Genomic DNA, 72,089 nt, shown 5'->3' on the forward strand with positions numbered 1-72,089 from the left:
CTTTATCATCCAGGAGCCCCAGGGACATAGTGTATCACAGTGGAGGGTCCTCTGTGACAGGACAGCTGGGCACAGCTCAGGAGGAGAGCTTGGGAAATGTGACCTGGAGCTTGGGGCCTGTTCTCCCCATTCCGGATGCATCTGTGGCACATCGGAGTGTTTCATTAGTGACTGTGGGTTTGAGACAGCTTCTGTTTCAGGGAACGCTGACCTTCACAGCGTGGAGGGCCCATAGCATGTTCATTCTGCAGACAGGGCAACATCCTTAGTCACAGCCAGAAATAGGAGGGGTTCTGTTCTCTCTGTTCTGTTTTCTTTACCTTTCTTTCTTTCTTTCTTTCTTTCTTTCTTTCTTTCTTTCTTTCTTTCTTTCTGTCTTTTTTTTAGGACTGGAGCGATAGCACAGCGGTAGGCTGTTTGCCTTGCATGTAGCCAACATGGCCAACCCGAGTTCGATTCCTCCGCCCCTCTCGGAGAGCCCGGCAAGCTACCAAGAGTATCTCACCCGCACGCCAGAGCCTGGCAAGCTACCCATGATGTATTTGATATGCCAAACACAGTAACAACAAAGTCTCCAATGGAGACGTTACTGGGCCCGCTCTAGCAAATCGATGAACAACGGGAGGACAGTGACAGTTTAGTCACATCCTGTGATTCCCAGAGGTTACTCCCAAGTCAGCACTCAGGGATTACTCCTGGTGTTGCTCAGAGAACCATGTGGGATGTTGGGGATTGAACCTGGGCCGGCCATGTGCACACAGGATGACACCCAGAGAGTCTTGTTCATGGGCTCTTCTCATTTATGGACTCCATGTCAGATCTTGCCTTCTGTGACTCGGTTTCTCTGCTGCTGCTTTTCTTTGCCTCCTCCTGATCTCTGACTATATCTCAGTGAAGAGAAGGGGAAGAACCCAAGAAGTCGGTTAGGACAAGATTGTTTTGTCACAAGGCAAGTTCTCCCCTTGAGGTGCTCTCTCTCTCTCTTTCTTTCTCTCTCTCTCTGTCTCTCTGTCTCTGTCTCTTTCTCTCCTTTAATTACTTAAAAGGAACTGACTTGAGTATGCTCTTTAGGATCCATCACTCAATCTCCTGCCTTTTCAAAGTGGACCAATGTATTTTCCAAAGATAACAACACATGCTCTTTAGTACTCCTTCACGGGAAAGTGCTCCATCCTTCCATGGATATGGGAAATCTTGGGTCAGCCACACAGATTGTATGATGTGACCTCTGAGGCTAGATCATACAACATTGCTGCATGTTTGTTATTGTTTTGGGGCCATATGTGGTTGTACTCAGGGGCTATCTTGGCTCTGTGTTCAAGAGTGACCCCTGTTGGTGCTTGGGGACCATATGTGGTCCCAGGGATTCAAAAAGGAGTTGGTTACATGCAAGAAAAGTGCCTTACCTTCTGTGCTATCTATGTGTCCCTTTTCTGCAACTTTGTCTTCTTCTCTTGGGATGCCCATTTGTAACCTTGTCTCTGTGCTATGAGGAATTGCAAACACACCCCATATCTGAGACCACATGACAGAGGCATATGTAGGAGTTTCTAACTGAAAGTATGATTAACAATCGAATGACAGTACCCGTTGTTAAATGAAGAAGCTTTCAAATGATCACAAACTCCTGAAGTTGTCACCCCCTAGCTGAATCTTCCAAGTTGAGATATCAGAAACATAGAACAGAGATGGTCTTTCTTGAGTTTTGTTTGAAATAATGACCCACAGTATCACTGACTTAAGTGAAATGGTTACTTATTTACCCCAAGTTTTGGGGTCTTTTTAAAAATGTAGCAATAGCACCTACAGCTCTACCTTTGGCAAACTTGTTCTATTTCATGTTTTAGATTCACCCTTCTTCACTGGTTTTGGTGATCCATATTGGCAGGGACAATTGAGCAAGGGCTTTGGGGCCAGACAGATACTTGTTTGGAATTTGGAATTCACCTGGTTCCTGCATTACAGTGGCAATAAATCTACTTATCTATATCTTACTCTGTGCTTGGAACCTATACTTTATTTGTCCTTATCATTTTTCTCTTATATAATTTACTTCTATATTTCCATCTCAGTGTCTGATCTCCCTATCTACCCAGTTAGACAAACTTTGAAATCTTGCTGTCACTTTCTATCATTCTGCTACATTATTTAAAAAAATTTTTTTAAATCCATCTGTGTTTCTCTTTCTTCATTATCATCTCTGATAATGGACAGTCTCTACTTTCGCCTCAATCACTCTTCCTACTTTATTTATTTATGAATTTATTTAGCTTTTTTGGGGGGGGGGTCACACCCAGCGATGCTTGGCTCTGTAATCAGGACTCAATTTGGGAGGTCATCAGGGGACCATGTGAGATGCCAGGGATATAATCTGAGTTGGTTGTGTGCAAGTCAAACACCCTAACAGCTGTACTGTTGCTCTGGTTCCTCTTTCTCTTATTTTATTCTTTTCCTTACCCTATAGACAAAGGGATATTAAAAAAAAGCAATCTGGTTGTGTTTCTCTAAGTGGCTTCTTACCGGTTTTAAGGTTAAATAAGAGATCCTTTTTGTGTGTCCAACTGAGATTACCCAAATGTCATGTGAGTCCAGCTGAGGGTTATCCAAATATTGATAGACTACAACTCTCAACTAGGCAGCTCTATATTTCAGATTTGGTCAACTACACTAGATTCTTGCAATGACTTAGACAGCAGAATTAGCACTAAAGTATTTGAATCAGGTTCCAGAAGAATTATTTTCTGAAACATTGTGATGTCCTGAACCTCTTACCATGAAACAAGCAGGTAGAGATGTCAGAACCAGAGTTTTATCCATAACTGTAGGTCTGGGACTTCTCAATTATTTACTTCCCTCTACCTCCTGCCCTCAATTTTTCCTTCTCTTCATTTCTTCTCTCACATCAGCAATCGTAATTCTATTTTGTGGGTCATTTATTCAACAGATATTGAGCACCTACACACACCAGGCATTGTTCTTGGTGGTTAAGATAGATCAGGGAACAACATTTGCTGCCTTTATAGAATTTACATTCTAGGAAGAGGGAAGAAGAAAGACAGGCAATAGACAATACACAATTAGTCACATGATTACTTGATCACTTGATATCCCATTACTCATCGATTTGCTTGAGCGGGCGCCAGTAACATCTCCATTTGTCCCTGTTGCATGCTAGTGTAGCCCAATGGCATCTGCTCTCTCCAGGAACACAAAGACCCTCCAACTGATCATTCAGGGTCTTGACGAAGAAGTATGACCATCACATAGGTGGACGGCAATGCGATCTTTTGACATCCTGTGGAATCCAGTCAGTAATGGCTCTAGTCCAGCAGTCGTCTCCAAATCACATTACTTGTCCAGCCTATCTGATTTTCGATGCCTTGACAAACAAGACAGTGTCCCTGATTCTTGATCATTGATGGAGGTCGGAACTCTGGATTCTTTCTCTCACTTGAGTGAAGCGTGGTACTCTAAGCATAGCTCTTTTGATTCTTCTTTAGGAGACCTGAATAGTGTTCTCATCTTGTTTTCATAGGGCCCAGGTCTCTGAGGCATATGTTAATGCAGGAAGAACAGTGGAATTGAAGAGATGTGCCTGAACCTGGTGGTTCTTCTTCCTCTTAGCTATTTCTTTGACACTCTTGAAGGCCTTCCAAGCTGCTCTCTTCCTCCTGTGCAACTCAGGGGCCAGGTCGTTTGTCATGTTGACTTCTTGACCTAGGTACACATAACTGTTGCATTCAGAGTTGTTCGTTCCGTTAAGAGTGAATGGAACATCAGGAATGAGACCGTTTCTCATAAACATTGTCTTTGTGAGATTCAGCTGTAATCTGACCTTTCCACACTCACAATCGAAGTCGGCCAGTATTTGTGTCACTTGGCTAATGTTTGGTGTTATTAGAACAATGTCATCAGCGAAGTGGAGGTAGTGTAGTTGCTGACCGTCTATCTTCACTCCCATTCCTTCCCATTCCAGTCGTCGCATGACATTCTCTAGGTTGGCACTGAAGAGTTTTGGTGAAATGGTATCGCCCTGCTGAACCCCTCTCTTGACATGGATGATCACTTGCTTGTAGAATGGTGAGATCCTGGTAGTGAATCCTTAATACAGCTCATAGAGAATATTGATGTATTGAGTTTGAATGCCCTGTTTGGCTAGGGCTTCTATGACTGCTTCAGTCTCAAAAGAATCAAAGGCCTTCTTTAAATCAATGAACGTTAGACAAAGCAGCATCTTGAACTTCCAAGAAACCTCAATGAGCTTAGTTATCGTGTGGATATGGTCGATGGTGCTGAATCCTTTTCGGAACCCGGCTTGTTTGCATGGTTGTCCTTCATCTAGTGTTCTGCCAATCTATTTAGGATGACTTGAGCAAACAGCTTATAGACAACAAACAGGCAGATCGGGCGATAGTTGCCAATGTCGTGGAGGTCCCCCTTCTTGTAAATTAGTACAGTCCTGCTGGTTTTCCATTGAACCTTGCATTCAGATAGGTAGCGTGTGAAGAGCTGAGCCAGTATATTGATGAGTACTGATAGCAGACTCTTCAGGTCTTTGGGTCTGACCTTGTCTGGGCCGGGTGCTGTTGCTGTTCTCTTCCTTACCGACGAAATGGCATGTCGGATTTTGGAAGGGAGAACGTTGGGAATGACATATCCATCCTGTGGAATTTGGTATGTGGGAAGGTAGACGTGGCTATTGAAGACATCCAAGTAGAAGTCATGGACAATCTTCTCCATTGCCCTTCTGGAAGATGTGATAAGGGCAGTCATCTTGGTCTTGTAGTTGGCGAAGGACAGGTGGGCATTGCAAATGCTTTTCCCGGCTTCTGCCACATCTGCCAGCACTGCTGCTCTTCTCTCTTTGAAGTCTTCCTTTATCGCTTCTCTATGCTGCTTTGTGAGCTCTGACATTCACTCGAGGTTGAGGCTTGCACCAAGCCACATTGGCGAATGAGCTAAGAGTTTTCGAAGACAGGCATCTTTTTGTGGCTATCTCTCACTCAGCTTTTCTCGCATAATCATGGAGGTGCTGCACTAGTCGATTGTATCAATCAACGTATCATTCATTGTATCATATCAACCAATATATCAAACATATCAACCAATGTATCAATCAATGTATCATATCAACCAATTAGTCATATCAATGTTGTCAAGGACAGCATCTTCCCATGGTGCTACAATAGTGCCAAAGAGCTCCCAGTTGGTGGTCATTCGGGGAGTTCTCTTCTTAAACTTTGCAACTCTTTCTCCCAACTCTGTGAAGTAGAAGTTCTCACGAAGGAGACGGTCATCTGATCCCATTTGGAATTTTGGGACAACAGTGACATAATTACATAATTAGTAGATCAAATAAATGGTGTGTTATATCGGAAAGTAGTAAGTCCTGTAGAAGAAGCACAGAGAGAGGAAAGGGAGATGAAGTGAGTGTGGATGAGGGATGAGTGTGGATGAGGTGTGATGCAGTGTGGGGTGGGGCAGTACCAGATTTTGGTTTTCATTCTCATGACATGAACAACTGTCACAAAGTGGTTTTTTGCTTTTGGGTTACCCTTCTGGTGCTCAGGGATTATTTCTTGCTCTGCATACAGGGATCACTTCTGGTGGTGCTCAGGGAACCACGTGGGATTGAACCCAGGTCAGCTGTGTTCAAGGCAAGTACCCTAACCACTGTACTATCTTTCTGGCCCTCATCACAAACAAAGTTTTGAGAAGAGGAGAGACAAGTCTATGTTTTTCTTTTTCTTTTCTTTTCTTTTTTTTCTTTTGGTTTGGAGCCTCATCCAGTGGTGCTCAGGGCTCCTGACTCTGCACTCAGGGATCATTCTTGGTGATCTCAGGGTAGGATATGTGGTTACTGGGGATCAGATCCAGGCCAGTCATGTGCAACATAAGCACCCTACCCACTATATTATCTCTCCAGCTTGAGTCTGAGTAGTGTTTCATTTTAATTTTTTTAGTGAAGCAAGGTTATTTTCTTTTTTTTTTGAGACTGAAATTTATTTATTTATTGGAGGGTTACAGTGGGGATGTTGGGCCCCATCCAGCTGTGCTCAGGGATCACTCTTGGTAATGCTCAGGGGACCACATGTGGTGCTAGATATCATATCAGGGCAGGCTGTTTGTAGGGAAAGATCTTTCTCTGCTGTACTATTTCTCCAGCCTTATGAGGAATGGAATTTAATGAGAATACAAAACACCAACCATTGAACTAAGAGCAAAGCAAATGGAAAATATAGCACAGTGGGTAGGGTGTCTTCTTTGCATGCGGCCTACTGGGGTTCGATTCCTCCGTCCCTCCTGGAGAACCTGGAAAGCTACCAAGAGTATCCGTTCCACAGGCAGAGCCTGGCAAGCTCCCTGTGGTGCATTCGATATGCCAAAAACAGTAACAACAAGTCTCACAATGGAGACATTACTGGTGCAGGCTGGAGCAAATCTATGAACAAAGGGAGGACAGTTGTTCCAGTGTTCCTAAAAGCAGTGAGGGAAGAGTCAGTGAAATGCCTTTGGAAACTCTATCTTGGTTGTTGTCAGATTAACCTTACAAAAGCGTTGCTCCAAAACCCTCTGCTGGAGAATAAATCTGTTTTTCAAATGAGTATGAGTTAGAACTGCAAAGACTATTTTAGGTATATGCTAGGAGTGAAAAACGTAAGTAAATATGATGTGGCTCGCACAGCGGGTAGGGCGTCTGCCTTGCATGCAGCCAACATGGCCGACCCGAGTTCGATTCCTCCACCCCTCTCGGAGAGCCCGGCAAGCTACTGAGAGTATTCAATATGCCAGACACAGTAACAACAAAGTCTCCAATGGAGACGTTACTGGGCCTGCTCGAGCAAATCGACGATCAACAGGAGGGCCTTTACTTTACTTTTACTTACATTAGAGCCAAGGTTTCTTAGGTTTCTCAGAAAAAGAGCACAAATAAGTAAAGTGAGAAGGCTAGAATGAGCCTGGATATTGAACTGCAATCTGAAATGTCAGCATGGAAACCAGTGTGATTTTCAGTTCAATACAGATAGAAAAATCCATATACCTCTCATACCTTAAATCCTGAAGCAAGGTTATTTTCATTGAAGGAAACTTTCTTAGAAAGATGTGAGAGGAGAGACAGAGAGAAGCACATGTCCAAGAGAGAACATGGGCCTCTCCAGAGTGGAAAAGCAAGCAAATAAAGATACACAGAGATACACAAGCAACAAGCAAGATACATGTTCAAGGGAGAACATGATCTTGAGAGCAAGCCGTGAGTACTGTTTTAAAAGGACTGAGGCTGGCTATATTGAGACTGGATCGGAGAGGCAAAGGCAAAAAAACAGGGAACCAGTGGGAAACTAATTGTGGGATATGTGGGAAACATAATCTGGGAAGGAGGCTGGGAGCAGAGGAGATAGAGAAGAGTCATCAAATTATGGATATCTTCTAAGGTACAATTATGACTTCCGGATATAAAGAATGTGACACCAAGAGATATTTCGTAGATTTTTGGCTCAAACACATGGAGGAATAGTTTCCCATCTCAACTGGAATGAATAAGTCTATGGAGAGAATCCATTTAAGGAGCCTGAGAGGAAGGGCTATCCTTGAAATGTTAACTTTGAAACATTATTGGGCATTCAAATTGTCTGCTGGATAAGCAGTTAGATGCAGTATTTAAGGGAGAGGTGACATTGGGCTTTCAATGATGCTTGAAGTCATCAGACTGACTGAAACTGGATCATCAAACTTCATCCTACTAGAGGTTAACTTGGAATGAAACCCAGTCAGTTTGGTTATTGAATCTTCTGTTCAGTTACTGAGCCTTTCTGTGCCTCAGTTTCCGTACCTGTTTATTGTATTTAATACAAGTAAAGTAGCTGCAATAGAGTTAGGCACACAGTAATTATCAGTACACTTTAGGTGATAATTTTTTTGCAACAGATATGAATATCTCCATTAGAATGTCACTAATTTTTAGTCACCTTAATTTACAATATTGATAGTGATATTGGGTTTTATGCATAATACATTCCAGCACCACCCTTCTCCAGAATATCAGATATCCTCCACTAGTGTCCAGTGTCCCCCTGCCCTTTAAAAATTTGATTTTTTCCAACATTAAAAAAAATCACAAGTGTAGGACAAAAATATTTTCAGGGTCTGATTGAGTGGTAGAGCACATGCCTTGCATGTGAGGTCTTGTGCTTAATAGGAGAACACTATAAAAATTATTTTCCAGCAGCACATGTGAATACATTTTGGATATGTGCCTTTATCATTCACAGATATTTGTATGAACTTTCTACAAATAAGAACATTTTCCTATAAAGCTCTGACATTCGTCAAATCTGGAAAACAATATTGACACATTCCTTACATCTTCTCTTCAGATGCTTCTACAAGTTTTAATTGCCACTCCCCCAACATGCCCTTTACAGAGAAATGATCATTTCATATATTTTCATATCTGTAACGCAGAATAATTCTTTCTTTTAATTATGAGACTGTTTTGAAAAATAAGTCAATTATTTTGAAAAATATCTCATTTGGGATTTCTCTGGCACTTCCTTATGGCTGGAGTCAAATTTTGCATTTTGGCAGAGATATCCAGAATTGATGCTGTGTTCCTAATTACACTTAATTGGGAAGCATCTGATGATAAATTGTCTTCCTGTTGGTAATGTTCGCTTTGATTATTTGGGTAAGGGTGTGTGTGTTAAGCATTAACAATATAGAGCTATTCTTTTCCCACCCTACTTTGGTAATACATACACATGCCATTTCATATTTTTCTAATAATTAAATTCAGTCACAGCACTGTCCACAGCAAGTTGGAGATATCTAACCATAGCCGTTTTCCAAGTCTCTACCCTATCCTTGAACTGTAGGAGATCTCTGGTTCTTGGAGAGAAACTTCATTGGCATGTGCACTGAACCCTTGCATCCGGGTCCCGACTTCTCCAGTGCAATTTTCCACGGCTCACATTTTTCGACACCTTTCTGTTGAAGTTACCTCTGTTGAGGTTGCCTCTACCTCTCTGGCATCCAAACTCTCCTTTGCCTTGCTAGCAGAAATCACCATTTCTGTTCAACAGTGGGTTTCAGCCAACTGAAGAGTGCGCCTCTGCCCTAGGGATGGATTGCTATTGGTTCTCTCTAGGTATTGTAGCCCGCCCTCTGATGAGTGATGGGTTGGGGTTTTTTGGTTGAAATCCTAATGAATCAGATGCCAAGAAGTCGGCAAGACTCAGGGGACCATGTAGACTGCTGGGGATCAAACCCAACTTGGCTGCATGTGAGGCAAGAGCCCTACAACTGTACAATTGCTCTGGCCCCAATAATTACCTCTCTTTGGGGCTAATATCTAGAATCAAACTCAAGGCTTAAATATGCAATTCATATGCTCTCTTACTGAACATTATTCCCAGGTCCTTCACCCACAATTACCACTTTTAGAACATCATAGACATTGAACATAGGAGATTTGGTACTTTAGTTTCTGAGCACCAGGTAAAGGCGAAAGAAGATTGTTCATACGGAATCTTGCAGAAGCTGAAATGGCAAACAACCAAGAAGCAGTTACCTTTAGTTTATATGAAAATGTCTTTGAGTATTTCCAGATTCTAAATAACCTACCAGGTCATTCCTTAGCGCACAAAACCTCAAATAACCTCAGCATATGTAAAAGCAGGAGTGATGTGAATCACAGTCTGTATAAAGCAGCTCCTCAAGAAGTGTGGCTGTACTTTCTTACTGCTCCAGGAATGTACTGCCTTCAGATGGACTCCCTGCAACCCCAACACTGTCTTCTGTCTTTTTTCAAAAAAAAAAAAGAGAGAAAGAGAAATCCTGTCAGATTTCTTTTTGTCCATGAAAACAGGATTTAATGTACAAGCTTCTGGTAAAGCTGAAGTGTTACCACTTGAACTTTTGAAAATTAACCTCTTGTCTGAACTTGCCCCTTACTAGACTTTTTCCTTCTTTTTCCCCTGCCAACCTATGAACAGTTCCATCCAGAATTTGGAGGAGAAAGTAAAAGAAGTTTCCAACTGGTTTTCATAAAATTCACTATTTTCTATTTTTCCTACCTTTTAATCAGGGAGGCATGATGGGAATTTTGTGGTACTCTGGCAAATAGGGGATTGGTGTTTTTTATGGGTGGCGAAATCAGCTGTTTTCCTTCAGACTCAAATTGGCTGTAAGTTACCCATCATAACATCACCAATTTAGTGGTTTTGAGTATGTTTCACAGAGCTGGACTACACCTTATTTTGCACTTCACAGGCTTCTGACATGCAAGTATAAAATGTGTCTGTTGGTGTTTCTGCAGGCCAGAGTGATAGCACAGCGGGTAGGGCATTTGCCTTGCATGCGGCCAACTGGGGTTGGATTCCTCCACCCCTCTCGGAGAGTCCAGCAAGCTACCGAGAGTATCCCACCCACATGGCAGAGCCTGGCAAGCTCCCTGTGGCGTATTAGATATGCCCAAAACAATAACAACAAGTCTCACAATGGAGACATTACTGGTGCCCGTTCAAGCAAATTGATGACCAATGGGAGGACAGTGCTACAGTGCTACAGGTGTCCCTGCAGATCTGTTTTGCTGCTCTCTAACCCTGATTGTCTGTTTTATGAAGACTGTTGGGGCAATAGAAAAATATCACCATTTCTCTCAACGGAGTTTGCCAGCGCAGAAATAAGACAATGCATTTACCTTTTAGATGACTGAATCTGAGAGCTGGGCCACAGAACTGAGCTTACCAAAGGAAAAAAAATTAAGGTGGAGTTCATGACCAATTCAATCAGCCTAATCAATGGCTGAATAAATAGCAATACTCTTACATTAAAAAAAAAGAACTGAGCTTACTAAAGGGAGCTGAGGGTGAGTGAGAGGACGGGGCGGGGGGAGGATGCCCAGCCAGTGTCCTCAGGACATTGTTCTGAGACGGGAAAACTGACGCCGTGGGTGGAGGGTGTCGTGCTGGAACGTTGTGTGCATGAAACCCTACCATTGACAAGCATGTTTGGAGAGATGCATGCTCTGTACCGGGGACTCCTCTTCTGCCCCTCTTCTTTACACTTCAGCTACCTACTGAGACATGGTTTTCTGAGATCTGGGAAATAGAAGAGGAACTGGAGGAAACCAATCACAAAGCGGGAGAAACTGAGAGGAGACTTGCAACCAGCTCCTTGCACCGCAGGTACAGTTTGGAGGGATGGACTAGGCAGGGAAATTGATATGACTTAGGGAACTCCTGCCTCTAGTCTGGCCTGGAAGCCAAATAGCAGAGATGATATTGAGAAATGAAAACAGATGAGAACATTCGGCAGAGTTTCCTGGGCTCACAGAATAGCCAGATTTTTCAACCACCTTAAGATGGGTGTGGGCAGAGAAGAAATAGAGTGGTCAATATGGCACCGGGGAAATCCTGAGAACGGGAAGAAGTTAATAGGATTTAAGAGGCATGACTTGATAGTTAATAGGATTTAAGAGGCATGACTTGCACAGGGTCGGTCTGAGTTCAAACCCTGGCACCGCATATGGTGCACCCCACTCCCAGTTCTACCAGGAGTGATTCCTGAGCACAGAGCCAGGAGTAGCTCTGAACACAACCAGATGTGCTTCCTATGGCACCTCTTCTTCCCCTCAAAATGTGTTTAAGAAGGCGAGCCAGTGGAGGGAAGGGGAACTTGGTGACATTGATGGAAGGATGCTGACACTGGTGGTGGGATTGGAATTGGAACATTGTATGCTTGAAACTTCAGAGTTAACGACCTTGTAAATCATAGTTCCTAAAAAAAAAAGATCATTATGATGTCTGTGTAGCATATGGATTGAAGCTCCAGAAAGAGATTTGCGAGGAGGCTGTTGGAATACAGAAGTACAGAAGTGCTGGGAGTCTGCACATCATGAAGATGAATAATAAATAGGGAATAGAACTGGAGGTGTAGGTCATCGAGACACAGTATTTAAACTGGCAAGTCTGTACAAGTGCAGATGCTCTACTGTCTTGTTGCCCAAAGGGTTTTTCTTTACATATTTATCCCTACACATATTGCTTCCTTCATTCTAGCTTTTTTGGGGGAGTGGTGGGGTGGAGCAGGGTGGTGCTCAGGGAGCACTCCTGGCTCTGACTCAGCGATCATTCCTGGTGGATCTTTGGGGACATTAAGGGATGCCAGGGATCAAACCCATATCAGCTGTGTGCAAGGCAAGTACCTACTGTACTATTTCTACAGCTCCTTATTCAAGTTTTGTACTGGCTTCCAGGAGGAGGTGATGGGAGGAAGATCAAGATGTCCCCAGATCTGTAAAGCTGGGTATGGGGATCCTCAGTGAAATTGCACCATTGCAGATATAAAAGGATAAAGAAGGCTGGGGGCAGAGCTACCCAAAAAATCTCATGTGCAAGTCTCTAGGTTCAGTCTGCATACTGCGTGCCTTATCTTCCGATGCTGCTGTCACCAAGTACTACCTCATCACTATGCTGAGTGCTTAAAGGTCAGGCCTGCCCCAATCAATCTATTGCAGACAGAGTGTTCTGGGTCTCCTGAGTATTGTGTGTGTATGTGGGGGAACTCCACCTCTAAATGTAAAGGTTAAAAAGAGATTTGTGTCTGGGAATTTTGTACTCTCTCCACGTCTTTGACTTTTTTTTTGGGGGGGGGGGTCACACCTGGCGATTCACAGGGTGGGAAACACTAGGAACATTGGTGGTGGAAGATGTGCACTGGTGGAGGGTTGGGTGTCCGATCATTGTATGTCTGAAACTCAAGCAGGGAAGCTTTGTAAATGTATCTCATGGTAATTCAATTAAAAAATTTTAAAAAAATTAACATTCTGTATAAAAATAAAAGTAATGTGGAGTTCATGTCAAATTCAATCAGCTTAATCAATGACTGAATAACTAGCAATACTCCTACATTTAAAAAAAATAACCCAGATTTGGTTCCAAGATGCTCTTCTGAATTGCTGTGCCAGTGAAATGAAGTACTGTGTGGAAACGACATGTGCTGGATGAGATTCACACAGTGAGTTGCTTAACAACATATTTCTAAGAACATATTCCTTTCATTAAGCAATGCATTACTGTACTTCCCGAATATTTTCTCCATGCAACTTTCGTTGATACTGGTAGCTTCCTTTCTCATTTAATAAAACATTCTGAACTCATTTTGTGTATTTTCTACCCAAGATCTGTTATCAGTCATTTCCCTAAGGAACCCTGGTGTTTTTTTGGTGAAAAAGTCACTTAGATATCGTAATCTCTGTAATAATAGTGCTCATTACTATTGAGTTGTTATTGCTCTAAGAGCAGTACAAGTGTTGGTAATTAGTGCTGTGAAGTAAATATTTTTTAAGGAGAAAAAACTAAGTGGATTAATACTGCTATTTCTAATTCATATGTAAAAATGCAGTTTTTATCTTAGTGTCTTCTATTTTCTGTTTCTTTCATGGAAAATTGTAGTTCCTACAGACATCAGCATAATTTATTTTGCTATAATCTTTAAGAATTATGTAATTCTAATACATGGTATAATGAAATAAGATATGCCAAAAGTATAAATGTTGATTTAGATTATTCTTATTTTTGCAACTCTTTTTGTCCTTAGGATGTCTTTCATTGAGATTACCCTTTATTTTATGAAGCATAAATACAATTTTGTTTTTAAACTTTAAAACAAAATTTTGTGGCTCACATGTTGGTACTTAGGACTTACTCCTTCCTGGCATTCGGCCACATGCAAGGTTAGCACCCTACCCGCTATGCTATCACTTTGCATATATATATATATATATATATATATATATATTGCTTTTGGGGTCACACCCTGCGATGCCCAGGGGTTATTCTTAGCTCATGCACTCAGGAATTGCTCCTGGTGGTGTTCGGGGGACCATTTGCGATGCTCCGAATTGAACCCAGGTCGGCCTCGTGCAAGACAAATGACCTACCTGCTGTGCTATCACTCCAGCCCCTATAAATACAATTTTTAAGACCCACCCATACTCCTTAAGCTTGACACTGTTGCACTAAGGATTACTTCCAAGTGCCATTGTATATGTGTTCTCACCTGTAAGCTTTTTATGAAGATTGCCTTTATGGAAGATTGCTTATGTGCACTGAACAATGGCAGTACTGGGCACCTACAATTCTGACTTGGGCACCTCTCAGTCAATGAGTGAGGGTGTTGGCACATAATTATTACAGAGAGGGACAAATCTGAGACTTATGTTCTGATCATTGCCCTTAGTTGTCAACTTGGGTTAGGCTTCAATTATGCGTATTGGTGGTGGGCTTGGGGACACACCCTTTTGGCTTATCTGATTTTTCTAGTTTTCTCTTGGGTTCCTTCATTCAGATCCTTATCTCATGCCCCCTGTTTGATGAGTCCAGTCTAGAGCTTTGAAATAATTTGTCTTGCTTGAATAAACAATCAAGATAGAGTTAGCTTAATTAGTTTTATTTTAGATCTAGCAATTTTTATTATTATTTTACATTACATTTGTTTATAAAATTAAAATCTCCATCAAATTAGAGTCAAAGTAGAGTTTCTTTTGCTCAGTTCTTCTACCTGTTCCCCTTCTTCCCATCTAGGTACACTTTTAACCTTTTAATTTTTAAAAGAATATTTTAAAAGTACATTTTGTTTATAAAATTTAAGTAAATTGTATGTATTTGCACATTCTACTCTTTGTAACATAAGATGTATGTTAAACAATAAACAATAGTGTTTTATTGTTTAGTGAGACTGTGGGTAACCAAGGGAGTGTTACATTCTACACCTTTTAAAAGTTGTATAGTTTTCCATCTTGTGATTATCGCATATTTTATTCAGAGATCATTTACTTACTTGGTTCTTACAAAAATGCCATTGTATATGATATGAGTCTGAGCATAAATTAACTTGTACTTATTTAATACATCTTTGGAATCAATTTCTAGAAATGAAACTGTTGGGCACAAGTTAAGTGTAATTGTGCAATATGCAATATGTAACTTATAAAGCTGTTACCAAATGTATCTCCTTATGAGGGACATGATTCTGCATTTCTATACACAAAATATGGAAGTGTCTACTTCCCCCTGGCACCCCACGCAGAGTGCTTAGCAGATAAAGGTTAGAAGTTGTGTCCTTGTGTGTGTGTGTGCTTTTTAAATTTGGATTTATTTTTTCTTAAATTATAACATTTAGGGGTGTTGGGGAGCAACTCCAGGGTTTAATACATGCAACGCGTGCATTCTATCACCAAGTTAAATCTCTGGCTCTTTGTATCTCCTTTTATGTGCAAGAAGTTGAACATATATATGTTCAGGAGCCATTTATATAATTCTATAAATTACCTTTTTCCTATTTGTTCTTTATAATTCTATAAGGTTGCATGTCTTCTAAATTTTAGAAGATCTATACCTTTAAGGGGTGAGTTGCAAAACACTACACACACACACACACACACACACACACAGACATATATAGGCAAGTTTCTTTTTGTTCAGGATGGTCAAACTGTAATTTTATTTTTCTCTTTTTGTTGCTGAAGTTTGAATTATGGTTGGGATGATTTCTCCACTTCTGTATTCTAAAATAACTCATGCATGTTTTCTTCTGTTCCTAGTATAGTTTTTTTTAAACATTTAAATTTGTTCTGTTCCATTTGGAATTAATTTTGGTATATGACAAGAGGAACTATTTCTGGATTTTTATTCTGTTCCATTGTCTCCCCACTAAAAAGAATGATCAGGATGGCTTTATGACGAGTCTATGTTCATGAGGGAAGTTAGTATTGGGTTTTCTTTACCTGGCTTTTGTATCAAAGTGATACTAGTTGAAAAGACAGGTTGTGATGCACGGCGCCTTCTTCAATTTTCTGGTAATAATAAGGAATAGAGCAGAAATCAGAAAGAGAAAATAGAAAACCATAGAAAAATCAATGAAAGTCTCATTCTCTGAGAAAATCAATACAATCTATCAACTGTGCCACACAAGTCACAAAAGCACAAGTTCTCAGTATCAATAAGGAGTGGAGTGACTGACATCATTACAGACTCCAGATTATAAGGAACTTTTTCCCACCAAAACCCATCAACTTGGATGAAGTGGACTCATTTATTTTGAAAGACAGACAACTCACTTAAGAATTTCAGTCTTGGTGGCTTCAGTGAGGAATTTCACCATTTAAGAAGGAAATGTCAATGATTCTACACAAATTTTTCCAGAAAAATTCAAGAGTAGTTTATTGGACTGAGGAAAAGAGAAAAACACCTTAAGAGGTATCTTGCCCTTGAGCAGTCAGGAAGGGCTTTCTTATGTTGATTTGGCTACCTGACTGGGTGGAGTGTCAGCCCAGACTAGAAGGGAGCTGGAGAAGGAGAGAGCAGGGCTGAAAGATGGACTACCGAGAGACTAGCAAGGGGAACATGTGCTTGAGAGAACCTAGGCCCTCCACAACATAAGTTCTTCTATGGGATAAACTTCCTTGTAATAAACTGCCACTAAGATCAACCGGCCTAGTCCTCGTCTCTTCCTTCATCTGCCCTTGGCCAACAGCCGTCCCAATGCAGGCCACACACAGCGGCTCTAGGGCACCGAACTCGGGCGGTGAGATAGAGCCGTCCAGAGAGCCAGCGAACACACAACCTTCTGCATGCATAGTTTTTTACAAGTAGATAGATAGTATATATATAATTAACTTGTTATTGGCTGCCATCAAATGATAAGGCAGAACTTTACCATAGGATATTTCTATTTCTATTCCCTATCAGTGCTCTTGTTGTTGTACATTTAATGTGCTTTGTTTTTTTAGACTTCTGGGCCACACCCAGAACTGCTCAGGACTTACTTCTTGTTTTGTGCTCAGAGATCACTTCTGTTGGAGCTGGGGGATCATATGTGGTGGTGGCGATTGAAACCAGGGTCTTTTGCATGCGAAGCATGCAAAAGCATATAGTACCTTCTGTACTATATCTCTGGCCCACATTTTACATTTATATATGCTGTAACCCCCAAATATATTGGGACTGTTTGCTTTGAGTATTAGATGGTCTTATATATAGTTATGCAGTAAATGTAATCATTGCCACTTCTGCTAATCAAAATCTTGTATATACATCCGGCTTTCATTTGATGTGCCTATTCCCCTGTTTCATTTTTTTTATACCACTCAGGAAGGCAATTTTCTAGCCTTTTTTTTTGAAAAAAGATTAAATTTACAGTCACACTTCTAAGTTTTATGTGCTATCTACAAAATGTGTGGAATATGATTGCAAATAAATACAGATTAGTCCAGGCCCCCAAACACTCGCTAGTGCAGAGAGATAATACAGTTGGCAGGGCACTTGCTTTGTATGCAGCCCTATCTGGGTTCGATCCTTGGCACCGCATATGGTCCCCTGAATCCCACCAGGGTTGATTCCTGAGTGCAAAGTCAGAAGTAAGCCCTGAGCACTTAAGAGTGGTCCCCCCTGGGGCTGGAGTGATAGCACAGCAGGCAGGGCATTTGCCTTGCAAATGACAGACCCAGATTCGATTCCCAGCATCCCATATGGTCACCTGAGCACCACCAGGAGTAATTCCTGAGTGCAGAACCAGGAGTAACCCCTGTGCAATGCCAGGTGTGACCCAAAAAGCAAAAAAAAAAAAGAGTGGTCCCCAAACTAAACCAAATCAACAAGAAAAAAGACTTGTCAGAGTTCACAATCACCTTCATGAGTAGACATAGAATTCTTGTAATAGAAGGGGGTTGTGTAAGGTTTTTGAGACACTTTTTAAAGTGGTTCAAATGCTGTGAGTATATAAATATTCCAGACTTTGTGCCTAGAAAAAGTCCATTAAAATATTTTCATTAATGACTCAATGACTCACGAAACTAAATGCACCGAGATGTGATTCTGCTGCTTACTTGAAAAAAGGACTTCTCAACATTATGTAGATCATTACTCCAAAATATGGAGATATAATTACAAATACTTTATATGAAAAAGGAAACACAAAAGATTGGTGTGTTTAAATGTTTTCCTTTTTTTAGATATCACTCAAGAACCTACAAAAGTTTGTTTCCAGAAGCTTGTTCCTACTAGGGAAAATAAATTATAAAAATTAATATGATTTTTGGGCTGGAGCGATAGCACAGCGGTAGGGCGTTTGCCTTACAAGCGGCCAACATGGCCAACCCGAGTTCGATTCCTCCGCCCCTCTTGGAGAGCCCGGCAAGCTACCAAGAGTCTCTCGCCCGCATGGCAGAGCCTGGCAAGCTATTCGTGACGTATTCGATATGCCAAACACAGTAACAACAAGTCTCATGATGGAGACGTTACTGGGCCCGCTCAAGCAAATCGATGAACAATGGGAGGACAGTGACAGTAACAGAAAATGATTTTTAGTAATTGAAATATTGCTATTTATATAAAACCCCAGAGAAACTAATAGCTTCACAGATAAACTAAATAATCCGATGTAATCAACTTTACTGATGTTTGTTCCGGTCTGCTAAATATATACACGAAGAAAATATACTCACTCTATAATTTCTTATAAAATAAGATATATACTCACTCTAAGAAATTATATATAAGAGATATATAAAATATATACTCACTCTATTAATAAATGATAATTTCTTATGAAATAAGAAATCCACGTAGGAGATCTATATTCCCTTCTATAAGGGAGACAAGCATTTAAAAATTCTTCTCCAGTAATTTTCACTTCAAAATCACCAAAAAATCCTCATACTTCCCATTCTCCTTATACTCCTTTAAACTCTGCATTGCATATAAAATTTTTCCTCAATTCTACTAGTGCCCATTTAAACATTGATTCCTTGTTTCTATCAAATTAATGGTCCTGTTAGTACTGCTAATCTGGAAATGTTTTATTTTGTTTTGTTTTAGAGTCACACCCAGCAGTTTTCAGGGCTTACACCTGGCTCTGTGCTCAGGGATCACTCCTGGTGAGGCTCAGGGGACCATATGTGGTGCTGAGGATTAAACCTGTTGGTTGCATGCAAAGCCAATCACTTACCTGCTGGCATTCCAGAATTTCTCTTTTCATCAAATGCTGAAATGGAAAATTTATCATTAGGTACTATGAAATTGTTCAGACTGTACCTTAAGCAGATTTAATCTGTCCTCTAAGAAGTTCAAGGACTTTTACTTTTTTTGTTGTTAATTGAAAATTTCCTTTACTGTGTATTTTCACTCTGATCAGAACTTCATCATTTTATTTTCTATCGGAGTCCTTACTTCCTCCTCATTTAATGCTTCAGGCTTATCTATTTCACACATTTGGTTCACCACAAAATTTCCCTTATCTTGTAAAACTGTTCAGGTCAGTGACTGAAAGAGTGTAATCCCCACTACTAATTGTAATGTCTCTGTGCATCACAACTGCAAGTAATCCATAGCTATTGTTAGTTGGCATTATACTTTATTCTTTAAGGACAATTTAAAACAGGTCAGTAAAGGAGTAAGAATCTTGGAGAGATCACCAATGTAACAACAATCAAACTCCAAGTCAGTTGCTTACAGCACTTCAAATGAATAGTTATACTTTTAGGCTCTTAACAAACCAAAAAATTTATTTTACTGCAGTATTATGACTACAGTTTTCACAAAATATTGCCCCTCTTGGGGTCTACATTTATGTTTTAGACTAAGAAACTTCAGAACTACTAGAAAGCTCATCTTAAACTAATAGACTGGGAGTCTTGGAAATATTTTTTTCTGTTAATATTTCACATTCTTTTTTTGTAGTTGTTTTTGATTTTTTCTTCAGCTGTACCCTACTGTTCTCAAGGCTTACTCCTGGTTCTGTGCTCAGGGATCACTAAGGGTTTGGAGGATTATAGTCAGTGCTAAGGATAGATCCCCGGTTGACTGTGTGCAAGGCAAGTGTTCTCTCTGCTGTATTATTTCTCCAGCCCTAAATCTTCACATTCTAAGAACTAATCCAAATTGTCCTGCACATCTTTTTCCAGTTGCAAACATATAACTCAGGGTCTCATTCTGTGCCTTTGCTTATTGGCTTAATGACTTTATACTAATGGTTATTATTCTCTGGACATTAAAGTCTTCAGCCATTAGTTATGTTATCTTTTGCACATTTCCTAAGTCCTTTTCATCAAAGTCAGATTAATTTTCTTTGGATTATCCTTAAAAGCCTTGTTATTATAATTTTCCCCAGACCTCAGAATTTAGAAAGAATACTAGCTTGGCTAAGTTGCAGAATTTTACCAATTTAACTTTTTTTTTTCTTTTGAGAAGGTCTTGCAAGCTCATTTTTGATCTGAGTTGATTCTGGGTCTCTTCCAATGACTGGTATTACTGAGATTCTTAAACTTTTTTCTTCGTATTGCCAAATTGGGTGTCATTTTTTCTTTTTCTGGTTGCTGTTGAGAGTTCTTCTTTATAGTTATCAGAATGCCTTACACTGTCCATTTCTATTCTGTTTGTATTACTTCCTTTTTCAGATGAGAGTTTTTTTTCTCCCTTAGTAGTTAATTCTACCACATTTTCTACTTCTCCTTTCAAGAGATGGTACATTTCTTGAATGTTTCCCAAAAAGACTGTAATACGTCCTGTGCACCGTAGTTTAGAAATCCTCCCCTTAGTGTGTTGAGCAGTCACTTTGACTGAAGCGCAAGTTCACTGGTATATTGTTCTGAGTTTAAAGTAAAACAGCGGAGCTAGAGAGATGGTACAGTGGGTAGGGAACTTGCCTTGGAATAATTCCTGAGCATCACTGAGCATGCCTCACTCCCCCCACCCCCCCCGCAAAAAAACCCCACAAAAATGAAAGAAAAACAGCTTGAGGCTGTTGATGAAAATAATCAAGGCGTGTAAAGTGAAAGTAAATTCTTAACTTGCCAAAGAATCTTCTCTGCAACTTTAATCTTTCTTCTATTTTTTAAAATTAGCTTTATCTTTTAGGGTTTTTTCCTTCTTTCTTGCAGTAATATTTTAAATGTGCTTCATTCCAGATTTAAAACCAGGACAAATAGTAATACCGGAAGCATATTATTAAGAAAACAAATATTGATTAGCTTATTTAGTTTCACAAATTATAAAAAATTTTCTCTCTTTTCCACAGCTTATAGATGAGGACTGTGATGTAGAAACGACTTGATAAATTTCAGATCATCTTTATTTAGAAGCTTTTTTTCATTTTCTTGAGTCTGTGAAATCCAAGGCTCTCTTTGTTTTATTTTTCTGAAAGAATCCTCAAGGAAAGTGTCTTTTTCATAGATAGAGTATCTCCCGAAAACCCACTCACTACTTTTGTTATTTTTGACACCATGTATTTTCACTTCAAATCCTAAGGAGTTCATCAGAATTTATTCCAACGTCCTCATGCTATTTCCAGTCCACCTTTTCATCCCCACCTCTTCCCATCACCAGTAACCCCTTTGCTTGGTCACCTGTTTGTAAGAAGGGGCAAGGGTTTGTCATCATTTGATACTGTGTATTTCCTTGCTTTGTTTCTCTATGTACCAAAGATGAGTGACATGGTATTTGTCCTCCCTCTGACTTATTTTAAAAAAGACTGGTAATGACTAATATTGGTGGGAGATATGGTAAGAAAGGAACCCTCATTCACTGCTGATGAAAATGTCTGGTTAAGCCTTTGTGGAATATAGTATGGGGATTTCTCAAAACGTCAGAATAGAGCTTCTGGTGAAACAGCAATTCCACTTCTTGGCATCTACTTCCAAACCATAAAGACATTCAAAAAGATATATACAAATCTATGTTCATTGAAGCTTTTAGTACAATATCAAGAACATGAAAATAATCCAAATATCCATTTCTGGATGAATGGATAAAGAAGCTATGGCATATAGATACCATGAAATACTCTGCAGCTGTAAGAAACAATGAAATCTTGGAGTTTGTTGTCTCTTGAATGGAACTTGAGGGTATCATGTTAAGTGAAATAAGTCAGAGGACTTAGGGCAAATGCTGAATGATCTCACTCATCTTTGGTATATAGAGAAACAAAGCAAAGAAAGAGACAGTTTCAAATGACAATAAACCCTAGATCCTGGGGTGTCTTGGGTGTTTTCATGGCACAAAGGGGTAATAACTGGGTAAATCATAGATATTAACACTGTTTCAAACAGTGTATGGGTCAGTTCTCCCATTGTGTTGCCTCTGGCTTTTATTGCTACCTTGCTGTATATATGTGTGTGTATATATATGTGTGTGTGTGTGTGTGTGTGTGTGTGTGTATACATATATATGTGTATATATATATTTAATGTAGGAGTGCTGCTATTTATTCAGCCATTGATTAACCTTGATGTGAATCTTAAAGGTTCACATATGAGAGAGATTATTATGTGTCCTTCCCTTTCTGACTGACTTCATTCACCCTAAAATCTTCTAGTTCCATTCATGTTGCAGCAAATTACATCATTTTTTTTTTTTGTTTTGCTTTTTGGACCATACCTGGTGATGCTCAGGGGTTACTCCTGGCTCTGCACTCAGGAATTATTCCTGGAGGTGTTGGGGGCCATATTGGGTGCTGGTAATTGAACCTGGGTGGGCCTTATGCAAGACAAACACCCTACCCATTATACTATTGCTCTGGCCCCACAAATTACATGATCCTTGTCCTTTCTTAGAGCTGCATAGTTTTCCATTTATTCATAGTTGGGCATTTGGGCTGTTTTCATATCTTGTCTAACTTAAGTCAAGTACTTATCTCCCCTTTCATCAAAATAGGTGTGCATATATATCCTTTCAAATTCATGTTTGTGCGTTTTAGGGGGTAGATGCCAAGAAGTGGTAACACTGGGTCATATGGGAGCTCTATTCTTATTTTTTTTTGACAGCTCCCCATATTGCTTCCCATAGAGACTGATCCAGATGACATTCCTGCCAACAGTAATCTGTCCAGTATTTTGATATAAGCATTCTTATGAATGTGAGGTGATATTATGGTTTTGATTTGTATTTTGGCCTATGTGCATGTTTTTGTTTCAATTATCACCCTATTTTAATTATTATTGTTTATAATGTAATGAGAGAAAGGCCCCAGGTTTTCTTCTTTCAGAATTTGTTTTTCTCTTTGGGGTTTTTTGTTATTACAAACAAATTTTATAAGAATTTACTCCACTTTTTAAAAAAAGAATAGCATTAATATTTTGATAGAGATTGTGTTGAATCTGTAGATTGCTTTAGTTGAGGGTCATTTTAATAATGTATTTTCTTTCACTCCATGAGTAAAGAATGTTTTTCTATTTCTTAATGTCATTTATCTTAGTCATATTTTAGGGTTTCTCGTGTATAGTTCTTTCTATTCTTCTTATTACATTTGCTCCCAGGTATTTTATATCTCCCTCTTTTTTTTGGTGCAATTGCAAATAGTATTGTTTTCTTAATTTCGTTTTCCTCTAACTTGTGTATAGAAATACAACAGATTTATGTGTGTTGACTTTGTATCCTACCACTTTACTGAACTCATTAATCATAGCAGTGTTTAAAGGGGGTCTTTAGGTCTTGTTTGTGTATATTATTATTTTTTTATAAGTGAGCAATAATTTTATTTCTTTCTTTCCAATTTGCCTTCTGTTTATATCCTTTTGTTGCCAAATATTTTACATCTTTGCCCTCATCTAAAGCACATTTTTCAACTCCTTCATTTCATGATGATAGGAACTTTCTAGAGAAATGTGTAATGTAATTGCTTGTTTACATTTAATAAAAAAGGGAATTCATCAGTTTTATAGATTTCTCTGCAAGGCTGGTCTTCCTTTCTTTTTGCCACACATTACATTAGGACAAATTTTTTGAATAACTTTAATTGGTTCAGTTCGGCAGGTGGAACTAAACAGGTGAATTTAGTGCCAGAAAGTCAACCAAACTTTTTCCTCATCACTCCATTAATACAAGTATCAGTTTCCTATGAATATTTAATAATAGGAGGTGAAAAATAAATAAGATCCTATGTTTATGGTACTTTCAAGAATATTTGTCACAGCAGTTGTGAAACAAAGGGAAGATACTATAATAGAGAAGATGTCACATACTAGGAAGTAGAGTAGACACCCACAATAGTCACATGTGTGCTGTGACCTGGGATTCCACTGGTGGGGATGGAAAAAAATCTGTGTTGCCTTCCTTGGTGTTGTTTCCAATTTTTTTTTAATTTATTGAATCACAGTGAGAATAGTTACAAAGCTTTTGGGTTTAAGTCTCAGTCGTACTATGATCAAACACCCATCATCTCACCAGTTCACATTTTCCACCACCAAGAACCCTAGTATACCCCCCATCCCACCCTTCCCGGTGCCTGTATGACAGATGATTTCCACTTTACTCTCTCTCTACTTTAGTTACATTCAATATTTTGCCAAAAGACCCACCCAAATTATTATTAAAATTTGGAATTTCCCCCCAACACTCAGACCTATTAAAAAGGCATCATTAGATAATTTTTTTTCTATTGATGATTATAAAGAGCATATGATGTTACACAACTGCTATTGTGGCCTTGCAATTTTGAAATTCTGGTATTTTAGTAATTAAGTCTGGAGGGATTTCTGCCAAAAGTCGCTGGGTTCTGAGATTGGTTTGTGTGCTTCTGGGATCATGGCCACTAAGGAGCTTGATAAGTAGCCGGAGGAACAGTTCATGAGCAGCAACTCAGGTCTCTCGTTGGGGTGGGGGGCGGGGGGAGGGAGAAGGTCCAGTTCCACCCCACCTTCCAAAATTTTTTTTAACTTTTTCTTGAAATTGTAGACTAAGTTCTGGTATGGTACTGTCCCTTTGTTATTTTTTCAAATTTTTTACTTTATTTTTATAAAATAGCTCACAATATTTTATTACATTTAATATTCAAACACCAATCCCACTATCATTATACCTTCCCACCACCATATTTTGGATGTTTCCATCCCAAACCCCAACCCCTGCCTAAAAGCAGAACCAAAATAATTTATTTTATATTGTTTGTTATGAATAAACCGCTGAAAATGCTCCTAAAAGCTTTCCTTAGATGTCAGTGTGTGAAGATTATTGTATTTCATCCAGGAGCCATTAAACCCTTCTATAAGAGATCATATAAGAGATTATAATATGTTATTAAGGGTTGAGCCTTGTGTGCTTATATAAATATAAATATATATGTATATTACATGTATCTGTAAAAATATATTTCCCTCTAAAATTGGTTGCTTCTACTTTAAACTCATGAAATGTGGTGAGCTACTCTTGGAGATTGAGTGGTAGGAGGCATGAGATGTCCAGGAATAGGTTCACTCATTGGTGAGGCTTGGCCCGAGCATGTGGAGAGCAGTGGTGAGCATGGTGGCAGTTGAGTTCTGGAGATTGTTGGCTGCTGGGACTGAGTCTCTTGGGGTGGGAAGGGACCTCACCTGTCCCCCTCCGGGTTGCCCTGAATGAAACAGCCTGGCACGAGGGCTGGCAGCATGGCTATGGCAATGTCATGTTATGCTGTCTTCTGAGAGAGAAGGACAATGAGTCTCTGGATCATGGCTGTCGATGAGATTATCTGGTGCCTGGTACTGTCCCTTTGAACTGCAAGACAGGTCCTTTTGGGAGGGAACTTTGGGAAGGAGCCATAAGACAACAGGTCCTTTGTGAAGGGAATCTTGTTCATTGCAACTTAAGGTAAGAGACTCCCCAGTTGATAGAATATGTGATATCTCATCTTGTGTGGTCTGGAGCATCTCATTCATGTTTCCTGGGAAGAAAGTTAAAGTCATACTTTATTTCTCCTGCTCTGGTCTAGTCAGGACTGAAGACCTGGGACCACATCATGGTTGGGCCTTTGTTTACTAATTCTTTCACTGACAGGTATGAACATATACACAGAGTTTCATGAGGATTGCAAGTACTCTCATTACTGCCCTTGAATGCCTATGGAAAGAAGTCCGTTCAGAGAGCCAATGCGTTAGCCTTTTCATTTCATTTCTCTGCAATAATTCATTACTCTCATTCCAGGGTTTCCCTAAAATCTTAGAAAAACCAAGTTAAATGAGGTTATTAGGGTTGGCCCTAATCTGCTGGATGTTCTTATAAAAAGGTGAAATTGAAAAGAAAGGCATACACAGAAGCAAGATGATGTGAAGGTACAGAGAAAATACTAGCTGTAAATCTCACAGCAGCTAGAAGAGAGGCCTGGAAGGGACTTTCACAACCCTCAGAATGAAAGAAATCCGGCTGGACTCTGAATGTCTGGTCTCTGTAATTGCGAGACAACATTTCTGTTGTTTAAAACACCCAGTTTGTAGTGTTTCATTTATTTATTTAGTTTGCTTTGAGGTCACACCGGTGATGCTCAGGGGTTACTCCTGGCTCTGCACTCAGGAATTACTCCTGGTGGTGCTAGCAGGGCTGTCGTATGGGCTGTCGGGGATAGAATCTGATTCGGTCTTGTGCAAGGCAAATGTGCTCCTTGCTATACGATTGCTCCGGCCCCCCAGTTTGTAGTATTTCAATTTGCTAAAATAATTAACACAGGAAAATAAAGGAAAAATAACATTTATTTTCATATGTTGAAACATCTTTGCATTCTGAGAATTACTCCCAGTAGATAATGGTATTCAATTCTTTTAATTTGGTTTTCTAATATTTTATTGAAGATTTAAAAAAAAAATTCAGTATTCATCTGGGATATGGTCTGTAGTTTTCTACTTTATAATCTTTCTCTGGTGTTGGTAATTCTGAATTCAGAGTGAATTGGGAAGTATTTTCTTCTTTCCAACTACTTGAGAAGTTTGGCAGGTTGTGTGTGTGAGGGTGGGGAGGTGCTTGCTTTGCATGAAGTCGACCTGGGTTCAATTCCTGGCATTACATGTGATCCCTCAAGCACTACCAGGAGTAATCTCTGAGCACAGAGCCAGGAGTAAGCTATGAGCACAACTGGTATGATCCCAAACAAAAGAAAACAAAAAAAGAGGAATTGCTGTTAACTTTAAAAACAAAATGTGGTCTCCATAACACCTAGTTAGTCTGGGCTTTGCTTTTTGGGTTGATTACTGATTCAGTCTTACTATAGATTTGTCCAGGTTTTCTATCTTATAATTTAGTTGTATAGGTTTTATTTGTTTAATAAATTATCCATTTATCCTAGGTTAGTCATTTTATTGATACGTTGTTTCTAGCCTTCTCTTTAATCTATGGCATTAGTTGTTATGTCCCCTATTTTGTGCTTTTAGTTGACCTTTGTCTTTTTAAAAATTAGTCTAGCTGAATGTTTGGCAATTTGGGGTACTAAAAATAGTTAATCATTATTGATCTTTTTTTCTATTTTGTTTATTACTACTCCAATATTTTGTTTTTCTTCTGCTAGTTTTATGTTTGGTTTGCTTTTTCTTCTAATTTTTTGAGTTCAAAGTTAGGTAATTGAGTTGAAATTTAAAAAAAATGTATATGTTTCTACCATAAACATCCCTTGTATCACTGTTTTCACTGTTTTTCATAGCTTTGGTATATTGCAAGTTTGCTTACATTTGTTTCAAGGTAAGTTTTAATTCTACTTTTGAGATTTTTTTTTGCCCCACTGGTTTTTAGTTTGTTATATTCAATTTACATATTTTATTGTGTTTTTGCTATTAATTTCTAATTTTATTTTATTGGAATTATAAAAAATACTTTATATAATTTTAGTCTCAAAATTAATTAGATTTTATTTTCTCTAGCATACAATATATCCTGGAGAGTGCTACATATACACTTGAAAAGAAAACATACTTTTGCTGTTGCTGGGTGAAATATTCTGTATATATCCTTTAGGTCTGTTTGCTCTTTTTTTTTTTTTTTTTGCTTTTCGGGTCACACCCGGCGATGCTCAGGGGTTACTCCTGGCTTATGCACTCAGGAATTGCTCCTGGCAGTGCTCGGGGGACCATATGGGATGCTGGGAATCGAACCTGTGTTGGCCATGTTGGCTGCGTGCAAGGCAAATGCCTTACTCGCTGTGCTATCACTCCAGCCCCAGGTCTGTTTGCTCTTATTGATATTTTTCAAGTCCTCTATTTTCTTACTAATCTTCTTTTAAGTTTTTTGTTCTTTATTGAAAGTGGGATGTTGAAATCTCTGATTACTGAGTTTTTTGTTTACTACTTCACTTTTTTTTTCCTTTTTGGGTTCACACCCAGCAATGCTCAGGGGTTACTCCTGGCTTTGCACTCAGGAATTACTCCTGGCTATGCTCAGGGAACCATATGAGATGCCGGGTGCAAGGCAAACGCCCTACCTGCTGTGCTATCGCTCTGGCCCCACTTCACTTCGTTTGTGTGTGTGTGTGTGTTTGTGTGTGTGTGTTTAATATTTTTAGAGTTCCGATGAGTGATGAATAAATATTATAATATTTTTATCACTGTATAATGTCCTCTTTGCCTATTGCGTTTTTGAAAACTCAAACCAAATAAAACTCAATTATTTGGTGTCAGTATAGCCTCTCCTTTCCTCTCTTTTGTGTTCTTTTAACACAGAATAACTTTTCTCATTTTATTTTCAGCTACGTGTGTTCTAAGACCTAAAGTAGTTCTTCAGATTTTTTTGTTTTAGTCCACATGACTTACAATACTGCCAGTGACACGGTTTCATGCTTTCAACTTTCCCAACACCATTCACAACCTCCACCAGAGTGTCCTCTTTCCTCCATCATTGTCTCAGGGTCCCTCCCCCAGCTCTAGTTTCACCCAGTTTACTTTAAATTTACCGGTAGTGATGTGAAGTTAGTCATTCTTAGCTGAGTCCACCAGAGGGCAGTAGCAGGCAGAGTTTGCTTCTGCTGAAGTCTCCTGCTTCTGATTCTTTCCTGGGCTCCGTCCTCCTTCTCATCCTCCTTCTCATCCTCCTCCTCGTTCTCCTCCTCGTCCTCCTCCTCGTCCTCCTCCTCCTCGTCCTCCTTTTCCTCGTCCTTCGCCTCCTCCTTTTCCTCCCCCTGTTCGTCCTCCCCCTCCTCCTCTCCTCTTTCTCCTTCTCACTGTGATTTACAGTACTGTTAATTTTACTGTTTAATTCATAGTGTTCCAATCCCACGCTCCCCACCAAAATATCCACTTCCACCATTGTTAAACCAGTTCTCATGTTCTGTAATCCCTTTGTTATTCCCTTACTATGATTCTTTATACTCCACATATGAGAGAGATCATTCTGCATGGGGCCCTCTTCTTTATGCTAACTTCATTCAGCATGCTACTCTCTAGAACCATCCACATAGCAGCAAATGGCACGATTCTATCTTATTAGTTGAGTAGTATTCCACTGTCTGTGCTGTTTCCACTTGAGCATATTTTTATATGCTCAGTTTATATTCCAATATAATGCTGAAATTCTGTAAGACCTTTGTGTTCAACCCCGTCCACGTCAGCTTAGCTTTTTGTATCTCGTACCAGTTTACTGCTACCATTTCTTTTTCAGTCTCTGCATATGCCCTCCCTCCTCCTGAGGGAAGCACTCCTTAGCTTTGATATTGTCCACAATTCTGTTTCCAAATTAATGAATCTTCCTGAGACAATGGCTGTGATCTCCAGTGATTTTTCTCAGCGAGTTCCCATGCAAGATGCTGTGTTCAGTTTTGTTTTTATGCTTTCTTTCTGTTTGTTCTGGAACACTCTTAGTCTGTCCTGTTTTAGTCATTGTGGCCCTGCCCTTTTCTTATTTCTACCATTTTAAACCTTAAGTTTTTTTGGCAATTATTTAGCAGCCAAAGCAAATTTATAAATTAAAATTTAAAAAAATGTATGTATCCACGCTTTTTATTTATTGAAGATATGGTTTAAATTTCTGACTATTTGGATTTGGATTCCTAAAGGTAAGGTAAAGGCCCTCCCGTTGATCATCGATTTGCTCGAGCAGGCCCAGTAACGTCTCCACTGGAGACTTTGTTGTTACTGTGTCTGGCATATCGAATACGTCACGGGGAGCTTGCCAGGCTCTGGATTTGGATTCCTAGGACAAGAAAACCATATCTAGATTCCTTGAATATAGGACTTCATGTGGAAGGTATTCACATGTTAATCCTCAGAAATACCATACTGGCCGCTCTGAGAACTGTTCATAGCTGATGTAGTGTGACACTTCATACCACACACCTTGCCCGTACTCCAAGAGTACCGCATCACATTTGATGGGGTTCAAAGTACGAGGCAACCAACCTTAGAAGGCATTTTTTAAACATATATACATATACATGTATATAAGCACGTTAAGTCTCAATCTTTAACAACATGTTAGCATGTTAGTGAGCTCTTTTAGAAGGATTTAACGGCCCCTGGGTGAGATACAACAAGCTTCACACTCTTTCCTCTAAGAATACTTTTTTGTAGCATTTTCAGAAGTTTTTCATAACAAGCAATACAAAATATATTTCGGTTCTGCTTTGAGAAGAGGATTGGGGTTCAGGATGGAAACATCTGAAATATGGTGGTGGGAAGGTGTAATGGTGGTGGGATTGGTGTTTGAATAATAAATGTAGTCAAATATTGTGAACGGCTTTACAAAATAAAAAATTAAAAAAAGAAAAAAATTAAAACCATATCTCTATTCACTAAAGTAAAATCAAAGTGAATTAGAGATCTTGAGATTAGACCAGAATACATAAAATACTTGGCAGAGCTCTCCAGGAAATTTACCACGGAGGAGTTTTCAACAGACAACTACTGTGACAAAGATAATAAAAACAAAAATAAACAATGGGACTGCATCAAATGAAAAAGCTCTACACAGCAAAAGAAGCTTAAGCTATAATAAAAGAATGCTGTACTGAAAGGGAGAAAATATTTGCACACATCAGATAAAAGGCTTCTCTAAGATCTACAAAGCTCTCACAAAACTCAACAACAAAAATGTCCAATGACCTTAGCCACAAATGGGATATAGAGATGAACAGACACTTTTTCAATGAAGACACACACGTGGCCAACAGGTGCATGAGAAAGTGCTCACTGCCACTCATGACTAAGGGAAGTGTAAATCTAAACAGCAATGAGATTTTATCTCATGATATATTATCTGGTACTTCTGGCATGTAAGAGAAGTCTGGACACAGCCAGTGTGGGTGAGGTTGTGGGGAAAAAAGGATCATTCATCCGAGTTGGTGAGAATGTTGTCTGGTCCAGCCTCTATGGGAAGCAAAATGAAGATCTTCAAAAAAAAATTAAGGCTAGAACTCTTATATGACCTAGTAATACCACTTATTGACTTTTATCCACAAAACACACGGACATTAATTCAAAAGAACATATGCACACCTGTGTTCATCTTCACACAATAGTCAAAATCTGGAAACACCCCAAATGCCAGATATAGATGAGTGGATTAGGAAGTTTTGGCAAAGATACACAATGGAATACTATGCACCTCTATGAAAGAACAAAATCATATAATTTTCAGCAACAGGAATGGAACTAGGGGATATAGTGCCCTGTGAAGTCAGTCAGAAGGAAAGGGATAGATACAAAGTGATCACACTCATATTTGGGACATAGCAACAGAAGTAACAGAGGGCCAAAGGCAACATAATGGGAGAATTGATTCACACAATTGGGTTGGTGGAGAGGAGTGGATAGGGGGGTAGTTGGGGTCCTTTGGGGAGGGGTTAGGTATATTGATGATGAATGTGGTGCTGAAATTGTGTACACAGGAAATCATAATAACAGTTTTGTAAATCATAGAACCTCAATCAATAAATTTAATACTCAACTCACCCTGTCCCCAGTGCCAATGTCAGATAACATCTCTCTGTTGGCCACAGAAAGGTGGACCAGAGGAAACAACTTTTTGTATTCTCTTCATTTTTTATTAATCATTCTTTTCTTTCAAAATGAAAATAGTGAGACTGGAGTGATAGTGCAGTAGGTAGAGTGTTTTGACTTGCACGTGGCTGACCTGGGTTCAATCTCCAGCATCCTATATGGTCTTCTGAGCACCGCCATGAGTAATTGTTGAGTGCAGAGCTAGGAGTAACCCCCGTGCATAGCCGGGTGTGGCCCCCAAACCCAAACCAAACTAAAGCAAGAAAAACAGCTCCCCCCACCAAAAAAAAATTTAAAGAAGCAGAGATTTTAAAATATTCTTATTACATGTCATGACTCTTAAGGGTAATAAATAAATATTAGTCTGTTGGTGCTCCACGGATCCTGGAGGATGGGGTTCCACCTGAGTAGCTCAGGGACTCATTCTCAGTTGATGAGAGCTGCATTGTCCAAGTTTGCTGCTCCTGGAGATAGCCCTTCTCAAAGGTCTTACAACACTGGAACAATAAAGGCTCAGCACTCCATCTAAAGCATCCCTGAAGGGGGCTGAAGTGATAACACAGTGGATATGATGTTTGCTTTGCACGCGGCCAATCTGGGTTCGATTCCCAGCATTCCATATGGTCCCCCAAACACCGTCAGAAGTAATTACTAAGTGCAGAGCCAGGAGTAACTGCTGTGCATCGCCGGGTGTGACCCAAAAGCAAAAATAAATAAATAAATAAATAAATAAAGCATCCCTGAAGACACCCTGGATTCCAGCTCTCCACAGGTTGAGGGTGTATTGTTCCTGTACACACTTTAGCAACTCTCTAGGTCATCCTGCCTCCTTAGTGCCTCAGATATGCTCATCGGACAGTGCCCCTTTCACATCTTCCACCTTCTTAGATATTTTTTCCCAGAGTCCTTCCCCAGGAGAAAGACACACGGAACTTTCACTGGAGTGATTTGCATGGCAATCTAAATGCATGTTTGAAGCCAATCCCTCATGAGATGGTGGCCTATGACATACTCATAAGGAGTAAATAGATGGAATCAATGTCCAAAAATACCAATGTAGAGACTACAGAACCAGATGTTGTCTCTGAAAAAAAAATCTACCAAAGAGTAATGAGCACAAATACTCCACAAAATCTTTTGGAACATAAAGAACGAAGAGTGAAGAATTACTCCCAGGGGGGTATGGTGCCACCAGCTGCTCAACCTGTACCTGTGGGACAAGTGCATCAGTGGCCTGATGGTGCATTCAGGCTTCCTGATATACCAGAATTGCCACTGTGACTTTGGCTGGACCCCAACAACTTGGGACCAAGTTTCCCAAGAAATAAAATGGTCAAAAGGTGTATGGGAGCCATGCCCACTAGCTACTTGTGGCTTAGCTATACAAGCTTATTTATAGGCCTTATTGTTCAGAGACCCATTAAATAAACTTCCAGCTGAGCATGCAAGTTCTACCACCAGCCTTGCTTCAGAGACCCATAAATAAATCTCAAAAGAAAACATAAGCTCTAGTGAATCTCAGACCCATGCATGGCTGGACAGACCAGGGTAAATTGGAGGGGAGCAGGTCATCCTGGTGCCCACCCAAACACAGCCCCCAGAAGCCACTTGCTTCCACAATCCAAAATCACCACTATAACCCTGACTTGCCTCCACCATCTCAGAATGGACCTCACTAAGACATAATCTGCTGAAAAATTTGGGTATATGGGTTTTGTTACTTAAATCTCCAGGCTTCTTCAGGGATCAGGATGGACTACCTTCCCCTACCTCTCTATAATTCCGGAAGCCTCAGAAGTCACATCCATTTCCCAAAGATGCCACCTAGTTAAAAAGCTACTCCAGCCTACCACACCAATAAAAATACCGATTTCCCTGAGAAAATACGATGACCTCTTAGTACCTGCATTGAAAACCATAATGCACAAAAGGAAAAGGAGAGAGAGAGAGTAAGAAGGAAAGTTTCTTCCATAGAGGAAGACTGGGGTGGGATGTTGGGGGATGGTGGGAGGAAAACAGGGGACATTGGTAGTGGGAAATGTACACTGCTGGAGGGATGGTTGCTGAATCATTGCATGACCGGGACCCAATTATGAACAGCTTTGTAATGGTCTACCTTACAGATACTCAATTTAAAATTTTTAAAAAAAGAATTACTCCTAAATTCATTTACAAGACCAACATTGTTTGATAGAAAAGCTAGATAAGAAGAGCTCCCATCTAAGAAAACTTTAGACTATAATCCCTGATGTGGTACTAGAAATGATAGTACAGTGGTTAGGGCATTTGCCTTATATGCAACAGACCAATATTTGATCCCTGGCACCCCATAGGGTCCCTAAGGCCCACCAGGAGTGATCCCTAAGCACAAAAACAGGAGTAATCTCTAAGCATTATAGGTTATGGCCCCCCAAACAAACTAAACCTCTCAAAACCTAAAATCCCTGATGAATATAGGTGTGAAATCATTGGCAGAATGTTAGAAAAATGAATGCAAGAACACATTAAAAGGATAACCATGACCAAGTGGGACATCTCTGGGATACAAGCTTAGTTCCACATGCACAAATAGTATGCAGTCCAATATGAAATATCCATCAGTAAAATAAAAGAAATACATACAGTCATCTCAATAAATGCAGAAAACATTTGACAATATGCAACATTTGTAACTTACAAGATTTCTCATATTGTGTATAGAAGAAAAATGTATCCATGTAATAAAAAATATATCCACATAGTAATTTGTTATATTTAACAAATCCACAGGTGACATTACACCCAGTGGAGAGAAATGGAAACTTTCTTCAGGTGAAGGAATAAGAGAAGGATACCTACTCTTCGCTACTCATGTTGAAAGCCCTAGCTGTAGCAATCAGGCAAGGGAGAGAAATGAAAGGCATCAAAATAAAAAAACTAATTTAAAAAAAGAAACTAATTTAAATGATTATTATTCATTGATAATACAATCTTACATACAAAAAATCCTAATTAAAGTCATCAAAATTATGAGATAAATGATGACCATTCATTGATGATATGATCTTTTATTGGAAAATCTTAAATAGTGAAAATGTGTAATTAGTAAGTGGGCAGATACTAAATCAACATACAGAAATCATTCACACTACTTTAAAGAAAAAGCACTTGCGAAAGAAATTTAAAAATCATTTTATGTATATAGCATCAAAATCAAGAAGATGCTAAGAAATAAGTTTAACAGCCTAAGGTACAACCTGCTATGCCACCAAGAATTGTTTCTCTTATTCTCCAATCCAAGTTGCTGGAAGCTTCGTCCTGCTCATACCCCTTCACTAGGAATCACCCTGGGCACAATGGGCACTAACTGGCCTTGATCTCACTGGAGTAGAGCTTCAGATCTAGCTCTGCCCCATTGGTACTGGTGAAAAATCCTCAAAAAGCTGTTGTGATGGAGAGAAATCAGTAGAGTTATAAGCACTAGTATGATATTGTGAAAGGGCACACCAGACCACCTGGAACTGGGCTTCATCCAGTTGATTCAAGGAAAGACCATACAGTCTCTGAAAGCTGTGAGCAGAGCAAATGCATCTAGAATGTTCTCATCCAGGAATGATAGCACCTGCAGATTAATGAAAACATGATGGAATTCAGCCACATCAATGGGAAGTCCATGCATTGGACTAAGGGTTCTAAGGGTCATGAGATCTTACTATGCTGCCTGAGGATCAGTTCAGAGTAAGAATTCTCTAATATTCACTGAAGTGGGGAAATCACAGGATAAGAGTTTCTGTAAACTCAAAGAAAGACTGATGGAAGAAAATAATTCATTCAAACAGAAATGAAGGAGCTAAAGAACATAGTAATAGGAATCAAGGGGAGGTGCACATCAAAAGGACAGTGAAGTATCATCTCATGTGAGTGAGAATAGTGTATATAAAAAATACTGGAAACAACCAGAGTTGGCATAGATATGGCTAAAAAGTAACTCTCTTTCACTACTGATGGGAGTGTTTTCTGGTTCAATTTCTATGGAAGGAAGTATGGAGATTTCTCAAAGAGTAATGCATTCCCATGTGACACAGTGATTCAACCTGTTTTCATCTATCTGCCAAACACAAAATCATTACTTTGAAAAGATATCTGCATACCTATGTTCATATAACCTACAGTACTTTAACAATAGCCAGGATATGGAAACCACACAAATATCCTAAGGCAGATGAATGGATAAAGAAGTTGTAGTGTATATATACACATTAGAGTACTACACAACTTTAAGAAAATGAAATTGTGGGTGAAATTGCAGGGTATCTGTTAAATGAAATTGATAGAGGGATAAGAATAAACACCAGGTTATCTCACTCATCTTTGATATATAGGAAGCAAAACAATGGAACAGAGAGTATTGGATGATGAAGAACAATTGGTTTTGTATTACAAAGTTGAGATTACCAAGTGAAGAAAGAGAAGTAAAGAGAAGGCATTGTAGAAACATAAGGACATGCGTGGAGTGTATTGGGCACTTTGGTGGTGGTAAGTTGTACAACAAAACTGTAAATGTTACCGCTATTGTAAACATGTTACCTTAACTACAATAAAAATAATTAGGGGCTGGAGAGATAGCACAGCGGGTAGGGCTTTTGCCTTGCACGCAGCCAACCCGGGTTCAGTTCCCAGCATCCCATATGGTCCCCTGAGCACCGCCAGGAGTAACTACTGAGTGCAGAGCCAGGAGTAACCCCTGTGTATCGCCAGTGTGACCCAAAAAGCAAAAAAGAAACCCCCCAAAAACCTCCCCCCAAAAATACAATAAAAATAATTAGCCTTTACTGAGAGCTGGAGACAGGTTCAAAGGAGACAGAAGACAGAAAGCACGTGATAGTGACTTTCATAGTTGAGGAAGGAAAGGCTTGGGTTAAAGTGAGTATTATAGGATCCCAACTCTGTATGTGACACACACCTGTGTAAGGATGAGAAGGTTTCTCCAGTCAGGAAGGTTAAATCTGAACACAGTTCTGGGCTGCCTGTTGCCAAGGCAAAAGTCCTCTCTCACACATGGACATGCTCCCTGTGGGGGAATGTGGTCATAGAATGAGGCTTAACAGTTTGGTACCCAGATGAGAAGTCAAGGGTATGTGATGTTCTCAGATAAACAAAAAATGCATCTACTTTCAGCTCCAGAAACACAAGGATTCATTACTGTTAGAGGAAAAACAACTTCTTTCTCTGAGATCTCAGAAAACATCAATCTCAGGGACTCCGGTTTTACTATGATTAACATATTCTGGAAGAGATTAAACATTCAGCTTTCAGGTTCCATCTGACCAATTCAGTCTGAATGTCTAATCTGAGCATGAGTTGGGGGTCTTGTCAGTGTTTCCCAGGTGTTTTTTTAAAATTTATTTTCATAAAATTGTTCACAATAATGGATTACATTCAATATTTAAACACCAGTCCACCAATATTACACCTTCCCATCACCACTATTTTGAATTTTCCTGCCACCACTCAAACCTGCCAAACAGGCAGAAGCTAGATAATTTATTCTGTATTGCTTGTCATTAGCAATACAAAATAAATTATCTAGCATCACACAGCGGGAAGGGCATTTGCCTTGCAGGCAGCCGACCCAGGTTCAATTCCTCCGTCCCTCTCGGAGAGCCCCGCAAGCTATCGAGAGTATCCCACCTGTATGGCAGAGCCTGGTAAGCTTCCCGTGGTGTATTCCATATGCCAAAAACAGTAACAATAAGTATCACAATGGAGACATTACTGGTGCAAGCTCAAGCAAATCAATGAACACTAGGAGGACAGTGCTACAGTGCTACAGTGCTTATTATGAATAGCATAAAATGTTGCTCGGTCACAAGAAAGACTGCAAGCTCCTGGAATTCTAAAATTTTAGATAATTAGGGTCTGGAGAAATCTTTGCAGCATGCTGCTCAGTTCTGAGAATTTTTTTTTGTGTCTCTGGATCATGGCCATTAAGGAGCTTAAATAGCAGCTGGAGGCAGTTCCTAAGCATGACCTCTGGGGTGCCATAGGGATGGTTTTAATGATCCATAGTTGAAAGTCACCCCTTCACCCAATTTCACTTACACCTGAAGTCTAGAGAAGAGAGTGACTGGCTGAGGCTTCAGCACATCCTGGCTGACATGGAGGAACATCCTTGCACCCATACTGCTCACCCTCTCCTCAGTGTTTATTCACTAGTCCCTGCAGCTGCTGTGTGAAAGAGAGCATGACTGACAGAGGTGGAATCCCAAGCCTAGTGACTGACCAGAGTCCACCAACACAGGACATGACAGAGCAGGTGGGTGAGCCCACGCAGGTAGCTCAGATGTGCAGTGATGCCTTCACAGCATAGTGAGGGCCTTCGAGGTTACTATGCACCTCACAGACCTGAATTAAAGCCATTATTGTTACCACTTCTCTGACGAGGAAACTGAAGACCTGAGGACTCAGGGAAACTTGTCCAGAACAGCTTTGGGATCGCAATCCCACCACTTAAGAGCTGTTCTCACCAGTTTCGTTTACTCTCATTAATTTTGCAAAATGACAGCCAACAAAGGAAATTTGGTCATATAACCTTGATATAACCCGTTCAGTTTGAGGTTGTTCAACTTTATGCTTGTGATTTATAACATCTCCTAAAAGTAGTCAATGATTATTACAATACTTTTTTTTTGGGGGGGGAGGGCACACTGGGAAATGTTCAGTAATTACTCCAGGCTATGCACTAAAAAATCACTCCTGGTGATGTTCAGTATAGCATATGGGATGCCAGGGATTGAATCTGGATCAGCCACATGCAAATCAAGTGCCCTACCTGCTTATTATGGTTTTTGAGATGAGAAAACTTGGTCTTAGAAAAGATGGATTGTCTCAGTACTTTCTATTGCTTCTTCTGGCAGCCCTCAGTCATCTATATCCAGAATATTCCCTGGATGAGAACATTCTGCATGCATCTGCTCTGCTCACAGCTTTGAGGGACTGTGAGGGTCTTTCCTTGAATCAAAGGAAGGTTTCCTCTCAAGCTACAGTAAACTCCCAGCCTCAATGCATCTCTCCACCAGAGCTGTCAGATGGAACAGCAGTTCTGTGTCTCTTAGATCTGCCTTCTCAGTGATATTTATGATAAAAATATAAAACACAACACTCTCAGCTTATCTGTCTCCTCAGAATTTGTAGAGAATCCCATTTTCCTGTTTTGCTTGCTGCCTCTTAGCAGAGGGGGCACATACTAGATGCTCAGGAGGTACTGAAGAAAGAGAAGGTGCCCCAAACTGAGGAAGACCCTCCTAGGATGCAGGAATGAGGTCTTGTGGATAATTGGGCAAGTCACTAACCTTTGCTCTCTCATTCATGCAACATAGGACTGACTGGATGGGGATCAGGGTGCCATGTCCCACAATTTCCACCATGTACCCATCATAGGACCTTGAATAAATACAATGATCTCTGCAGCCTCACTTTTCTGATCTGTAGTAGGGGGTGAATAAAATTATGAACCATACCATGGAGATAAGTACCAGTGTCACACCTGGTCCTTAGTTGTTGCTCTCAGAAAGGAGACCATTCTGACTGGCTGCTGTCCCCAGGACAAAGGGCTCCTCTACCCCTACAGTGCTCACCATTCACGATGAGCCTGGTGCCTTGTCCAGACTTGAACTCCACATCATCAGAATTTCCTTTCAGGTTTTTAATACAGTACAACATTCCAGCATCTTCTGGGGGCAATCAATACTAATGTGCATGGAAAAATCAGCATTGTCTTTCCTTGTGACATCCAAAGCATTTGTCACTTGGGAAAGTGGAAAATTGTAGACTAACTCTTTGCCCTTCTCAGCCTCTCTGATCCATTTGACAGGCCCCACTTTGATCAAAGAGGTCACCAGGCAGTGCAGAGTGACTGTCTCTCTAGCTCTGATTGACACAAAATTCTGAGGTTGAATCACTTGCAGCTCATTCTGACCATTCCTGAGGGAAACACAAACAGTTCTTCATTTGTCATTGTCAGCATGTAGCTTTTCCCAAGTGTCTGTCTACACTCAGCATCAGTACTGAGCATTCAACATAACGTGTCTTGAGCTAACTACACTGTGTGAGTCATCATATGTTATTTCCACCATGAACATTCATAGTGTGATTGTGGTACACATGAAGAAACCTTAACAAAGCAGTTAAGGACTGGTGTCTGCACCTCATCTTGATTACTGAGTGATAGTGGGGTGCAAATCCCAACACACATACACACACACATACACACACACACACGGAGCTTTGTAGGAAGTAAAATAAAGTCTCAAGTCCCCGAGTTTTACTTTTCCCATTTCCTGATCATGATTTATTGGTGCCTTAATGCTCTTGTGACAATTACCAAACATTTATGGCAGAGAGAGAGAGTATTTTCTCTAAAATATCTGGCTTTAGTCAATGCTTCTGTTTCTTTGATGTCTGACCTCAGAGAGTGCTGGAATTTCTCTCCTTTACATAGTGAGGAATCATGAGATTATTCTGACTATTGAGTATGAGCTGAAGGGATAGAGGTGCTAAATGGAATATCGTTGAACTGTGAGACCCTGAATAAATCTACTCTCCACTTCACCAGATGATGCTTATGGTGGTGTCTGACCCTCAACCTGATTACTGAGTGAGAGTTGGGTATAAATCCCAAAACACAGAGCTTTATAGGAAGTAAAATATAGTCTCAAGTCCCTGAGTTTTTCTTTTTCCATTTCCTGGTCATAATTTATTGGTGCCTTAATGCTGTTGTGACAACTACCAAATACTTATTGAATTAAGACAATGTAAGATGCCAGTGATTCAATAGAAAGTAAAAAAAAAGAGAGAAGTCCCAAACTGAACACTCCAAGACATAGTATAATTACAATGTGAACAAACAAAGGTTGGGAAGGAGATCAACCCACTCCCCCTAAAAAGATAATGTGAGATGGTCAAGATTAGTAGAATAAAAACTAAAGACTTGAGCATAAAGAAGAAAAGGGAAGTAGGAGATCCAGGAAACATCAGACATCAATCTTATGTTTTGATAATAACCAAATAGCTAGCCTTTCTTGGACAATGAGTTATGAGTTTAGAGGAACTTCCATCACATGTGATCTTTCAAAGCTGGTGAAAGACTTTCTAAGTTAGATTCCCTTCCCCAGACTAGCCAGGCTCTGGAAATTCTGAGAAATACAATGAACCTCCATTTGATTTTAAGTGTCTCAGTGACTGTTAAAGGTTTTGGTGGCAAATATAGGAATCAATGAATCAGCAATGCATTAAATATTTATTAAATTTTATTATCCATTAAAATTCCAATGACCTTTTTCATAGATGTGTACCATACAACTCCCTAAATAGCCAAAACAACCCTAAAAAAGGAAAAAGAAGATAGAAGCTATTGCATTTCCCAACTTCTATACTAAGGAACTATAATAATCAAAACTACATAGTAGTGGAATGAAGATAGACCAGCAGACCAATGGAATAGAACTGAGAGTTGAATCAATAATAAAGTAATGTTCCCCTGAGCCTACGAAGAAAGATCCCTGAGCACAGAGCCAGGATTAAGTCCTGAGCTTCAGAGCATGGAGTAAGCCACACCAATTGATGTGGCCCCAAAATAATAAAGAAAAAAGATACAGAGTTTGATAACAACAAAAGTCCGAAGGCAACACAAGGAGAACTAATCTATACAACCAAGTTGATGTGTGTGTGTATGTGTGTGTATGTGGGGTGAGGGTAGGGTGGGGTGACATGGGATGTGAGTTGAAAGAAACGGGCACTGGAGTCCTTGGGGGAGGAAGATGGATACAGTGGAGATAGGGTGGTGTAGGAATTCTGTGCATGAGAAAAATCATTGTTAAAAGCATTATAAGCCACAGAATCTCAATTAAAAATTAAAAATTGAAAGCAAATGCCAAGTGAGTAACCAAAACTTTGGGGTTGAACACATCCATGCATTCTGGGAGTGTGGTGTGCTCTAAACTGTATGAGAACAGAAATTCCTGTGTTCAGAACCCTTTGGGACTTTCCCCTATGCATCTCTTCATCTAGCTGTTAATTTGGCTCTTTTACAGCATTCTCCATAATATATCTGTAGCACTGTAGCACTGTCCTCTCATTGTTCATTGATTTGCTTGAGTGGGCCCAGTAACATTGTGAGACTAGTTGTTACTGTGTTTGACATATGGAACACATCACAAGGAGCTTGCCAGGCTTTGCTGTGAGGGCGGAGTACTCTCGGTAGCTTGCTGGGCTCTCTGAGAGGGGGGAGGAATTGAACTCGGGTCAGCTAGGTCGGCTGTGTGCAAGGCAAACACTCTACCTGCTGTGCTATCGCTTCAGCCCCAATATATCAGAAATAATAAAAAATTTTGAAATGATAATACTACCTTGATACTTACCTGAAAAATAAAGACATTGCTCGGGGGTAGGGGAGGAGAAAAAGAACTCAGTGAATCAGACTGTTTCTGGACCATAAATAAAGCCTGTGTTCTTTTTCTATATATTTGATATTCATTTGGAGAGAATTTGGGATTCACCTTTGCATATGTGAGTTGGTAAACTGCATCCATTCAGTATGTTTTTGTAAGCAATATGGCTCCTAAGGAGACTCTGTGCTTACATGTCAGTTCTTTGCTGTGATTAGGGTCTCAGGTTTTGGTTTTAATCTGGCGAAGACAGATTAAATTGGGTGAATCTTAAACTACTCTGGGAAAAGGTAGAAGAATTTTGACAATCTTGGGGCGAGGGGAGAAATAGAGTAAATAGTGGGAGGAGTACAGAAGAAGTAACAGATGTTCTTCATAAGCCAGCAAATGGGAAAACTCTGCCTTCTGTGTGTCTTAGTTCTCACATTCACGTTCTTAACCCAGACATTCCCTCCAAAACACTGAACTTGCATGTCTGTCTCTCACAGGATATGCTCCTTAAATGGATGTAAACATCTTGCAGTTAAAAATTAGCATGTCAGAACTGAAATCCTGAATTCCTCCTATGCCCTCTTTATCTAGCTGATGCAAATTTATGCTCCCAGATATTTTTTTAAAAATTATTATTAATTTTTAAAAATTTTATTGATTCGCCTTGAGATTAAGTTACAAGCTTTCATGTTTGAGTTACAATCACACAATGATCAAACACCCATCCCTCCACCAGTGCACATTCCCCACCACCAATTTCCCCAGTTATTAATTTTTTAAATCACCATGAGATAGTTACAAAGCTTTCCTGTTTGAGTTTCAGTCAAACAATGACTGATCACCTAACACTCCACCAGTGCACATCTTCCACAACCAAGATCCCCAGTACCCTCCCACCATCCCACTCCTCCCCCTGCCTCTATGGCAGGCAATATTCCCCATACTATCTTTTGTATTGTCATAAATAGCATAAGATGTTTCACAGCCGCAAGAGTGGCCATATGCTCCTGGAATTTTAAAATTATAGATAATTAGAGTCTGAAGAAGTCTCTGCAGCGAGCTGCTCGGTCCAGAGATTCTTTTGTATGTCTCTGGATCATGGCCATTAAGGAGCTTAAGTGGCAGTTGGAGGCAGTTTGTGGGTGTGACCTCTAGGATCCAATGGGGACGGGGGAATGAGAGGGACCAGCCCATCTCCTATCCCTTGAGGCCTGGAGTTTGTTGTCTCTGAACCCATGTACCTGCACTTCTCATAGGGTTCTGGAAGTTGTTGGCCGCTGAAGTTTCTTTAGGGGGCAGGTGGAGGGATGACGTCTGCCTTAGTCTGAGACACCCCAGTGAAGTCAGCTTGGCTTCAAGTCCAGAGACATCTCTGCAGGGAGCTGCTCGGTTTGGAGATTCTTTTGTGTGTCTCTGATTCATGACCGTTAAGGATGCTCCCAGATCCTGAGTCACAAACCTTTGGATGTTTCTCCCCCATTCCAATACTGCACATCAGGAAATCCTTTTTGTCAGCATGTTCCCCAAATTCAAGCTTTTTCATTCATCTCGACTAACTACTGGCCTGGTGCAGCTACTTTTTTTGTTTGTATGAATAGAATTATTGTGTTTGTTTTCTGGACCAAACTCAGCCATGTTCAGGACTTACACCTGGTTCTGTTCTCAGGGATCATTCTTGGTAGTGCTCAGGGGATATATAGGGTATCAGGGATTGAACCCTAGTTGACCATATGCAAGGTCTACTGTACTCTTTCCAGGCCTCAGAATAACTTTTTAAAAGATCTAGTTGTCTCTACTTCTATTCATCTAATCTCAACCAAGTGTAGAATAGTGTGAACCATGTCAGATCATGATACTTCTTTCTTTAGTCCTGTAATGGCAAATTATTTCACACAAAGCAAATTATTTCATGCAAATCAAATAAACAAATCCTTGAGCACTGTAGGAACAATTTCTTGGGTTCTTGGTACACATTTTTCCCTGCCAGGAAGGCTCTTCCTTCATCCAGAAATCCTCATATAGTTTATCCTGTACCTTTTTTTTTCAAAATTTTATTTTTTAAATGAATCACCATTAGATACAGTTACAAAGCTGTATTTCAGTCATACAATGTTCCAACTGTATGACTGAAAGCCTATCAAGATCAGCTTTGTAACTGTGTATCTCACATAGACCCAAAAAAGAAAAAAAAGGAGGTATCATATTCTTCATGCACTGGCAATACTTTGTCCAGCAGTACTTTATATATGTCTATGACAAATCACTTTCTATTATATGTATTCCCTTCCTTATGAGTTATGTACTTTTACATTCATTTCTCCCAAGCAGTAATGAGGGGAGAAATAATGACTTTATGAGGGTCACTATCTTGTCCCCATGAATAACATTACACCCCAATTTCTTTATAATTATTTTTGACACATTGCGTGCAATCAATTACTATTTGTTTCTTGGGTAAAGTACCTGGTGTGATACCTCTTTGAGATCGTGAGCTCTGGTTTTGTTGCAATCATAGTGGATATTACTTCAGAAACAGTTTCTTAAGTAGATGGTTTGGGTGGGGATAAAAAACAATTTGCATCGACTAAAGAAGCAGAAGTTCCCATGGACAGAACACCACAAATTCTTCTCTACTCCCCACCCTTTCTCACACTCATTATCAGAAGTTGTCAAAATCACATGAAATGGAAACATTTGAGAAAAGTGATGGGCAATTGACAATAAGCAAACTGTAAGCTCTAGGACCAGAATGCCTGAGTTCAAATCACAGGTCTGCCTTTGACCTCGAGTGACCGTGAATCTTTCTGTGCCTTTCTTTTCTCATCTATGAATTAGGGGTGATAAGAGAGATTATACCTATATAATAAGATAGACTATATATAATTTCCAAGGTTATACCTTGGAGATAATGGTCACCGGGGATGTTGGCCAGGGACCTTTCCAATAGTGTCTGGAACATGATGTCAGAAATAGAAAATCTATTAACACTTTTTCTCTTGTGTTGAGGCTTCAACTAATGTTAGATGGTGTCAGTATGGATCCAGTATAGATATATGAGTTTTGTTGACAAGAATCTTTAATCTCCTTCTTTGCTCATTATGTGGAATTAGCACAGGAGAGGGACTCCAATATGGTCATATAAAGCATGCCAGGTTAGAAGTTTGATTATCTTAAGGACTGCAGGAGCTAGGGGAAAATAGAAAAGTTGCAAGTGTGGAAGTGGAACTTAGAGATAGGAGAAAGTCAACCTCTCTTCGATAAGAATTTCATGTAGAAAAATCATTTGAAAAAGATTCAAGGCTTTAACTCAGTGCTAGAAAACTTGCCTTGCTTCTGTGAAACCATGAATCCAATCCCAGTACATAAAAATGAATTTAATAGAAAACCAAGAAAAGTCTTTTAAAAATCTAACTTGTGTGGGTCTATTTCTCCATGACCATTCAGACATAAATTCACTTGATCACTTGATATCCCGTTACTCATCTATCGGCTCGAGGGGCGCCAGTAATGTCTCCATTCATCCCTGTCGTGTGCTAGTGTAGCCCAATGGCTCATTCTAGGAACACGAAGAGCCTCAAACCAATCGTTCAGGGTTTTGACAAAGAAGTCTGACCATCTCATAGGTGGGCGGCCACACGATCTTTTGATGACCTGTGGAATCCAGTCGGTAATGGCGCTAGTCCAGCGGTCATCAGCAAATCTCATAATGTGTCTAGCGCATCTGATTTTCGACGCCTTGGCAAATGAGAGAGTGTCCCTGATTCTTGAGCGCTGAAGGGGGTCAGAACTCCAGATTCTTTCTCTCATTTGAGTGAAGCGTGATACTCAAAGCGTAGCTCTTTCAATTCCTCTTTGAGAGATGCGAATAGCGTTCTCATCCTGTTTTCGTAGGGCCCAGGTCTCTGAGGCATATGTTAATGCAGGAAGAACAGTGGAATCGAAGAGATGTGCCCAGAGCTGGAGGTTCTTTGTCCTCTTAGCTATTTCTTCGATGCTCTTGAAGGCGTTCCAAGCCGCTCTCTTCCTCCTGCGCAACTCAGGTGCCAGGTCATTCGTCATATAAATTCACACACACACTTAAATCTATACATTTATAAAGTTAAATATAGTTATAGTTTCATTATAATTGTACAATTGCATGCTAGGACAGAAGGAAGATGTGATATATATTTTAAACTTAGTAAGTAAGGTCAGAGAAATGGTCCAAGAGGTAAGGCAAGACTTACTTGTATTGCACAAGTCAATCCCAGTTTGTCTTGCTGGCATCACACAGGGTTCTCTGAGCAATGCCAGGGGTCACTCCTGAGAACAGAGCCAGGAATATCCCCCTGAATACCACTGTGAGTGGCCCCCAAACAAACAAAAAGCTCACTAACTAATCAGACACAGAGGAACAAAAATATGTGAGTATACAGAACCAACTTTGAGCTCTGGAGATCTCTGAATGATGGTGGCAACTATATTTTCCCTGTATTTTATAGTTCTTCAGTTCCCCACTGAGGAGCATAAGAAGGTTCAAGGCATGAGCTAGATCAACACTTCCTAGTCTTGTATCCTGGCTGATCTATTGAGTTAAGCCGACGTTATTGGCAACCTACTCCCTTTCCCCACCTGCAAATTGGGAGCAGTAGTCAAAACTTTCACACAGGATGCCATGAAGATTACAGAAGTTAATGCACACAGAGTTGTCATGGTTGCTTTTGGAATGATCTGCTTCATTACCACCACACCTCTAGGTGATAAATTCACAGAGAACCAGCTCAGATCCAGCCTTTCTGCTCATAAAATGCCTAGTTATTGTCTTTGTGGCATAACTATGTGGCACTCCTGTGTTTACTAGAGACCTTAAATATCCGCAGGCAGGCAGAAGATCTGTCGACAAGTGAAGGGGATTCTACCCAAGGTGGTACTCACCTGTGAGTCCTATCAGTAAAGTCAGCATTGGATAGAGAGAAAGAGGAAGGAGCCAGAAGGTGAGGTGTAGCATCCTGGAGGTGTGAGATGCCTGCAGTGTTGAACATATGTGCTGGGAGGACTTTACTCTCTGCTTTATACAAGGAAGCGCCTCCTCCCATTGGTATCAGAGGAAGTGCCTCTGCTGGGCTGAAATGAGTGCAAAACAGTAACATGATAGACATTCCAAGCAGATTCTGCTTTCATCTTATAAAATAAGAGTCAGGCAGAGAAGGGAGTTAAAGGTGAGAAGTTGAATTTTCTTTGAGATATTTGCACAGGTTTATCAGAAATCATGCTTCTTCCTCTCAAGGACCCTCTGCTCTCTCCACTCAGAAGATTCTCATCTCAAAGTCACTATTCAGGATGAAGAGATTTCCCATTCTGGAGTATCAGACCAAAATGATTCTGGTTATGAGTTGTGTTCCAGATCCCCAAATTCAGGAACTTGTATATCCAATTACAGATAAATGGAAATGTGAGTAGTGGTATATATACATAATTAAATACTATGTTGCCACAAGAAAAAATAAAATCATGTAGTGCACAGCAATTTGGGTGGAACTGGAAGGTGTCATATTGATTGAAATAAGCCAGAGGAAAAGGACAAGTACTGTATATGTGGTGTGTCTCATTGGTTTGGATAGCTTGTGCCTTCTTTTCACTCATTTTGAGGAATCTTTTACTTTTTTTGACATCCTCTTTGATTCAAGAATTATTCAACAATATGTTTGCTTTCCAAACACTTGCATTTTTTTGTGATCTATCTTTGTGGTTAACTTCTACCTTTATAGCATTGTGATCTGAAAAGAGACTGGAGAGCATTTCCATTTTTGTGCCTTTATGTGCCTTGTCTTCTGTCCAGTATGTGATCTATCCTGGGAAAGATACCTGTGCACTGGATAATAAAATGTAGTTACATTTTGGATACTTAGATTAGGTGTGGAGAACCCTCATATCTATTCATAATCACTCTTCCAATTTCTTATTGAGTGCTTGTATGTTCTTTTTGATTTTCTATCTGATTTTTGACCACTGATGAGAATGAGGTATTGCAGTTTCTTACTTGCTGCGTTGCCATCAATTGTCTATTCAGCTCTATTCTAGTTGCTGTAAGTTGCTGTAAATACTTGTTACTACTTCAATCAGTGCTGCATGTCAGTAAGTTATGTCCTCTTGATCCTTTTGTCGGTATATAATGTCTACCCCTAGCTTGAATGATATTTGGTCTGATACAAGTGTGACTGTCCCTGCTCTTCATGATTTGCCATTTTCCTGGATGACTGTTTTCCAATGTTTTAGTCTGAGGTTGTGTTTATAGTGAAATTTTAAGCGTGTCTGTCCTAAGTGGCAGACATTTTGGCTTCCTGATCCACTCATTCTGTTCCTTTTGGTTTGTGAATTTAGCCTGCTGAGATTTGGCGAAAAATATTGACAAAGGAACAGTGACATTTTTCTATGAAGATCCTGGATGTTTTTGCAATTGGACTTTAATTCTCTGACACCCTTTCCCCCCACATGAAATTTGAGGTTGGCTTTTATGTGGCAATCTGCATCCACTGCTTCTTCTTATCTTTGCCTAAGGATTTTTGCCTTGAAGTTACCATGAAGTTTACATTTGAAATACTAAGTAAATTTATCATGTTGGATTTAAAACAAGCTTTGAATTCAGTCTGGGAGTACCCATTATTAATCTCCATCTTTCCATCATTTTAATGGATACTTTTGTGTATCTTTCTACTTCCAAATGGAGTTTCCTTGTCTTTTATAATTCAGTTAGTATTTCTTGTAGAGTTCCTTTTAAAAAAATTTTTTGGACCACACCCAGCGATGCTTAGAAGTTACCATGGCAATACATTGGGGCCCATGTGGGATACTGTGAATTGAACAGGCCAACTGCATGTGAGTCTAGTGCCCTACTCACAGGACCATCTCTCCAGCCCCTGCAGAGTTGATTAAAAGGCAGTGAATGAATTTAGTTAGTTGCTTTTCTGAAAAAATTTTAATCACTCTTTCCAATCCTTGTTAACCTAATTGGAGGGGGTCCATACAGAGTCTTGTTACGGTATCATGTTATCCTTGTTACCCGAATTGGGGGGTCACATTCAAAGACGCTCCCAGAAGAAACAAACTAACATTAGGTATTTCAAATAAAATTTTTTAGGCCAGAAGAGAAAGAAATGAGATGATCCGATGTATGCAAAGTCTTGAATGTAAAGACCATCTAGCTAAGAAGCTTTTTTCATACAAGGTTATTACTCAGATTGGAAAGAGTGATTAAAATATTTTAGTTTTCAACTCATGTGTCTATAAATAGGCAGGAAAGTATTGTTAAAATAAACTAATTGGTTCAAAGAGATTAGAGGCAACAGAAAAGATGAATATATGTATAGGATAGAGTTGAGAAATCAAAATAGTGTTGGAGTATAGTGATTCAATTTACGGAAGGAAGGAAGGAAGGAAGGAAGGAAGGAAGGAAGGAAGGAATTTTTTCTTGAACTGGAAGGGAGATGGGAAAAAAAGGGTATAAATGCCAAACCATTAATTTGAGAGGACATATGCACACTTATGTTTTTTTTTATTTTAAAAATTTTTTTTATTAGTGAAACACCATGAGGTACAATTGTAGATTTACAATTTTTTGTGCTTGGGTTTTGATTATACAATAATCAGATACCCATCCCTCCACCAGTGCCCATTTTCCACCACCATGGATAATATCCCCCCCCACCCCCACCCCCCCCATCCCCCCCGCCTCTGTGGCAGGGCAATCCCCTGTGTTCTCTCTCTCCTTTTGGGTGTTGTGGTCTGCAAAAGAGGCATTGAGTGGCAAACATGTTCAGTCCATAGCCTACTTTCGACATGTATCTCCCCTCCTGGGAGGATCCTCCAAACACCCTTTATTTGGCATATGCACACTTATGTTTTATCCATCATAGTCCACAGCTTTATCCATAATAGTCAAGATCTGGGAACAATCCAAGTGACAAATACAGGTGAATGAATAATGAAATTGTAGCAAATGCACAGTGGAATACTGCTTGGCTGTGAGAAAAGATGAAATCATGTAGTTTGTTGCAGGATGGATGGGACTGAAGGATATCACACTACGTGAAGTGAAACATAAGAAAAAAAATAATCAAATACTTGATGATAGAACTTATATAAAGAATAAAGCAAAGGATTAGACAGTCCAAGAAACCCTGAGAAATGGTCAACAAAATGAACAGTGAACTGAGGCTGCAACAGAGCAGGGCAGGGGGAGAGATGGTAGTAACTGGCAGCTATGGTGCACTACAGTGCTCAGTGTGAAGATGGGAAAGGACCATTGTTGGTGGGAAACAGTAAATTAGAAACGATTGCAATCCACATTGCCTGGATTTAAAAAATGTGTTCATTTCTAATTTATTCATATATTTGAGAATTGATATTTCATAACAAATATTTTAAGAGGCTGTCCTTTCCCCATTATGTATTTTTCATTCATGTTGTAAATATTTTAATCAGTAATATAAGGTTTTTTCTGGGCCATTAGTTCTATTCCACTGAGTTTTGTGTGTTTTATAAAATGAAACCTTTATTGCAGCTCTGTAATAGAATTTTATTTATTTATTTTTTAATTTTTAAATTTTATTTTCATCACACTGTTCACATTAATTGATTACATGCAGTATTTCAGCACCAATTCCACCACCATTACACCTTTCCACCACCATTATTTTGAATTTTCCCACCACTGTTAAAGCCTGCCTGCCACAGGCAGATCCTAGACAATTTATTTTTTATTGCTTATTATGAGTATTATGAGAGTTCACATGGCCGCTTTTGTGGCTATGCATTCCTAGAATTCTAAATATGTAAATGATTGGGGTCCATCTCTGTAGGGAGCTAATCCATTTTGAGATTCATTTGTGAGTCTCTGGATCAAGGCCAGTGACACACTTAAACGTGACCAGGACACCGAAGGGGCGGGTGGGGAGACAAAAAAGGATGAATGGTCCCTGCCACCATGTGGCCTGGTGTCTTCAGAGGCTGTTCCCACATACCTGTGTTTTTCAACTGAAAGTTTGTGGCCACTGGGGGTTCATCAGGAGTGGGCAGAGCTTGGACACAAATTCCATCAGAGGTGCCCCAGTGAAATAGTCTCTGCACAGGGTCTGGAGAGATCTCTGGCAAACAGTTGTCTCCCGAGATTCACTGCTGAGTCTCTGTAATATAATTTTGAATCAGAAAGCATGGTGCCTCTTCCTAATTTCTCAAGATTGATTAGGTTGTTTGTTTGTTTTTTTTTTGTGACTCCATAGGTATTTTAGGATTGAATATTCTGCTCCTACAAAAACTGCTATTGTTTTGTAAAAATTTGTTAAAGCATTGTGATTAACAAAAGTTATTTGTAGTTGAGATAAGTACCAGGAGGTCTGCTCCATGGCTGGAAGCCGGAAGCACATGCTGGGGGAAAAGGCAGCTCAGATAAGAGAAGAGAACACCAAGGAAAAGGTGTTTGGAGGTCAAGGGTCTCAATGTACCTGAGACCCTTGACCTCATCTCGCTCAGGATGCAGGATGCGAGATGCGAGATGCGTGCTGAAAGTAGACTATAGACTGAACACAATGGCCACTTAATACCTCTATTGCAAACCACAATACCCTAAAGGAAAGAGAGAGCAAAAGGGAATGCCCTTCCACAGAGGTGGGGCGGGGTGGGAGTGGGGGGAGAGCTACTGGGTTCATTGGTGGTGGAGAATGGGCACTGGTGGAGGATGGGGACTTGATCATTGTATAACTGAAACCCAAACACGAAAGTTTGTAAGTCTACAACTGTACCTCATGGTGTTTCACTAATAAAAAAAATAGAAAAAAAGTTATTTGTAGTTGAGTTTTAGGCAGACATATATCAACATTGTCTGAGATATGTTATAGCCCCAGTCTCACCACCAGCATCAACTTCCCCCCACCCCCAGTGTCTCCAGGTTTCCTCTTACCTTCAGTCTGCCATCTTAACAGGCACAGTGTGAAGATTGGTTGTAGTAGTTTGGATCTCATGTTTCTAGTGTGACTTTGTGGTTTGGATATAGCTATACCACTCCCCTAGACCACCAATGTACCTGAGACCCTTGATCTCTTCTCTCCATTGCTTCCCTTCTGCCTCTTCTTCCTTGCCCCTCAGTGTCCTTCCTTCTCTGTCCTTCTCCCTGTACTCTGAGATCAAGTGTTATCTACACATCTCTCATTCAATACATTGCATTCCATTTTCCAGTTACAGCACAGCACTACTGTTTTTTGATAATTTTTTTTGATTCATGAAAATCGCATTGAGAATAGGAACATTTTAATATTAGTTTTCATAGCCCATTAGTAAAGAATATCTTCATATTTTTTGTGTTTCCTTAAATTTTTTCTTTATTTTCTTTATTTTTATTTTATAGAGTAATTCACAAAATTTGATTACATTTAATATCTAAACACCAATCCCACCACCATATTTCAGATGTTTCCATCTTGAACCATAACCCCTGCCCCAAAGTAGAACTGAAATAATATATTCTGTATTGTTTGTTATGAAAAACCACTGAAAATGCTACAAAATAGTTTCCTTAGAGGAAAGAGTGTGAAGATTGTTGTGTTTCACTCAGGGGCCATAAAGCCCTTCTATAAGAGATCACTAGCATGTTATTAAAGGTTGAACCTTGTGTGCTTCTATATATATATATACATATATATGTAAAAAAATTCCCTCTAAGATTGGTTGCCTCCTATTTTGAACCATATCAAATGTGGTACAGTACTCTTGGAGTATGGGTGGCATGAGGTATGAGTTGTCCAGGAATAGGTTCACTCATGGGTAAGGCTTGGCCAAAGCATGTGGAGAGCAGCTGTGAGCATGGCTATGGTTGAGTTCTGGATGTTTTCAGTTGCCTGGGCTGAGTGACTGAGTCCCTTGGGGCGGGGGAAGTCTCACTCGCCACCCTCCAGGATATCTCGAATGAAACAGTCTGGGGTCTGTTGGCATGGTTATGGCGTGTGTGGTGTTATGCTTCCTTCTGGGAGAGAAGGACATGCGACTCTGCTTTGTGGCTGATGATGAGATTATCTGGCTCCAGCTAGAGGTGGCTTATGGGCGTGACTGTTGAGTTGCCAGAAACAGGTGGATATGGGCCTAGGATCCCTGTTTCTGCTTTCGTTGAACCTAGAGATTTCAGTCACAAAGTCCCGAATACTTCTTAAACTTTTTTCTTTTTTTAAAGGTACAAGTACTACTATTTATTCAGCCATTGATTAAGCTGATTGAATTGGGAATAAATTCCATATTACTTTTTATTATTTTAATTGAATCACTGTGAGATACAGTTACAAAGCTTTCATGTTTGAGATTCAGCCGTACAATGATTGAACACCCATCCTTCCACCATTGCACACTTTCCCCCACCAGTGTCCCCAGTTTATCCATTCTCCACCCCCCACCCCAGTCCTCACCCTACCTCCATGGCAGACAATTTCCCCAATACTCTCTCTCTACTCTTGGACATTATCACTGTCCTCCCGTTGTTCACCGATTTTGCTCGAGAGGGCCCAGTAACGTCTCCATTGGAGACTTTGTTGTTACTGTGTTTGGCATATTGAGTACATCACGGGTAGCTTGCCAGGCTCTGCCGTGCAGGCGAGATACTCTTGGTAGCTTGCTGGGCTCTCCGAGAGAGGCGGAGGAATTGAACTCAGGTCGGTCATGTTGGTTGCGTGCAAGGCAAACGCCCTACCGCTGTGCTATCACTCCAGCCCTTGGACATTATATTTTGCTTAAATTTTTCCACCACCATTCAAGCTTGCATGGGGATTGAATAGGAATCTCAGATTCCCTTCTCTGAGATCCACATAAAAGATAAATTTCTTCTCCATTTAAAAATTAATTAAATTTAAGTTGATTAATTTAATTCTATAAATATATAATATGTTTATTTTTTCATTGATGTCATTGCACATGGTGCTTTGGGACCTTGCCATTCCTGATCTTGCATGGTCCAGCAGAATGGGCCTGATGATTTGGTGTTTGGGCCCAAGGTGCAGTGCTACTTGGCCTGACAGAGCTTGGAAATATCAGGTCCACCCTAGTGGTGCTGGACAGACCCTGTAGGGCTTGGGATCAAACTCATAACCTATTACAAGCCAGGAATGTAATATCCCACTTACACTGGTTCTCCAGCCTCCCAGAGACATTGATCTTATATTTTAAGTGATAACCTATTTTAGCTCACTTGAGCAGCTAAGTATCAGAGAGGAGTTGGTTTATGAAAGACAGAATTATTTTGTTCATAGTCTGCAGGCTAGAAGTTGAAAAACATTATGCCAACATGATGGATGCAAGGCCTCTTCTGGATCTCATATTTCTCATTATGCCTTCAATGTAAGGAGGGTTTGGGGAGCTCTATAAGCATCTTTTAATAATCATATGAATTCCTTTCATGAGGATCCCACTGTCATGACCTACTCACCTTCTAAAGGCCTCCTCTTCTAACACCATCACTAGATGGCATTAGATTTCTAACATGTGTATATCAAGGGGGACACAAACATTCAGACCCTACCAAATCCCAAAACTATGTTATTTAAATGATTCTATCTTTGACTAATGGGAGCTCTTCTAGTTGTTTGTCAAAACTAAACGTCATGACATTTATAATTTTATTTTTTATTTCCTTTCTAAAATATGTTGAATTTCTCCTGGGATGTTTTTAACAAAAGAGACAATACTCTTTACTAAGGACTTTAGAGGGCTGGAGGCATAGTACAGCAGGTAAGGTGCTTGCCTTGAACATAACCAACCTGGATTCTATCCATGCAATCCCATATGGTCCTGCAAGTGCCACCAGGAGTAATTCCTGAGCACAGAGCCAGGAATAACCCCTAAGCATCACTGGTATGACCCCAAAATAGACAAACAATAAGAGGATTTTAGACTCTAAGAGCCAGATGATTGAATGAAGTTAACTTAATGTTGATATACATAATTTAGAAGAATCTAATGTCCTCAGTGAAGTATCAATTCTTTTATATAAAACAATGGTGGCCTACTCTATTGCAATCACTTTTCTGTTTCTGAGGATTCAGAGAATCACTTCTCTGTCAGAATTGACTTCTGCTTGAGAAAGAGACAAATACATGGGGCAGTTTTAACATTGCAGAGTCTTATATGTGTGCATTTCAGTTACCAGAGTATAGTTTAGTGATATCAGTTGCTCTCAGCATGGTTCAAAATTCAATCATGGTCAGTTTTCCACAAGCAATTCTGTAAAGTAAACATATTTGCTTCCAGTTCACAAATCACTGTGAAGGTTATTGATCTTCATCAGGATCAGTAATCAATCACTCATTTCATTAGTCTGTAGTGATTGGCCACTGTGACTCTTGACCCACTTTATACTCCAACATTCCCTCCACACACTCACAGCCAGATCCTCTACTTCTTGCAGTTGTAATTGGCAGAGACACCAAGCACCAACAGCACTTTGGTTCCAAGAAAGAAGCCCAGAAGGAAATGTATGTGGGATGGAGTGCACAGGTCTGTCTCTGGGTCTGGAAATCAAGAAACAAGAGTTTCCTTAAAGGAGCTATACGGAAGTCAATTCTCAGGAAACTCTGCTACCTCTATCTGCGATGCCAGGGCCCATAAACATTTTGAAGCTTTTGAACTTGACTGCTGCTCTAGTTTAGGAGGAATTCAGAAATCAAGGTAAAGAGGTTCCTCATCTTTAATCACTGTTAGGCTCTTGTCAGACTTTCCAGTTGACCTCCCTGAAAGAGGGGAGGAGAGATAGCATAGTCAGTGAGGAGAATTTGGCATTTGATCTACTGACTTGATCCTCAGACTCGAGGGAGTGAGTCTTCTCAATAGGTTCCCTTACATGGGACTCCTCTATTGTGTATGGGACTGAAACTGCACAGGGCAGAAGCTCTGATCTGTGAGCAGACAGATCATATGGGATGAGCACCATCACTTAACCAAACCCACAGCAAAGAACATATCTAGGACAGAAATTGTTAGACAGAGTGAGTTCACACTGAGGGAATTTGCTTATCGAGAGTCATTCGTGCAGAGCTCAGGTCTTAGAATGGTGATTAAGGAATGTTAGAATATATCAGGAAAAAACAGTGAAGTTCAGAATGACAGCCACTCAAGTATAATAAGAAAATGGCAACTGTACTAAAGTTGTACTAAGTGTGCACAGGAGATTAATTAGAATTGATTTCATTGAGTTGTGATTTTATTTAGTTGCGTGTAAGTACTTGAAACCACCCAGAACAGTGCTTGACTCCTGGTTTATGTCTACCTGGAAACCCAGGGAAAACAGTTGGGTGTAGACAACTTCATGAGTTGGGAATAACTGTTGGAAACTTTCCCAAGGTCAGAGGTGGCATTTCTAGAGGGATTATTAGGGAAGCAGTGCCACAGTGGGATCCAGGGAGCTAATCCAATGGCCTCAGAGGGCTGTACTGGTACCCCTAGTTTCTACCTGAGAATTGGGACAGTGGGCATTTCTCCTGTTCAGGCCTGTGGGGGAGTAATGAATCAAGCAGTAGAAATATTTTGCTTTGAAATAAACAGAAAATGTTTCACAAGATGAACTAATCAAACTGTGGAATTATGGCACTCAAATATATTTCCTCCAAGCACTTTTCCCACAGTCACTTATAAATTCACTCTTGTCTTCCAAATGCCAAGCTCAGGTTTGAAATTGGTTCCTCATTTGGTCCCCTGAGCTTCACCTGCAGTGATTCTTGACCTCAAGCCAGGAGTAATCCTGAACATAATCAGATGTGGCCCCAAACAAAAATAACAAATTAATCGGTGTGTCACTGTTTTACATTGCTTAAAACTTTTAAATGGGGAAATTAAATTTTAATATTATAAATGCTCTATAAAACAAATTTAATAGAGTAAGGAGTTGTTCTATAGAACTGGCTTATGCAGGGGAAAAGGAAGTGGATGGAAAAGGTCCTTGGGATAATGGTGGAAAAGTTACTTTTGTGGTGGGTGTTGGAACTAACTGTATCACTAACTGTAAATCATGGTACTACAGTGAAAAAGAAAAAAATAATAATAGGACAATATAATTATGTGCTCCAATTTTAACTGGATGTACAAACAGAACTGTGCTCCTATTCATTCATTCATTCATCATCCTGTTATTCGTCGATTGCCTTGAGCAGGCCCCAGTAACGTCTCTTTCATCCTAGCCCTGAAATTATATTCAAGGCTCTTTAGGAGAATGAGACCCATCATTGTTACTGGTATTTGGCATATTTGGTACGCCACGGGGAGTTTGCCAGACTCTGCCCTGTGGGCAGGCTGCGTTCGATAGCCTGCAAGTTTGTCCAAAGTAGGAATCAGATAATAAGATGTCATAAAAAGATGTCCTGATAAGATGTGCTCCTATGGACACAACCAAATAATTTTTGTGAGCATATTCTTTAAGGAAAATTGCTCATTACCTTGACCAGAGGATGAAGACAACACTATAGGGCATGTTGGAATGATGCTGGGTCTTTGAAAGTGTGTGTGTGTTTGTGTGTGTGTGTGTGTGTGTGTGTGTGTGTGTGTGTGTGTGTTGCGGAGAGTTTTCCCAGTAACCTGAGTTGATTGGTCTCATGTTACATGAGGGAGACATAAGATGTGTTTGTTCACATAAACAGATAGTGCAAGTCCTTTAATAATGCTGCAATAGGAATGAACCTCTGTAAATATCACATGTTCACACTAAGAGTCTCTGCCTCAGGAACTAGATTACCTTTGCCCAATCACGTGGTCTATAGCAAGAAGTCTTAAAACATTTGTCCCTTATTGTTCCCCAAGATTCTTCTCTAAAAATCTAGACTCGGGAGAGGGTTGAAGCAGAAAGGAGATTGTAGATGGAAAATAATTTCCAATGTAAATGTGTAGAATGATGGCGATGAATGCAGGTCCATTGTTACAAACTAAGGATACAGGAAATCCTTGATTACAATCGCCACACACAGGTGACCAGTGGAACTCAAGTAGGCAGGGTTTCCTCTGTGCTTGCACAGACAGAAGGTCAAAGTGTCATTGGGTGATCTTACAAAACAGATAAAACAGATGAAAAATCTGGGATGGAATCAAGTCTCAGCAGTGTTAGAGAACAATAGGGAAGTAAGCTGATTTGAATGGTGAAGGGAATCACTCTGAAGAGAAGCAAGTTGGAGGCAGGACCCCATGAAGGATGGGAACCTCAGTGGGAGAACCACTTCTGAGAGGGCAGTGACAGGACTCGCTTTTGAACTCTGACCTGACTGTGATGAGCAGCCTCTAAAGATCAGATACTCAGGGCACATTTGACTAGTTCATTCAGAATGTTTAGGTGGAGTGAACCTGGGGAAGCTAATCAATGTCCCCCACAATATTCTAATGTGTGGTCAGGACTGAGAGCACCTCCTGTCCTCATCTCACAACTGCCTGAGGCCTGAGGAGGAGCGTGATTGCCTGAGTTCCTCTGGCTTCAGAACATCCTGGTTGACAAGCAGGAAGCTCCCTGAACTCACACATCTTATGTGCTTCGCATCGCTCATTCCCCAGTGCATGTAGCTATGGAGTGAGGAGGGAGTATTACTGAAAGAGAACGACCCTGGCTCCGTGTGGAGTGGCAGGTGAGAGGTCGCAGAGATAAGGAGGCAGAGCAGGGACATGAGCCCATGCTTTCCCCTCGGACCCAGTGATGCTATTGATGCTTCCACAAGACATTCTACCTGTCCCTGCACCTTACGGACCTGAACTAAAGCTACCACTTCACTGTTGAGGAAATGAAGGGTTCCAGACATTGAGATGCTCACAGCTTTGGGATGACAGCACCACTGCTCATCTGCCGAGGACCAGCCCCATGTAGAGGGTGTTGCCAAGGATTAAGTAACAAGTCAGAAATGAGAGTCGATTGGGGTCACGTGGCCAAACCTCTTCAGACTGTGAGCCCCATTGGTTCCCTGCGGATCACATTTATTGCCTTACACCAAGAAACCAGAACTGGGGGGACAACGACTTACATGGGGACAGGATATTTTGATTACAGGCACAACTGCTCTCAGAAGAGCTGCTCTAAACCAAGCTAGTTCTAAGCTAAACTTCATGCCTTACGCAGTTCAGGGCGAATACCTTTATTGCGGGTTATCTCTATGGGACTGTTTTCTCATACCAAGGCAGTCAGGTCAAGATGGAGCACACACAGGACCATGCCTCAGTGCTGTTCCACGTAAGTTGGTACCAGTTTCTCACCACAAGGTCCAGGTTTTCTGCCACCTAAGGCTCCTTCCTCATCCTGTCTAATTTAACCCTTAGTTCCCAACACTAATCTGTTTTCTCACCAGGCTCATTGCATCTCACACCTTCCCACAAAGATTGGTGGATTATTTACCCTCTATGTGTAAGGAAACTGATGAGCAGGAGGAAGCTGGTTCACAGAACCTTGATCTAGTCCCTGTCTTAGGGTCTTCTTGGTACTTCTGGGCAACGGCATCTCAGATCCTTTCAACTCCCCTAGAAGGAGTCAGTTATTATTGCCATTTTGGAGGTGAAAAGACTGAATCCTATTTAGTTTGTCTCATGACTTCCCATCATCTCATCAGGAAGCTCTTGTCAACTGACTGAGGAAATTTCCCTGGCTGAGACTTTTCAAGGTTACCTGCTCTGCTTGGAGCTTTCAGTGACTGTGTGTGTGTTTCCCTGAATCATAGGAGGGTTTCCTGACAACCCTCCTGAAAGTGGGCAGTCATGGTGACTATCAGCCTGAGTGCAGTCTCTGCCTCTTAGAGCTGTGTTCTCAGTGATGTTTCTCGAACAAATCAAAGTGCAGTCCTGTCATCTTGCCTGGCTCCTCAGGGAGAAAAGAGGATATAATCTTTCTGGAAAAGAAACTTTGGTCATTGTGATAACTCTTGTTTCCACTGTATCCAGGGCAGAGCTGGACCCATCGTGGTGCTGATAAAAGAGAAGATGCTCCACCTTGAGAGGAGCCTTCAGAGAGTTCCCCTCAGGTCCAAACTGCAGGACCACTGACACCTCAGAGTTCTCAATCTGCAAAGGCAGGTGAAGTAAACTCTGTAGCACAACCAATAATGAATACCAAAGCCTCACCTGCCCTTAATTGTTTTCATGTGGGCTGGCCTTCCTGACTGTTGTCACACAAGAGGACGAAGGACCCCCAAGAGCACTTACCACTCACTGTGACCCGGGTGCCTGGCCCAGATATGTTTGTCTCTTTGTCAACATTGTATATATAGAACCTCACACAGTAGTAGGTTCCCGTATCTCCTGGACCCATGTCATGAATGTGGATGGAAAAGTCCTCGTCACTCTCGGTGGCATCTGAAGCATTGGTCACTTGTGGGTGTTGGCTACCTCCTCTGAAGTTGTAGATCTCTTCCTAACCCCTGGATGTCTCCCGGAACCACTTGGTAGTGTCCTCAGGATTCACGGAGTTCATGGAGCAGTGCAGAGTGGCAGTCTCTCCTGTGGCCACTGACACAGACTCAGGTTGTGTCACCTGCAAACACTTATCCTGACTCACCACTCCTGAGGGAAACACAAGCAGCTCTTTACACAACCTTGTCAGCTTAGAGGTCTTTTTCAAGAGTATGCCAGCAAACAACATGAGTGACCGAGTGTTCAGAATGATGGACCTTGAATTCAGCACATTGTGTGAATCATCACATATTTTCCCCACCATGATTCTCCACAGCTTGCGTGTGATGCAAATGAGAAAACTGAGGAACAAGAAGGTTAAGGACATGGCAGAGGGAGAAGTTTAGAAGCCTTCTCTGGGATGTCTGGCCTCAGCCAACACTCCTGTTCCTCCACTGTCTATCTTCAGGGAATGTTGAACTTTCTCTTCCTTGCATTGTGAGGAACCATGAGACTATTCTGATCAATGAGTATGAGCAGAGGGATGGAGGTGGAGATGCCAATTGGATACCAGTAATCTGCCAGGACCTCAGCAAATCCACCCTCATCATCCCCAGATGACCCTCCTGGTGGTGCCTGACCCTCATCCATAGTTCTGAGTGAGAGGAAGGCGTAAATCCTAAAATAAATATGGAGATTTATAGGAAGCTGAACATGGTTTCAAGTCCCTGAGCTTTTCTACTTTTTAAATTGCCTGATCAGTATATATTGGTGCCATAATTCTGCTGTCAATTATCAAAAGCTTATTGCCTTAAATATTACAATATTTTTTCAATAGATGAATGAATGAATGAATGAATGAAATGTAGTATGTATACAAAATAGAGTATTTTTATCCTTACTCATTAATGGGCTGGAGCGATAGCACAGTGGGTAAGGTGTTTGCCTTGCACGTGGCCCACCTGGGTTTGATTCCTCCACCCCTCTCGGAGAGCCCAGCAAGCTACTGAGAGTATCTCGCCCACACGGCAAAGCCAGGTAAGCTACCTGTGATGTATTCAATATGCCAAAAACAGTAACAATAAGTCTCACAATGAAGATGTTACTGGTGCCTGCTCTAGCAAATTGATGAACAATGGGAGGACAGTGCTACAGTGCTACTCATTAATAGAACTCTGATCCAGCCTATAATACAAATGAACCTTAAAATAATCACACTGTCACTGTCCTCCCATTGCTCATCAATTTGCTTGAACGGGCCCAGTAACGTCTCCATTGTGAGACTTGTTGTTACTGTGTTTGGCATATTGAATATGTCATGGGTAGCTTGCCAGGCTTTTCTGTGCAGTCAAGATACTCTCAGTAGCTTGCCAGGCTCTTCGAGCGGGGTGGAGGAATCAAACCTGGACCAACCAGGTCAGCTGCGTGCAAGGCAAACGCCTTACTCGCTGTGCTATCGCTTCAGCCCAAAATAATATGTTAATTGAAATAAATAAATGTCAAAGGACAAATATTTTCCCACACATATAAAGTACCTAAAATGGGTGAATTAGTAGATGAAAAAACCTCTTAATGCTGCGGAGTGGTAAGATAAGGGAGTGGGTTATTTGGTTGTTTAGGTTGTCTAGGTTATTGGAAAGTTCTAGAATGGTGTGGTACTGATGATTTCACCATTGCGAATATGCTGGGTTGCCACTAACTTTTATACCTTTAATAGGCTGGTTCATGTTATGTATAATTAATACAATAATGAGTGTGTCCTAGAAAAGGTCATTAGTCTTCTATTTGGACTAAATAATTTAAGGGAAAAAATATACCACGTGTGATACCTGAGGAAAGTAGACTTCTCATAAATGGGTATTTTAATATGGAGATAGAACAGGCAGTCAAGAGAGCAAGAAGCAGCAAGCTTCAAATTTGTGTTCTGAAAAGAACGGAGCTGTTAGCTTTGCTTTGACAAAATAAGTTATGAGTTGAGGGACTGTGAGTCATTCATGATTTTTCATATCAAGGGAAGGACTTTCCAGCTGGATTGCCTCCACAAAGGCTAGGCATGTTCTGGAATCATACAGAAACACAAAAAGATTCCTTCTGATTTGAAGTATCTCATGATTCTGCATTAGAGGATCAGATTGTTGTTGGGCCACAAGTAAATCCCATGTTCTTTTTCTGTTTCTTAGATGCTCAGTAAGAGAGATTTATGGTTCTCCGTTGTATGTGTGAGCTGGTAGAGCGCACCCACTCAGCATCTGGGTGACCAGCCTGGCTTCTAAGGAGGCGCTGCTCTCACAGGGCACACCAGGCTTGTGACTGTGGTCAGGGCCTCAGTTGGCTTGGGTTTTAAGTCAGGAGAAGAATATTTGGGGCTGTAAAGATAGTACAGGGTGCTAGGCCCTCTGCTGACTATGGTTCAATGCCCTGGCACTTCATATGGTGCCCTGAGTACCCCCAGGAGTGAACCCTGAGCACAGAGCCTGGACATCATAAGATGTGGCCCCAAACCCAAAACTTTAAAAATAAAAATAAAAATACGTGAAGATGGCTGGACAATGGGAAGCTGTCTGACAAAAGTGATTGTTTATGTGACAAAGTGGGAATAATTATGACTGAATCTTGAAGAGTCGAGTGAACTGAATAGTGGAGAGAGGGAAGAAGAAAAACCAGGTTGACAGACACCAGGCAATGGAGAAACTCTGCCCTCTGTGGATCCATAATTCTCAGATTCACACTCTAGGCCAGACCTTTTCCCCAGACTCTGGACTTTTTGTACAATGCTCCTGGGCTGTGATCCATAGGTGGAAGTAAACATCATACAGTTAGTTAATCGGTGTGTCTGGTTATTCCTGGACCTGAAATCCTCATTTCCTTCCATGTTCTCGCTATCAGCTTGATTCTCCCAGATCTCATATCCCAAACCCAAGTTTTTCTCTCCCACTCCAGCACTGTGCACCAGGAAATCCTGTTTACTCCTCATCAGCATGCGTCCCAGAGCTGAGAACTGACTTTGTCTCTACTAACTACTGGCTTGTTTTGTGCACATGAACTCAATGACTTTCGACATTCTCAAGTTGTTTCTCTCTCTGTCGTGTCTTTTGTCTTCTAAGCTAAATGTAGAATAATTTCATCCTCCTCATGGAGCAAGTGCTTCCATCTTCAAAACCTTGCAATGTCAAACACATTTTTATTTATCACTGCAAAAACCAAATGAGCATGATCAGAGCAAAATCAAATCCTTGAGCATAACAGGAAGAATTTCTTCTCATGGTCCTTGCAGATCTTGTTCCCTCACACTTTCCCCCCAGAAGTCCACATGGTTCATCCTGTATAGTCTTCTAAGCTTTGCTCAAATCTGCCTTTTCCGTCATATCTATCAACTGTTGTTTAAAATACATTTCATCTTCCTTACTCTCTACTCCTAAGTATTTTGTCTGTAGCACTTTGTACATTTTACATCACAAATTAAGTTTTAAATATTTATTTATTGGGTATGTCTCACAGTGGTTCAATAAAAAAGTTAAAAATTATTTAATTTTTAATTGAATCACCATAAGATACACAGTTATAAAGCTGTTCATGGTCACAGTTCAGTCATACAATATTACAACACCCATCCCTTCACCAGTGCATATTTCCCACCACCAATGTCCTTCCCCAATTTTCCACTTGTCCCTGTGCCCCGCTTCTTAGCCTGTTTCTATGGCAGCCACTTTCCTTCTCCCATCTCTCTCTCTGATTCTGTCTTTCCCTCTTTCTTTCTCTCATTTTATGTTTTGCAAAGCAGAGATAATGAGAAGTTATTATGTTTGTTCCTTTACCTATTTTCAGCACACAGTTCTCGTCCAAAACAAATCACTTTCTTATATATCAGTTTAGTTATCTCTAATGTCTCTTTTGCACTTATTTCTGCCCAATATATAACTTTATAAGAGCAACTATTTTGTCTCTATTATTCACAAGTACACCCAAGTTATTTAACAGTTCCTGACACATAGTGTGTGATGAATAAATAACTGCATGTTTACAAATGGGAACAATATGTTACTTCCTTAATCCTTGGCATTTGATTTTAGTGGTAATTTCAGTGGTCATTGCACAAGAAACTATTTCCCAAGTAGATGACTTGGTAAAACACAAATACTGCTTGCATATGTGCAGGAAACAGAAGGCTCCAAGGACAGAGACCCGTGAGCTCTTCCCGACTCTTCACACCCATTGGCAGCCCCTGTAGAGTTTCAACCCATAGGCTGAAAGTATTTGTGTAGATTGATGAGTATTGACAAGGGTTAGAGTTAAACTGTGAACCCTAGGGTCAGACTGCCTGAGTTCAAGTCACAGGTCTCCTTTTACCTTTCACCTTGAACCCCTATGTTCCTCCTCCCTTTTTCATCTGTGGGTTTAGGAGGGAGAAGGATGGTCTACGTCAGAGATCATCCTAGGATATAATGGCTGGGGCATTTCCAATCTGGCAGTTAGTGAACAATCAAGAATATGATCATGTATCAACATTGTATTTCCTGTTGTGTTGAAGCTTCGAGTGACATGAGAGGATGCCAATATAGATAAAAATTGATTTTGATAATAATTATGAAAAATGGCCCAACATGGAAATGTAAAAACTTTCTGGTAGATATATCTATCTATATAAGAGATGAGGAGAAGGATGAATAAATTTATAAAAGCAGAAAATGAGGTAGGGAAACAGAGAGAGGAACGAGTGAACCTCTGTTCAGTGAGAGCTTCATGGAAACTGAGAACTACTTTAGCAGTGGATCAGACAGAGCTCAGGGCAGAGTCTTGGCCTGTTTGGTGTATGAGACTCTGTCGTCAGTCCTTAGTGTTGAAGAGGATGGAAAGGTCAGGTAAAGGGGAGGGGAAGAGGGATGGGAAAAGGGGAAAAGGATGAGGAAGAGGTAAGTGAAGAGGAAGCAAGGAAAGGGAAAGGTGAAGGAAGGGAAGGAAAGTAAACATTAAGTTAGGAAATAAGGTTTTAATTAGTATATAAAGAAAGTAGCCACTGAAATTCAGAGCTCAGTCAGAAACTTTCTGTTTTCTACAGCAATATTTACTCCTGTATCTTTTGAACAACTGTATTGGTTGTTACAGTTGTATTTGTTATGTCTTACCATTTTTTTAAAAAATAAGAAACGTCAAATAAATATTCTTTTCTTTGAAGAAAATATTCCTATATTTTATGCTGGAGATATAGTACAGGAATTAAGGCACTTGCTTTGCACAAAGCCAACCCTGATTTGATCTCTTTTGCTACATAGGGCCCCAAAAGTACAGCCAGTAATGATTCATGAACTCAGAGCCTAGAATAAGCCCTGAGCACTACCAGTTGTAGACCAAATACATCCCCAACAAAAATGAAGAAATTAATATATATTTTAAAATCAATAAATAATTAAGTAATAAAGGAACAAAAGTATATAAATATATACAGAGTCGACTCTAATCTCTGAGGATATCAGTGATTGGTGGTATCTATTGCTCTCCTTGTCTTCCTGTATTTTCTAATTTTTCTGCTTTCTTCTGAAAGGTAAGGAGCATAAAAAAGTTTAAACATGATCTGATTCTGCACTACCTGGACTTGATTCCTGGCTGATCTACTTACCGACTTAGGTGGGTGACAATTTAACTTCTCTCCCCATCTCCAAATCAGAGTCAGTGATCACAACATTCACAGGAGATGCTGTGACAATTACAGGAGTTAACATACACAAAGCTGTCAGATTCTTTTAGTTGTGTTATCTGTTTCATCACTAGTGCTAACAACTTCAGGAAATGGTTCACAGAGAAGCAGTTCAGACTCTTCCTTCCTACTCCAAAATAATGCCCAGTAATTGAACTTCCTGTGAGATTGTTAGAGACTTAAATGTGCCCAGGTAGGTTTGATAAAGGGGACCACCCAAGGTGCTGCTTACCTGTGAATCCCAGCAGCAGTCTCAGCTGTAGGTGGAGAGGAAAACAGTACATCCAGAAGACCAGGACTGGCATCCCAGAGACCCAAGGAGTCTGCAGTGTTGAGTGTGTGTGATGACTGGACCAACTAAGTCCTGTGGAGAGAAGTCCTTCCTTCCCTGACATGAGAGGAAGTGATTCTCACCAGTAAAATGACAGCAAGAGAGTAACCTGCTCTACATTCTAGGAATTTCCTGCTTCTTCATTGTGAAAGAGGAGCCAGGCAGAGAAATGGGTTAATGCTGAGAAGTTACACAGAGGTATTCTCAGTTAGAGTAGCTCAAGCCTATTAGCAATAATGCTTTCTCCTCACCTTGGGTCCCCTGTTGTCTCCACTTGGACTTCCATCCATCTTGGAGTCTTCATGGAGATTTTCACTCAGGAGCTCCCAGGTCTAGAGTGATGTCTGGCTGTCAGTTGTGTCCCAGACTCCCAAGCTTAGGGATCCTGACTGTGATGAGCTTAAGGTTACATTCTGTACCAGCAGGCATGGTTCAGATTTGAAGAGGATTTAGGGGACCCTGACAACTTTGGATAAAATCATCTGATATCTGAAAAGCCTCCCTATTCCAACCATTTATTAATGTCACTGGCAACATTTACTGTTGATGTAACAGAGCAACCTGACTCTAACATTCCAGTGTTCCACACAGATGTCACAGGACGAACCATGAGAATTTCTGGTGTGGGGGGGAGTTTTCCCAATAGGGTACAGCATGTGCTGCATTTTATCCAAGGTCAGAGACACCAGGTTGCAGAGGGACCGGACAGATATTGGAATGTCTGTGTGTGCTCTCTGTGCTCCCTGTGTGCGAATCTTCCTTAACTGAGCTATCACTTCTTTCTGTTCTTTTTTTTTTGTTTGTTTTTTATAAATTTATTTATTGAATCACCGTGAGAGCAGTTACAAAGCTTTCGGGTTTAAGTCTTGGTCATACAAAATGAAACACTTGTACCTTCACTAGCGCCCATTTTCCACCACCAAAAACCCTAGAATATCCCTCATCCCACACCCTTCCCCTACCTGTGGGGCATATGATTTCCACATTACTCTCTCTCTACTTTGGTTGCATTCAATATTTTGACACCAGACCCACCACTATTATTTGGGATTTTACCCCAACACTCATATCCGCCAAAAAGGCAACAGTAGAAAATTTTTCTATTGCTGGTTATGAATAATATATGATGTTACGTGACCACTACTGCAGCCATGCGATTTTGGGATTCCGAAATTTTAACAATTAAATGTGGAGGGATTTCTGCCAAAACCTGCTGGGTTCTGAGATTTGTTCCTGAGTCTCTGGGATCATGGCCGTTAAGCAGCTTGATCAGGAGCCAGGGAGGCCGTTTGTGGGTGGCGACCTGCAGTCTTGTTGGGGCAAGAAGAAAAGGGCCAGCTCCAACCCATCCCGTGAGGCCCCACGTGTCTCATCACTGCGGGCCCAAACTTGACTGTCCAATGATCTCTGGAGGATGGTGGCCACTGAGCCACCAGGGGAAACAGGCCAAAGCATGAAACCTATTCCCACCTGGGGTGGCCCAGTGCTAGTAACCTACTATGGGTACTGGACACATTTCTTCCAAAAGCTGCTGGATTCTGAGATTTTTTTCTGAGTCTCTTTGATCATGGCCATTAAGCAGCTTGATCAGGAGCCAGAGAGGCCATTCGTGGGCAGGATTCGGGGTCTTGTTGGGGCAGGGAGGAAAGGGCCAGCTCCACCCCCATCCTGTGAAGCCTCGCATGTCTCATCACTGTGGGCCAAACCTGACTGTCCAATGATCTCTGGATGATGATGGTCACCGAGCTGCCAAGGGGGAGCAAGCAGAGAGACAGAACCCTATCCCTCTGGGATAGCCCAGCACCAGTAACATACTGTGGGGACCAGACACATTTCTGCCAAAAGCCTCTGTGTTCTGAGATTTGTTTCTGAGTCTCTGGGATCATGGCCATTAAGCAGTTTGATCAGGAACCAGAGAGGCCTTGCCTCCAATTATATAACTGAGTCACAGGTGGTTTGTGGGTGTGTCTCCCACATACCTAACTTTTGGCCATTTACTCTCTTGGTAAACTTGGCCCCAAGTTGTTGGGGTCTGGCCAAAGGCACAGCAGCAATTTTGGGGTATTTAGACATCTGAAGGTACCATCAGGTTGCTGATGCACTCGCCTTACAGGTACAGATTGACCTGCTGGCGGGATCATACCCCCTTATTTCTGTTCTTTTAACTCTACTCTTTCCCATTGGGTAGCCAGTATCAATGTGGGTGAAGAGCCTGGAAGAACTATGGAAAGTTCTTCTCTTTTCCTTCTCACTGGAGGTCGCAGTAATGCCCTGAGTTGTTGAATATGCCCCTCATGCTGGGAAGTACTTGCCCCAGTGTTATCCTGATTAACAAATCCCCAGACTCATGCTCATCAGCAATTTCTCTTTTAAGTGGGAATTTTCTCCTTCAATTCTGGGCTCTCTGGTGTAGTTTGTTTTTCCCTTTGCTTAGAGTCTTCTTGTTCCCATCAACCAGTCTCCTTGATCCCATCAGTAGGATTCTTAGGGGGCCTGGGACCAGCTCACGTGAACATCGCTGAAGAATGAGTGCCACCAGGTATTAAGACGCAAAGCAGAAATGAGAGTAAAAGGTGTGATGCCAGGGAACAAAGAGCCTCAAGGACTGAGAGCCCATCTGTTTACACAGAAAGTTGTTTGTTGCCTTCCATCAGAAAACTAGAATGAAGAACAACAGTCATCATGTGGGGGGGCATAATACTTTGACTATACGTATAATTGTTCTTTCTTTTTAAGTGAATCACTGTGAGATCAGTTACAAAGCTTTCATGTTTGAGTTTCAGTCATACAATAATCAAACACCCATCCCTACCAGTGCACATTTTCCACTATCAATGTACCAAGTATCTACCCCTATTCCAGTCCTCCCCCTGCCTCTATGGCAGACAGTTTAACCCATACTGTCTCTCTACCTTTGGGTATTATGGTTTGCGATATAGATACTGAGAGGCTACCACTTTTGGTCCTTTATTTTCTTTCAGCACACATTTCCAATCCTAAATGATATGTCCAACCAATGACCCCTTCCCTATTCCAGTTTCCTTCTCACCCAGCTCATGAAGCAGGCTTCCTTTTCCCCCAGCAAGTGAGGCCAGCTTCCAAGCCATGGAGCGATCCTCCGGGCCCTTTAAACACCTGGAAATTTAATAGCTCAATGTTGAACAACGGGTGGGCGAGAGAGGAAATCAAAGAGGAAATTGAAAGAGTCCTGGAAAAAATGAGAATGAGGACACTAGCTACTAGAACCTCTAAGATACAGCAGAAGCAGTATCAAGAGGAAAAGTTATAGCTCTGCAAACGTTCAGCAAACAGGGGAGGGCCCACATCAATAACTTAATCTCAAAGCTTAAGATCTTGGAAAATGACCACCAAAAGTAGCCCAAACAAAGATGGAGGAAGAAAATAATAAAACTTAAAGCAGAAATCAATGAGCTGGAATCACAGAAAAGAATCCAAAAGGTCAAAGAAAACAAGAGCTAGTTCTTTGAGAAAATAAACAAGATGGATAAACCACTAGTGAGACTAGTGAGACTCACAAAGAAACACACAAAAAGAGGAATCTAATAAGCTATACCAGAAATGCAAAGAGGGACATAACAATAACATAACAGCTGAGAGCCCCTGGGACTCAGCTTTCCGGGCTGTTAGGGTTTCCACCCAGTGCTCTGGTTACAAAGTTTTCTCTTTTAATTTCTTTCTTGGGGGTGGTGGTGGGGCTTCAAGCCGTACTCAGGAGTGGGTGTGTGTGTGGAGGGGGTTTGGGGGGTCCAGGAAGTTCTTGACCAATTGGGCTGGTGGTTCCATGCAAGGGCCTGAGGGTACCTGCTGCTGGGGTACCAGCAGGGTTTCTGAGGGGCTCCGGTGTCTGCCCCTGGCAATGCTTGGGGACCATGAATTGAACCTGGGTTGGCTGGTCCTAACTACTGCACCACCTCCTGCCATGTGCATGTGTGCAATCATACATTTGTGTGTGCATGCATGCATGTCATGAATCTAATAAGCTATACCAGAAATGCAAAGGGGGACATTACAATAGAATTTGCAGAAATCCACAGGATCACCAGAGATTACTTGAAAAATCTTTACAGCATTAAACAAGATTTTAAACAAGAATACTTTGAAGAAATGGGCAAATTCCTGGATTCTTATACCCTCCCAAGCTGGAACAAGAAGATTTTAAATACCTGAACTGACCTATCACTATCGAGGAAATTGAAATGGTAATCAAAATTTTTCCCCACCCCCCACCCCCTGCTCCTGCCTAAAAGCCCAGGCCCAGATGGATTCACTGATGAATTCTTTCAAACCTTTAAAGAGGACCCATTGCTAATCCTTCTCAAGCTATTCCAGGAAATTGAAGAAACAGAAACACTCAAACAGTTTTTATTAGGCAAATGTCACCCTGACCCAAAGCAGATAGAGACTTCACAATAAAAGAACATTTCAAACTGGTAGCCTTGATAAACACAGATGCGAAAATCCTCAAAAATACTAGCAAATAGAATCCTATGACTCATCAAAAAGAAAATTTACCGTGACCAAGTAGGATTCATCCCGGGGATGCAAGGATGTTTTAACATTCACATATCAATCAACATAATACACCATCTCAATAAAAGAAAAGAGAAAACCCCATATGACCATATAAATTGATGCAGAAAAAGCTTTTGACAATATCCAGCACCCATTCATGTTAAAAACTCTCAACAAAATAGATTTGAAGGAACTTTCTTCAATACAGTAAAACCCATTTACCACAAATCCAAAGCAAACACTATTCTCAATGGGGAAAAACTTAAAGTCTTTCCTCTAAGATCACGGACAAGACAAGGTTGCGCACTATCACCACTTCTATTCAATATAATACTGGAAGTCTTTCTCATAGCAGTTAGAGAAGAAAAGAATATTAAAGGCATCCAGATAGGAAAGAAAGAGGTCAAACTCTCATTGTATGCAGATGACATGATACTATACATAGAGAACCTGAACGTCTCTACCAAAAAGTTCCTAGAAACAATAGACTTGTATAGTAAATTGGAAGGTTACAAAATTTGTACGTGACTTTCCTATCTCCGCCCCTCTCGGAGAGCCCGGCAAGCTACCGAGAGTATTTGATATGCCAGACACAGTAAAAACAAAGTCTCCAATGGAGACGTTACTGGGCCCGCTCGAGCAAATCGACGATCAACGGGAGGGCCTTTACCTTTACCTTCCTATATGCAAATAATGAATGAGAAGAAACTGATGTTAAAGAAACAATCCCGTTCACAATTGTGCCACAGAAAGTCAAGTACCTTGGAATCACCTTAACTAAAGATAAAGGGCCTGCCTTGCATGAAGCCAACCCTGATTTGATCTCTGACATCACATAATGTCTTCAAAAGGACAGACGGGAATGATTCATGAACTCAGAGCCTATAATTAGCCCTGAGCACTGCCAGGTGTAGACCAAATACATCCCCACCCAAATAAGGAAATTAATATATATTAAAAATCAATAAATAATAAATTACAGGAACAAAAGTATGTGAATATACAGAGCCAACTCTGATCTTCTGGGATATCAGTCATGGTGGTATCTTT

General features: G+C 40.6%; 1 pseudogene; it reads right to left on the bottom strand.

The window, feature by feature from the left end:
• Nucleotides 1-15,799: 15,799 nt before the first annotated feature.
• LOC130017178 (ubiquitin carboxyl-terminal hydrolase 1-like) lies at nucleotides 15,800-39,418 on the bottom strand (annotated as a pseudogene).
• Between the last annotated feature and the right edge of the window lie 32,671 nt (nucleotides 39,419-72,089).

This window comes from Sorex fumeus, unplaced genomic scaffold (genome assembly GCF_029834395.1).
Source record: "Sorex fumeus unplaced genomic scaffold, SorFum_2.1 ptg000178l, whole genome shotgun sequence".
NCBI lineage: Eukaryota > Metazoa > Chordata > Mammalia > Eulipotyphla > Soricidae > Sorex > Sorex fumeus.